Consider the following 72,089-nt stretch of genomic DNA (forward strand, 5'->3'; position numbering starts at 1 on the left):
GGGTACAGTGAACAGAATCTTTGTGGGGTGCAGTGAACACAATCTTTGGGGGGTACAGTGAACACAATCTTTTTGGGGTGCAGTGAACACAATCTTTGTGGGGTGCAGTGAACACAATCTTTGGGGGGGTACAGTGAACACAATCTTTTTGGGGTGCAGTGAACAACATCCTTTTAGGGTGCAGTGAACACAATCTTTGTGGGGTGCAGTGAACAACATCCTTTTAGGGTGCAGTGAACACAATCTTTGTGGGGTACAGTGAACAGAATCTTTGTGGGGTGCAGTGAACACAATCTTTGGGGGGTACAGTGAACACAATCTTTGTGAGGTGCAGTGAACACAATCTTTGTGGGGTGCAGTGAACACAATCATTGTGGGGTGCAGTGAACTCAATCTTTGTGGGGTACAGTGAACACAATCTCATACTTCTGAAGATTTGAGGGTGCTGCCTGTTCCATACTCCCCCTACTCCTCATCTAGCCTTTTAGGGGTACAAACAATAGTAATTGGGGCCTAGTGTGGTTGTGTACGTGTGATATACATACACTTTTTTTGGATCATATTTTCTATTCCGCTATTTAATCAAAAACCTTTGGGGATCAGTTAAATTGGGGGATAGTCTGTGTTGGTACGTGTGAGAGAGATCCACCTTTCCAAGTTGTTGGGGTTCATCTCATACTTCTGAAGGTTTGAGGGTGCTGCCTGTTCCATACTCCCCCTACTCCTCATCTAGCCTTTTAGGGGTACAAACAATAGTAATTGGGGCCCAGTGTGGTTGTGTACGTGTGATATACATACACTTTTTTTGGATCATATTTTCTATTCCGCTATTTAATTTAACTGGGCCTCCATGCGAGACCTGTGTGCCTTGTTGCGCTGTTTTGAGTACTCCACCAACATGGCCAGTGGCAATGACGCCGTTCTCAGCTTAACTATCCCACTTCTATGCCTCCTTGAAAAAACAATTCGGGCGATGATGGAAGAGGATGTGGCACAGGATGAGGAGGAGGAGGAGGATGAAGAGGTAACATTTCCAAGGCTTTCAGGGCAGTCATTCGCAAGGGGCTCCGAGGGTGGGTTCCTGCACACGCAAACGCCAGGGACGCAATTGTCCAGCAGGGGCACAGTTCTGGAGGATGAGGAGGATGAGGAGGAGGAGGAGCTGGAGGAGGAGATGGAACCATGTTCACAGCAGGGTGGCACCCAGGCCAGCTCATGGCCATCACTGGTGCGTGGCTGGGGGGATACAGAGGACACGGACGATACACCTCCCACAGAGGACAGCCTTTCGTTGCCTCTGGGCAGCCTGGCACACATGAGCGATTACATGCTGCAGTGTCTCCACAACGACCGCCGAGTTGCCCACATTCTAACTTGTGCTGATTACTGGGTGGCCACGCTGCTGGATCCCCGTTACAAGGACAACGTACCGTCCTTAATTCACTCACTGGAGCGCGATCGCAAGATGCGCGAGTACAAGCGCACGCTGGTAGACGCCATGCTGCTGGCATTCCCATCTGACAGCGGGGCCACAGTGGAAGCACAAGGCAGAGGAGGAGGAGGAGGAGGTCGCCAACGCAACCAGGGCACCGCCAGCACCTCAGAAGGCAGGGTTAGCATGGCCGAAATGTGGAAAAGCTTTGTCAGCACGCCACAACAAACAGCAGCACCAGCAGCTCAGATGGAACGTCTTAGCAGGAGGCAGCATTTTACCAACATGGTGGAGCAGTATGTGTGCACACGCCTACATGTAGTGAATGACGGGTCTGCCCCCTTCAACTTCTGGGTCTCCAAATTGGGCACATGGCCTGAGCTTGCCCTTTACGCCTTGGAGGTGCTGGCGTGCCCTGCAGCCAGTGTATTATCTGAACGGGTATTTAGCACGGCTGGGGGCGTTATAACAGACAAGCGCAGCCGCCTGTCCAGAGACAATGTGGACAAGCTCACGTTCATTAAAATGAACCAGGCATGGATCCCACGGGACTTTTCCGTACCTTATGCAGAATAGCAATGGATACCGACCTTACCCACCCATTGTTCCATTTTTGCTCTTTCTCACTCTTTTGGGGTGTACCCTCATTTAAAATTTTTGAAAAGAAGCAGTGTTGGCTACCTCGTCCTCCTCCTCAGGGCCAGATTAATGTAGGGGCTATTGGAGCTGCAGCTCCAGGCCCCTACCTTTTATATAGGCCCCGGGTTGGCCATATTCACTGTTACCGCTCTTCTGTCACTTGTAAACACAGAAGTCTGGCTTCTATGCTCGCTTCCCCAGGCAGCACCCTCAGAACCTCCCCACACAGCGTGAAGGCCGGACAAGGAGGGACAGTTGGCGATGCATGGATGTGTTTATGGGCTTCAGAGACAGCATCCCATGTTGAATTAGGCATGCATGGCTGCACCCTTCCTCCTCTGGGTGCATGGCAAGGCACGGCCCTTAAGGCCCTTCAAAATCCTCAGCACCAAGCCCATGATGCTGTTAATCCGGCCCTGGTCCTCCTCCACCGCCGCTTCCACCTACACCGCCCATAGGTGTGCGCAGCCTATTGCATTAAGGTGTGCACCCCAAAGTTGAAATACACATGCATGTGTTTGCCAGCAGGGAGAGTAATGTATCGGGGCCATGTACCTGTAGGCAAGGAGAAATAGAGCAGAGCAGGTCCCAGGGAGATCTTTCCCATCTCCTCACTGGCAATGCTATGTGCCCTAGGTGATTAGGGTGTGCCCAGGCACACCCAGCACACCCTGTGCGCACGCCTATGTCACCGCCACATCCACCACCACCTCAACCTCCCTCCTACTCCATATGGGCCTCGTCCTTCAGAGATGAAGAAGAACATTGTTTTATTTTTCTGTTTTTTTTTGTTGTTTTAAGTTATTTCCCTATCCACATTTGTTTGCAGAGCACTTGCCATGCTCTTAATTACGTTTTGCTGCCATTTGCAGCACTCTAGCCCTTTCCTTTGGTGTTTTAGAGCCATTTTAGTGCCTTAAAGTTCGGGTCCCCATTGACTTCAATGGGGTTCGGTGTCCGGGAAAAGTTCGGTAAAAGTCCGGGACACGGACCCGGACTTTTTTTTAAAGTTCGGCCGAACCCGTCGAACACGGACATCTAGGTGTCCGCTCAACCCTAGACCTGAATCCAATCGAGAATCTGTGGAAAGAACTGAATACTGCTGTTCACAAACGCTCTCCATCCAACCTCACTGAGCTCGAGCTGTTTTGCAAGGAGGAATGGGCAAAAATTTCAGTCTCTCGATGTGCAAAACTGATAGAGACATACCCCAAGCGACTTACAGCTGTAATCACAGCAAAAGGTGGCGCTACAAAGTATTAACTTAGGGGTCTGAATAATTTTGCACGCCCAATTTTTCAGTTTTTTATTTGTTAAAAAAGTTTGAAATACCCAATAAATTTCAATCCACTTCATGATTGTGTCCCACTTGTTGTTGATTCTTCACAAAAAATTACAGTTTTATATCTTTATGTTTGAAGCCTGAAATGTGGCAAAAGGTTGCAAAGTTCAAGGGGGGCCGAATACTTTCGCAATGCACTGTATATACACTTCAGAATGTTTCCTTCTTCCCTCATACACCTTGTTGGCAGCGCCATCCACCTCCACATATTTTTTCCAATCAGCAGTTGTGCACAGCCCGATTAATCACCTAACTTCAGCCCCAAAGAGCAACTGAATAGGGATTCACATACAAAATCAAACTAAAGGTCCAAGTTCTCGTGCATATCATGAAGTCTCCCATACACACAAAGACATGGACCAACCATCACATAGAAAATTATATAAACAACACCAATGAAAATATTAGAAAAAATAAATGTGAATACATACAACATAAAGAAAAAGAAGAGAAAGCCATAGTGAATTAAAACATCTATCTGATTCACATGTATTCACATTTATTTTTTACAATATTTTCATTGGTGTTGTTTATATAATTTTCTATGTGATGGTTGGTCCATGTCTTTGTGTGTATGGGAGACTTCATGATATGCACGAGAACTTGGACCTTTAGTTTGATTTTGTATGTGAATCCCTATTCAGATGCTGTTTGGGGCTGAATTTAGGTGATTAATCGGGCTGTGCACAACTGCTGATTATCACCGCCCCTGGAACACCTGCAATTACTGGGGCCGTCTATTTAAGATCTATCGGCTGTTGTTGTCATTGTAATGATTTGGCACAAGATGTATGTGTGAAACGCGTCTACATGACCCTATGTTGGTGTCTTTGGTGTCATCACTTTGTAATTAAAGGCAATTGGAATTTCTGGATGTGCGGCCGATTCTTTTCTTACAAGTTTTCCACGGAGGCGGGCCGGGGCTGGCACTCTAAGAGATATTCCACCTCATAGTTACCATTACACACCTGGAGCAGCGTTTTCTCCTTTTAGTTTATATGGTGTCTCAGTGCTGTAGATTTCCTGGGTTAATATTAACCGCTTGCCGACTGCTCACAGTATATTTACTGCGGCAGTCAGCCCCTCACAGGCAAAGTGATGTAGGTCTACGTCGCTTGCCTGTGAGGCTCTGGGGAGCGAGCGCGCGCCCGCTCCCGCGCGGTCACGGACCCCCCCCCCGCGCGTGTGACCAGCGGACCCCATGTCCGCCGGTCACTCGGCGATCGTCGGGGGAGAGGGAGAAAGTCAGGCGGCTTGTGTAAACAAGCCGCCTGTCATTCTCCTCGCTGTAAAGACACTGATCAAACGGATCTAGTATGTAGATCCGTTGATCAGTGTCCTTACAGCTCAAGCCACAGCCAATCACAGTAGAAAGCACGCCCCTAGGGATACACACAGCCCCTCCCTCCCAAATAAAGTTAACCCCTTCACTACCAGTGTATTTTTACAGTAACAGTGTATATGTATAGCACTGATTACTGTAGAAATGTCACTGGTAACCCCAAAAGTGTCAAAAATGTCAGTCAAGGGTCCGATCTGTCCGCCGCAATGTCGCAGTACCGCAAAAAAAATCGCAGATCGCCGCCATTACACGTTAAAAAAAAACAACAAAAATGACAAGATTTCATTTTCCCTTTGTTAGTAAACGCGATAACTTTTGCGCAAACCAATCAAAATACGCTTTTTGCAATTTTTTTTTTTTACCAAACATAGGTAGCATAAAACAAATTGGCCGAAAATGTTAAAAAATTTTGATTTTTACATTTTTTTAGGGGAATTTCATATAAAAAAATGTGAAAAATATTGTTATTTTTGCAAAATGTACGCTCTTTTTTTGTTTATAGCGCAAAAAGTAAAAATCGCACGGGTAATCAATTACCACCAAAAGAAAGCTCTGTTTGTGGGAAAAAAAGGACGTCAAATTTGTTTAGGTACAGCGTCGCACGACCGCGCAATTGTCCGTTAAATTCACGCAGTGCCGAATCGCAAAATACCCCCTGGTCGTTTAGCAGGAAAATCCTCCGGGGCTTAAGTGGTTAAAGGGACTGTTCTAAGAAGTAGCTGCAGAGTGAGTAGTGCCCTCTACAATCTAGCCAGCTTTATAAAGGTACTGCTGACCTTCCCCATCAATTCAATATGTTCAACAACGCAAGGTCCCCTAGATTCAATGTCTGTTTATACCCTCAATGAGAACCTCTGCGTGTCCTGGTGGGCGATGTCCCTTTCAGTTCCAGGGGTAGCTAGCACATGCTCAGTGTACCACATCTGCTTGAAGTAGCTACTATTCCTCCTCTCCTCAGAAGCATTGTCGACTCTACACATTGGGGATGAGCAGAGCATACAGCAGCCTTTTCTCCAAAGGGGGAGGCTGGAGGACCACAGGCACATGGATTTTGGGTGGAAGTGCTGCCAGCAAACAAAGGAAGACTGGCACATAGACACAGCTGATTGCAACACAATATCCAAAGCCAGGACAACGCTGCCCCATGCAACTCTACCCATACCCGTCAGGGACACAACACCACCACTATTACATGTCTCCCCCCATCAAATCTATTTGAATATGGAAGATCATACTACCAGGTACCTTCTGTGTTCCTATTTAAGAAAACCTCATCACCATGACATAGGTGACCAATTCGTAAGACTATACCAAAGGGCCATTAAGCTGAAGGTTATCAGTCCTCTGAGGCATAGAGCTCTCCTCCCTGGGCCCCATCATATAAGGGCTTGAGGCACCCCCACCTGGATCCATTCTTCATCAATTTTAACAAATGTTTATTCATATTTAAACCATCAACAATACATTTGTTTCCTTATTTGTCCATAGCAATATACAATCATGCCGGTGCAGAATATAACAATATTGTCCCAATCAGCTATGATTAAGCACCAGACTATGGTGTGAAACGCATACAGAGTTATTGCTGCTGTACATGATCTCCACATTGCTGTATGAGTTTTTTATACACAATAAAGGTGTTGCATCTGGACTTTTTTTGCTTTACTTGCTACACAAGGCAGAGCCAGCACCCAGACTTGAAGGGCGGAGGTTTATATTGGAGAGAGGACACCTGGAGTGGTATCTATTCAAGTATTGTCCAATAAATGTATATAATTGGTATGTCTCTCATCTATAACACTAAATAGTTGTAAAAAATTGTTTATCCTATTGGGGCTATCACTTATTTAGGGGAAAAATTGTTTCACCCTATATCAACTATAACCTGGTGGTTAAGGGGCTTCAAGTTTATAAATCCACTTCGTTTCTTGCCTCTTGTGATGCAAACCAACGTGATGGCTTATTAAAGTTGTAATTTTGCCCTTTTCAGTCAACTATATATGGTCATGGATACATTTGGCAAACATTTTTAGTTTTCCCAACAGAGAACATACCACAGTTCATCAAATATTCAATTCCTTTTGTTTCAAAATTGGCTGCCTGTTGTGGATGGACCATCCAGTAATGTAACATAATTTCCCTATAATATCCTGGGGCAGTAGTTGCATTTTCCATTTGTGTAAAATAGTTTAAATCTCAAGCATCTATTATAAATTTAAATGCTTGCAGACTACAGATAAGTGGAAAGAACAACCGTAAAGCTGTTTAAGGACTCGAAAGGCTTGCTTTGACTTGAAAGGATAAGTTCACCTTTTTAACCTCCCTAGCAGTATTCGCAAGTGTGGCTCGGGGTTCATTTTCAGTACCAAAAGCGGGTAACTCTGAGCCACACTCGGGATTACCCCAGAATCACACTCACCTTCCCTGCGATCCCCTGCCATCCTCGCACTCTCTCCCCGCTCTGTGCTCGGCAGATGCGGGCACCTGCCTTCCGGTTCCCTTCCCTGAGAGCGTTGCGACGCAGGGGGGTGGAACCGGCGGCAAATTCAAAAATGTAAATACACCAAATGAGATGATACAAAGCTGTGATCCTAACGGATTACACTGTATCATCCCATTTCACCACAGGATTTCCCCTGGTGACTTCTCCAGTGCCCTGCCTGTGCTTTTCCAGTTCTTTGTGCCTGGAAAATAGAGAACGACCATGGCGTCCAAAAAGCGTTCTTTTTGCGCAAAAGAGCTTTTAGACGAATTGGAAAACAGCGACAGTGAAACAGAGTTACTTGAAGAACTGAGCGACAGCGATTGATGGGGAAATTGGTCATCAAGTACGGAAAGTGAGGACAGCGATTCTGATGTCTCTTTCTGGCACATCGCTTTTGGAATTTGGGAAGTATATCAAATGATTCTTCAGAATTTCCAACAGAGCGATGTGCCAGAAAGAGACATCAGTATCGTCGCTGTCCTCACTTTCCGTACCTGATGACCAATTTTCCCACGAGTCGCTATCGCTCAGTTCTTCAAGTAACTCTGTTTCACTGTCACTGTTTTCCAGTTCGTTTAAAAGTGCTTTCGCGCAAAAAGAACGCTTTTTGGACGCCATGATCGTTCTCTATTTTACAAGCACAAAGAACTGGAAAAGCACAGGCAGGGCACTGGAAAAGTCACCAGGTGAAATCCTGTGGTGAAATGGGATGATACAGTGTAATCCGTTAGGATCACAGCTTTCTATCATCTCATTTGGTATATTTACATTTTTAAAAATTGCCGCGGGTTCCACCCCCCCTTCGTCGCAACGCTCGCAGGGAAGGGAACAGGAAGGCAGGTGCCGGCATCGGCCGAGCCCACAGTGGGAGGATGGCGGGGAAGGACGACGGGGGATCGCAGGGGAAAGTGAGTTTTAAAATATAAAACAACAGATCTCCATGCAAAACAATGTACCGCTTTTAGCACAGAAATCCTGACATAATCAGACCGCCAGGGAGGTTAAAAAACATAATAAATGCACATCTTTTTGCAAATACAAAATGTTCATTTATTATTTTATTTTTTTATTGGGAGCTTGGTAAGCATTGCACCCAGGATCAGCAGATCATGAGTATATGCAGGGCACTTTCAGGCTCTGTATGTAAGCTATGTGCCCCGTACATCGTGCAGCCAAGCAGTTACACACTAATAGGAAGCATCAATGAACTACCAAAGAGCTCAGCAGCGCCATGGTAGTTCATTGAGCACTACAAGCCAATATCTGCAAAGGCTGTCAGACCTTGTCGTTTTTAATTCACAGATCTCTATGAATTAGTGATGTAGCCGAACGGGCGAAGCCCCACATGGCCACGTTCTTTGCAGACTCTGACAGAGAGCAGGGGGAGCAGATCCCCCACTGCTTTTGACATCGGGGAGCCAGGGAGGTGCAGGGGCCGGGGGATTGTAACACAATACACCCTGAATATGGGTGTAACATGTTCCAAACGTGAACTTATCCTTTAAAGCACATAAAAGCGCCTACCACTTTAAGATGCCTTTTTGATGTGTTTTTGATGCTTTTTTGAAGCTTGGCAAATGCCCTGTGTGTGTGTTCAGTTTTTATTCATTTTAATGGGGCTCAGTAGTACTCACACACAGCAGATCCATTCCCCAGCACCTTCGTACTCCTGTTCAGCAGATGCCAACTCATTGGTGCCCTCATTCAGCAGATTCACAGCTCATTGGTACCCTTTGTTTAGCAGTTCCCCTGCTCAGTAGTACTCCCATCTCTGCTGATGCCCCACTCACTAGTATCCCCAGCTCCACTGATCCTCTGCTCAGTAGTAACCTCCAGCTCCACTAATCCCCTGTTCAGTGGCCACCTCCAGTATCCTCCAGTAGTTACCTCCATACCTTCAAAACGCCTGAGCCAGTGACGACACCAACTGCATGCAATTGTAAGCAGAGTAGAGGAATGGTCGCACTTCCCATAGGATGCAATCAGAATTTATTGATAAAGTAAAAAAAGGCACAGGATGTAACAGGCATCATGCAGGGGACAAAAGGATGACGTGTTTCACACAACTAAGCGTGCTTTATCAAACCATGCACTCCGAAGATCTCCTAAACTGTGAAAGTTTAGGAGATCTTCACAGTACTTACAGGTAAGCCCTATTATAGGATTAACTGTAGGTAAAAGAGGAAAAAGTGGGTTTACTACCACTTTAAAAAAGCATTTCCAATGCCACATTTTGAAGCGACTGTAAAAAAGCCCTAACTCTCCAGCATCTACCATATATTTAGGTTCTGGTGGATTACACACAAAAATGATGTAAGATAAGTGAGTGTCAGGAGGGACTTGTGTAACGAAACGTTGTAGTTATGCTTCAACTGTAGGACACCAAGGTGGTGAAATCACAGGCAAGAAGTCCAAATAGAAGTATTTCATTGCTGTTTGAAAAGATCATACTGGAAATCAAGGTCAACAAAGTCTATAAATTTGGTGAAGTAGTAATTTGGATAATAGGTGGCTGTTATCTTGAAGCCCAGCTTCTTATACAGGTGAACAGAATCCACCTGATACAGTGAGGTGTCTAGGACGATGGCCTGATATCCAGACTTCTGTCCAAAGTCAATGACGGTCTTACACAGAGCCTTGCCGATGCCTCTACCCCTATGTTTCATAGGAACTGACAGCCTTTTGAGCTCCACTTGGTTCTTTCCCCCAGGATGGAGAAATGGGGCAGCCGCCACCATGCCCACAATTTCTCCTCCTGATTCTGCCACCCAGAAGCAGCAACCATCCCGCTGAAGATAATTTTTCTTGATGTCCAACAAATCACTTGCCAAGGATTTCCTGACATAGGAAAAGAAAATGTTTCGGTTGATGAACCATAAGACAAGAATGACAGTGAGCGCCGCTACAAATGAGACTATAGAGGAGCCTGTGGTCATCAGGGCAAGGAGGAACACCGCAAGAATGAGGATCCAAACTCGGGGAAGGCTAAACGTGTGACGGAGGGCCACAGGGTAGTGTTCTCTGACTCCATGAGCAAAGATGTCCCTCACTGTTTCGTAATCAGAGTCCTTGTAGAGACGGATGTGGTATTCTGTCATGTTGTTACCTCCCTGTAGATAAAAATAAAAACAGGTGAAATGTGAGTGAATTAGGAATATTTCTTTCATTCATTTTAGGTGGCTGTTAAACAATGACAAGACCTATCCACTTTAACCGCTTGCCAACCGCCACACGACTATTTACGGTGGCAGTCAGCCCCTTCTGGGCAAAACGACGTAGGGCTACGTCGCTCGCCCAGGAGCCTCTAGGGGGCAAGCGCGTGCTGCCGCCCCCGCTCGTTCCCTGCCTTCCCCGCGCGAGTGACCGGCGGCTCTGATGTCCACCGGCCACTCGCGATCTCCCGCTGGAGAGGGAGAAAGGCAGGCGGCTGATGTAAACAAAGCCGCCTGTCATTCTCCCTGATGTAACTGCAGAGATCATACGGTCCTGCTATGTCGGATCGTATGTCTCTGTGGTTACATAAAAAGCCACGCCCCTTGACAGTTAGAATCACGCCCCTAGGGACACACTTAACCCCTTGATCTCTAATAAAGTTAACCCCTTCCCTGCCAGTGTCATTTTTACAGTAACAGTGCATATTTATAGCACTGATTACTGTAGTAATGTCACTGGTCCCCCCAAAAGTGTCAAAAATGTCAGTCAAGGGTCCGATCTGTCCGCCGCAATGTCGCAGTCCCGCAAAAAAAATCGCAGATCGCCGCCATTACTAGTAAAAAAAAAAACAATAAAAATTACATAAATCTTTCCCGTAGTTTGTAGACGCAATAATTTTTGCGCAAACCAATCAAAATACGCTTATTGCAATTTTTTTTACCAAAAATATGTAGCAGAAAACAAATTGGCCTAAAATGTTAAAAAAATTTAGATTTTTACTTTTTTTGGGGGGGAATTTCATATAAAAAAATGTCAAAAATATTGTTATTTTTTCAAAATTGTCGCTGTTTTTTTGTTTATAGCACAAAAAGTAAAAATCGCACAGGTGATCAAATACCACCAAAAGAAAGCTCTGTTTGTGGGAAAAAAAGGACGTCAATTTAATTTGGGTACAGCGTCGCACGACCGCGCAATTGTCCGTTACATTCACGCAGTGCCGAATCGCAAAATGGGCCCTGGTCTTTGAGCAGGAAAATCCTCTGGGGCTTAAGTGGTTAAAGAGTAACTCCACTTGTACTGAGAATGTTTGACCAGTCTCCCTCATGCACTGATGTTGGATGAGAAGGCCTTGCTTGCTGTCTGCGCTCTAATTCTACCCAAAGGTGTTCTATCAGGTTGAGGTCAGGACTCTGTGCCGGCCAGTCACATAAAAACATGGATGAGCGAGTTTGAGGTGGGGGAACTTCTGATAGAACACCTTTGTGATAAATTAGAGCGGAGACTGCGAGCAAGGCCTTCTCTCCAACATCAGTGCCTGACCTTGCAAATGTGCTTCTGGAAGAATGGTCAAACATTCCCATAGACACACTCCTAAACCTTGTGGACAGCCTTCCCAGAAGAGTTGGAGCTGTTATAGCTGCAAAGGGTGGGCCAACTCAATATTGAACCCGGCGGACTTTAGACCGAGATGCCAATAAAGTTCATGTGTTTGTAAAGGCAGGCGTCCCAATACTTTTGGTAATATAGAGTAGGTGCAAAAAAAGTTGTGTACCCAGAGTTCCGCTTTTGTTTTGTTTTTATTTTGTTTTTTATTTTTTGCTGGCTAGTTGGCATGGGCACTGGAAAATGTTTTAGTAGCACTCTTCTGCATAATTGCTAGGTTTAGTTAAGTATGTAAAAACAGAAAAAATATTTGCGCTCAAGACAGAAAAATCAATAAAACATAGAGGCAGCTAGCTCAGTAGGTAGCTCACAATCCCACATAAGATAATAAACAGATTAGGAGCTGCGCCAAATGTGTATAAAAAGAATATCAAAAATAATGAAGTCCAAAACAGTCTTTTTAATGAAGCAGGAGAAAAAGGAAGGGACCAGATTCCGGCCAGCCAATCACCAGTGCATAGCAAGAAAACCTAATTTCACCCTGTGCTGACACTCGTGGCTCCTTACCAGAAGATTTGACCCTCTTTTCACAGAGCGGTCAGACAGGCACCAAAAGATAAACACTTGATGTGATTGGTAGATCCTAATTACATTCCCCAGCAAAGTAAGGCTTCATTATTCCAATAGATGGTACAATCACAGGATCCCATAACACTGTCTATGGTGAATAGCCTCAGGAAAAGACAGAAGGAAGGCCAACAGTGAAGTACGTATGAACATACAAAGTTTATTCAAAGTAACGCACTTACATGAATATCGTCATAAAATCAGCATTGAATATAAAAACCGTGGTGTGTGGCGTTCTCCACATCGATACGTCCGCCTTACGCGTATCGTCAAAGGTCTGACATCATCAGAGGCGTCTGAATAAATTTTGTATGTTCATACGTACTTCACTATTGGCCTTCCTTCTGTCTTTTCCTGAGGCTATTCACCATAGACAGTGTTATGGGATCCTGTGATTGTAGCGTGGGAGGGGCTGCCCTACACACATCCCGTGGGAACATGCAGGCTCTGTCAAATTTGCATGATGTTACATAGTTACATAGTAGTTGAGGTTGAATAAAGACAATAGTCCATCCAGTTCAACCTGTGTAGGTGTGTGTGGCCGTAATCATTTCTCATACCCCTGAAAGTTTTGATCCTTGAGATGTACGTCTTTTAAATGTAGCCATACTCCCCGCAGTTACTACCATTTGTGGTAGAGAATTCCACAATCTTGTTGCCCTTACTGTAAAGAACCCCCTGCATAGCCTGAGGTTAAAACGCTTCTCCTCTAATCACATTGTATGGCCTCGCATCCTCATACATTCCTTGCGACTGAATCGTTTTTTTTTTTCTATGCTGAGATCACCGTTGAGGTATTTGTATTTCGCTATCGTGTCCCCTCTCAGGCGTCTCTTCTCCAGGGAGAATAAATCAAGCGATTCTAAACGCTCTTCGTAATTAAGGTCCTCCAATCCCCTAATAAGTTTAGTTGCCCTTCTCTGGACTCTTTCCAGCTCCCTTCTCTGGACTTGTCAGGGAATCAATACCCTGCGCAGGCGCACTGGCGCCGCCAACCGGCGAATGCCTATGCGCTTGCGCGTACGAAGAGGCACCTTGAATAGCTAGAGGCTACCTTACAATAGCTCAAGGCTACCTTGCAGTAGTTCGAGGCTAGCTTGCAGTAGTTCGAGGCTACTTAGGAATAGTCAGAGGCTACCTTGGAATAGTCAGAGGCTACCTTGGAATAGTTAGAGGCAATGTTCCCCCTAAAGTGCGCGCATGCGCGGACGCGCAGTGAAAATTACGGTCCCGCGCAAGCATCTATTTAGACCGCGCACCTATTTAGACTGCACGGACGTGGCGGCCGGGGAACAGAGCGTGCGCCTCGAGAGCACGCCCATTGTGTGACAATAGCGAATGAAAATTCGCCATTGTCACACGGATCCTCCTCCTGACCAATCAGGGAGCTGGTCCTCCCGCTTCCTGATTGGCCGAAAGGCCAACTTCATGCCATTGGCCGAGGAGGAGGCGCCGGGACTCGGGAGGACGGAGACGCGGGAAGCCGGGGACTGAAGTGACCAGGTCCATGACCGTCCGTGAGGTAAGTGCACGGGGGGGCTCGCGGGGGCCAAGTCACGGCTGGTCAAACACCAGAAGATCCACTCAGCCAGCAGAACACTTCTATACTGCTGGATGCCGTCCGCAATGACCTGGCATTTTGAGGGAGTTTGGGATCAATAGGCTGGCAGTGGCAAAGCAGCTAAATGTCTCACAAAATGGGCATGCATCATTTTTGGAAATGCATTGTGACACATTGCATGGTGGTGTATTAATGTGCGCTGTGATGCACTGCAAGATATGTGCATTGGAGGTGCGTTGCTTTGTTGGCTACCACTCAAAATGAATCTCATTACAACTGCAACATACTGTGTGCTGGTGTAACACTGTGAAAATGTGCATTTGGCTTTCAAAAAGGAAACCTTTTATTAGTGCCATACCCATACCATAAGGTGGTGCGTCTGCCTTGGTAATGGCTCCCACCACCCTGAACTACTAAAGGAACCCCTGTACTAACCTTGAACACCTGCATGTCCCCCAAATGTCCCTCTTCTACCCTGCCCAGTTCTCTCCTGAGCTGCACTGTGCACAGTAGCTCATGCTGCCAGGACCAATTTGCCAGCACTGAGAACAAACACATCTCTATAATGGATGGATGTGTTACTGTAGCCCCACAATTGTGAACAGTATGCATTATATCTGTCAGGAAACCAGGACTGTGTTTGGAATGTATTCACTTTACTGTGTAAACTTTTCAAACTTGGTGCCAAAATGTAACCACAGCTTAAAAATAGCCTATTGAACATTTATTATTACTATTACCTTTAGACTGAGCAATTTCATCAAAAATTATATATTGTCACAAAAAAGCATGTTGCCATTAACTAATGGGCTATAGTTTGATAGAATATTAGTAAATCGTATTAACTGTTCACAACCAAGTTTACAGTATAATATACTGTAAAATTGGTTGAACAGTTAAAACGATTTACTAATATTCTATCAAACTATAGCCCATTAGTTAATGGCAGCATGCACTTTTTGTGACAATATATGATTTTTGATTAAATTGCTCAGTCTAAAGGTTTGCGCTCAGAAATTTTTTTATTTGCTCAGCACAGTAAAAAATTAGAGGGAACATTGGTTAGAGGATACCTCAGTATAGCTCGAGGCTACCAAATTGGCCTATTTAAACACAGCTGTCACTACAGGAAGTTGCTGTGTTATCTTCAGCTCTCCTGTTTCCTGTGCCTGTTTGTATTCTGCTGTTCCTGTTTACCTGACCCGGCTTGTCTTTGGATTCTGATTACCTGCTGCCCGCCTTGACCTTGGCTTGTCCTGACTATTCTCCTGCCTGATCCTGATCTGTTTATCCGCTACCGGCTATTGGTCCTGGACCTGATCCTGGCTCCACCAGGGAATCCGGGGGACCGCGACCTGGTGTTAGCAAGCAGCCAAACCCATCCCCACCATCTGGGGCCCTGGTAAAAACCGGCTAACACTTATGCCCCATACACACATGCAGATTATCTGCAGACTTTTGTCTGCAGACTTACCAAAACCATATAATATGAGGTCAAACCTAAACACTTTCAATTTGTACGCAATCCGGCAGGCCCTTGCACTACATAGAAAAGGTAAGTCTGCAGACAAAAGTCTGCAGATAATCTGCACGTGTGTACAGGGCATTAGACTCCGCGCCTCTGGTGAACCTGTGCCACGCCAGTTACCCGGTAAGCCACTCCTCTTACGTCAGACTCTGCCACATTACCCCGTGACAGGACTCTTTCCAGCTCTGAGGACTGGCGACCAGAACTGGACAGAATACTCCAGATGTGGTCGGACCAGAGCTTTATAAAGAGGTAGGATTATTGATTTATCTCTGGAATACATCCCCTTGCTTATGCATGCTAATAATCTTCTGGCTTTGGCAGCTGCAGCTTGACATTGCATGCTATTGCTAAGTCTATCTTCTACTAAGACTCCCAGATCTTTCTCCATTTTTGATTCCCCCAGAGGTTCTCCCCCCCATAACAATGACAATGTGAATGGAGTCTTACACTTGCCAACCATATAACAGGAGTATTTACTATGACAGACCCTTCCCTGCCTCTCTGATAATCTCTGCATCTTTATCCACCTCCTCTCAGTACACCTTTTCATTCTAAAACCCCCTGCACCCCAAACAATCCCCTGCGCTTCCTCAGCTCTGCTTAACTCCACATACCTCAGCTAATCTTTGCACTTTGCACCCCAACCCTTTCTTTGGTCATGCCCTTCAAACTGTAATCCCTTCTCTGTTTACCTCTGAACCCACCCCCCCCCCCCCATATCTATCTGCTCACCTTTGCAGTACATGCTGATATTAGTCTCGGTGACTGTGGCAGGCAGGGTTTGTTGAACATCCCCAATGTTGGCAGCATTCAGTAAAGGTGATGGTGGACCAGCGCCCAGGGAGTTTGACATTCCTATGAATGCTCTAACAATTTATGTATTGATGCCGCCACAAAATTACATATCAATCATGTGTACACTGCACACAGAGCTATGCTGGGCGGCATTAGTAATTCACCCACACCACTGGGCTGGGCCTATCTTAACCACTTGTCGACCGCCCGCCGCCTTTTTACTGTGGCAGGGCAGCTCGGCTGCATCCAGTCACGTAGTACTACGCGACTGGAGTGCATTTGGTTTTGGCGGCGCACGCGCGCCACCGTTGCTGCACTCCCACTGTGTTTAGAAACAGCGGGAGGCGGGCCGCGGGAGGAGCAGCGGTGATCGTCCGGGAAACCGAGAGAAGACCCGCCTGCTTTTGTAAACAAAGCAGGCGGATCTTCTTGTCAGACCAGCAGGGACACATCAGCAGTTTCAGCTAAGCTGAAACTGCAATCTCTCTGTGCCTGTTACAGAACCCCCCCCCCCTGTCAGTAAGCATACAGGCATACATTTAACCCCTTTGATCACCTCCAGTATTAACCCCTTCCCTGCTAGTGTCATTTATACAGTAACAGTGCATATTATTTAGCACTGATTACTGTATTAGTGTCACTGGTCCCCAAAAAGTGTCAAAAATATCAGTTAGGCGTCTGATCTGTCTGCCGCAATGTCGCAGTCCCGCAAAAAATCGCAGATCGCCGCCATTACTAGTAAAAAATAAATAAATAAAAAGTCCAAAAATCTATCCCGTAGTTTTTAAAACGCGATAACTTTTGCGCAAACCAATACGCTTTTTGGGATTTTCATTTTTTTTACCAAAAATATGTAGCAGAATACAAATAAATTGGCCTAAACTGATAAAAAAATTACATTTTTTAAAAAAATTTTGGGGAATGTTTTATAGCGGAAAGGAAAGAAATATGTACCTGTATATTACCTGTATATTATATTATTCCATTATAATATATACGTAGCACTGCCCCCTAGAGGGCTGCTGAAGATTACACTTTAACCGGTTGCCGACCGCCGCACGACTATATACTGCGGCGGTCAGCCCCGGCCAGGCAGAGTGACGTATCGGTACGTCACTCGCCTGTCACTGACTTGCGAGCCTATTGCGGGCGGGCGGGCGCGCGCCTGCCGAGGCACGCACCCGCCGCGGCTCGTTCACAGACAAGTCAGTGCGTGTGACCGGCGGACTCGATGTCCGCCAGTCACACTACGATCGCTCCTGTGAAGAGAGAAAGGCGGAGCGGCTTGTGTAAACAAGCTGCCTGTCAGTTCTCCCTGTGTAAAAGTGAAGATCTGTCCGTTCTACTATGTAGAACTGTTGATCTTTGCTTTTACACCAATAGCAATGTCCCTGCACAGTTAGAATCACGCCCCTAGGACACACTTAACCCCTCCCTGTCCAATAAAGTTAACCCCTTCCCTGCCAGTGTCATTTTTGCAGTAACAGTGCATATGTATAGCACTGATTACTGCAGTAATGTCACTGGTACCCCCAAAAGTGTCAAAAATGTCAGTCAAGGGTCCGATCTGTCCTCCGCAATGTCGCAGTACCGAAAAAAAAATCGCAGATCGCCGCCATTACGCGGTAAAAAAAAAAACACCAAAAATGACAAAAATTTTTCCCTTTGTTAGTAAACGCGATAACTTTTGCGCAAACCAATCAAAATACGCTTTTTGTGATTTTTTTTTTTACCAAACATAGGTAGCATAAAACAAATTAGCCGAAAAATGTTAAAAAATTTTGATTTTTACATTTTTTTGGGGGGAATTTCATATAAAAAAATGTGAAAAATATTGTTATTTTTTCAAAAATTACGCTCTTTTTTTGTTTATAGCGCGTGATCAAAAAATCGCACAGGTGATCAAATACCACCAAAAGAAAGCTCTGTTTGTGGGAAAAAAAGGACGTCAAATTCGTTTAGGTACAGCGTCACACGACCGCGCAATTGTCCGTTAAAGTCACGCAGTAAAAAATCGCAAAAAAACCCTGGTCCTTTAGCAGCCAAATCCTCCGGGGCTTAAGTGGTTAAGGATTCCCCTGGGTTACCCATAGCAACTGCAAGCAGAAACCTTAGTACTTTAAGTTCTTGGCTCAGATCAGTCCAGGGGATGTTGTTTTTTTGGTTTTATTGTAATTGGGATGGGAGAAGGGATGAGTGGGATACTCCAACTGTTAACTATTCACAGTGCTGAGGACTCTTAACTTGAGAATGCGGCCAGGCCGCTGCTTCATCCTGCCACTTGAATGAAGATAAGGTAAGTGTTTCCAATACATTTCTCTTCAGGGCACTCCCCTAGTACCCCCTTTCTCTCTTGGCTAACTGACACCCGTCCACTGACTCTACACTCCGGAGTGGTCTCTTTCCTGGGCAAGTTCCTCTGTACTCGCGGACACTGTTTTTCCAGATTCTGCTGTGCCACAACTCCTGTAGTCAGCTTCTCCTGGACCTCTGGGTTCAGTCTCAAGCCCCTGGTACACCAGGCCGACTGCCTGTGACCACCACCAACTGTTGCAGAAGAGGAGGCAGCCGCCACCCTCCTTCTGGTACCTGGCTTCCCACCCAAAGACCCCCCTACCTCATATGCCCGTGGCTTTTTATACTCCCATAATGCACCACTATTTGTGCCAACCCCTGGGACAGTACTAAAAGCCTGTGTGTCACTGGTTAAGTTTCCTCAAGCCTCCAACGTGCATCCCCATTGGATCAGCCGGGGACACTCCCTGAGACCAGATGAATCACACGCTGGGCACACTGAGTAGACCTAACTATCAATCCTGCTCCCTGATAAGCAGAGTGCACATATGTTTTACCTGCTGCTCTTCTGGTAAGCAGAGAAAGCCAAAAACTACACTCTCTTACCTGACTAGGAGGGTGCTACATATAACATTATTATATTTTAACCACTTGCTGACCGCTCACTGAGCTGGTACTGCGGCAAAGTGGCTCGTTATCGTCCAGCGACGTAGACCTATGGCGCGACTTGCACGGACTTCATATAATTGAAGTCAATGCAAGTCGCCTCCAGGTCGCCCCAAAGTAGTACAGGACCCTTTTTCTAAGTCGGAGTTGTGTCGCTCCTATTAGAACGGGTCCTGTACTATTCAATGGCGAGCGACCAACCGCGACTTGTCAGGCAACCAAGTCGCCTGACAAGTCACGCTAGTGTGAATGGACCCTTAAGCCCCAGCCCTATTTCGGACACTTTTTGTTCACAAGTTAAAATCAGTATTTTTTTCTTGAAAACTACTTAGAACCCCCAAACATTATATATATATTTTTAGCAAAGACTCTGGAGAATAAAATGGCGGTCATTGCAATATTTGTTGTCACGCGGTATTTGCGCAGCGGTCTTTAAAATGCCATTTTTTTGGAAAAATTACGAAAAATCACATTTCACTGCATTTAAAAAAATACTAAACAGTAAAGTTAGCCCATTTTTTTGTATATTGTGAAAGATGATGTCAGGCCGAGTAAATAGATACCCAACATGTTACAGTTTAAAATTGCGCACACACCCGTGGAATGGCAAAAAACTACGGTCAATAGAAATCGCAATAGGCGACGCTTTAAAATTTTTTAATGGTTACCAGTTTAGAGTTAGAGTGTAGCTCTTTTTTTTTTAACTATTGCTCATGCTCTGGCGATCGTGGCGATACCTCACATGTGTGGTTTGAACAGTGATTTCATTCGCGGCTCGACTTCCCGTATACGTTTTCTTTTTTTTCTTTTTTTTCTTTTTTTTTTCCTATTTATTTTATTTTTTCTTTAACTTTATCACAGGTTTAAAAAAAAAAAAATCTGATCACTTGTAAATGTAAACATCCCTTGTGACACCAATATGCAGTGACAGGTACTCTTTATGGAGAGATCAGGGGTCTAAAAGACACCAAACCCCTCCACTACACTTCCATGTATTCAAAACGCCGAAAACTGCATTTTTGAATACAGTATTTTTAATCTGCCGCCTTTTGCAGCAGAGTAACCTGGATGTGACGTCATGGACGCCGCCTCCGGGTTACGTCATCGGAGACCCGATCGAAGCCACTTCCAACTTCGATCGGGACTCCATCCAGCCGGTGGACGTGCCGGCTGGGTGCTCGGGTCTCCCATCCCACCGGGCAGGTCGGCGGAAGGTGGCGGCTCCCGAGCCGCATCGGTCGTTACCGCCAGAAAGCCGACCACGGTACCGGGATGGTGCCTCTAGCTAGAGGCATCATTCCGGTATAACACCGCAAAGTTTACCGACGTATATATACAGTGGGTACGGAAAGTATTCAGACCCCCTTAAATTTTTCACTCTTTGTTATATTGCAGCCATTTGCTAAAATCATTTAGGTTCATTCTTCTTCCTCATGAATGTACACACAGCACCCCATACTGACAGAAAAACACAGAATTGTTGACATTGTTGCAGATTTATTAAAAAAGAAAAACTGAAATATCACATGGTCCTAAGTATTCAGACCCTTTGCTGTGACACTCATATATTTAACTCAGGTGCTTTCCATTTCTTCTGATCATCCTTGAGATGGTTCTACACCTTCATTTGAGTCCAGCTGTGTTTGATTATACTGATTGGACTTGATTAGGAAAGCCACACACCTGTCTATATAAGACCTTCCAGATCACAATGCATGTCAGAGCAAATGAGAATCATGAGGTCAAAGGAACTGCCTGAAGAGCTCGGAGACAGAATTGTGGCAAGGCACAGATCTGGCCAAGGTTACAAAAAGATTTCTGCTGCGCTTAAGGTTCCTAAGAGCACAGTGGACTCCATAATCCTCAAATGGAAGACGTTTGGGACGACCAGAACCCTTCCTAGAGCTGGCCGTCCGGCCAAACTGAGCTATCGGGGGAGAAGAGCCTTGATGAGAGAGGTAAAGAAGAACCCAAAGATCACTGTGGCTGAGCTCCAGAGATGCAGTCAGGAGATGGGAGAAAGTTGTAGAAAGTCAACCATCACTGCAGCCCTCCACCAGTCGGGGCTTTATGGCAGAGTGGCCCGACGGAAGCCTCTCCTCAGTGTAAGACACATGAAAGCCCGCATGGAGTTTGCTAAAAAACACCTGAAGGACTCCAAGATGGTGAGAAATAAGATTCTCTGGTCTGATGAGACCAAAATAGAACTTTTTGGCCTTAATTCTAAGCGGTATGTGTGGAGAAAACCAGGCACTGCTCATCACCTGTCCAATACAGTATACAATATAACAAAGAGTGAAAAATTTAAGGGGGTCTGAATACTTTCCGTACCCACTGTACGTTACTTTGCAGTAAGTGGTTAAAATACCATTTATTAGGTGGTGATTAAAACAACTAGAGTTTGAAGATGTGGTAACAAAGAAATTAATTTTACAAATTTACCAATGCTGGTTGGCTTGTAGTTGGGTTGACAGACCTGGAAGGGATCCCGAACACAGTTGATGTGGTTCCCTTTGGATGAATGTTGTTACGATAATCCGTCTCTATATTTCTCTCAAGCTATGCTGACTCTTCTGATCACTGAAGGACTAATACACCTTGGTTACCTTTGATCAATCATGGTAAATCATTTAGGCATCCGTTAATTGGTCACTGTACACATGCTTTAGGAGGAATCACAGAATAGGTTGAGACAATCCAAGGCAGCCTTTTAACCACTTGCCACCCAAAGACATCCCTGTTTGTCCTTGAGTTGCAGTGGTTATACTGGGATGTTGCCTGCAGCTACAGGTATCATCCCAGTATCATTTTTTTTTTTTTTTAAATGGCAAATCTTTTTTTTGTAAACGTAATCCTTGCGGCTAATTAGCCACTGGATCACTTTTACAGAAGGTGGGAGGGGGAATTTTACTATTAATAATAATATACACTGATTTGGGTTATTTTTTACCAAGCAGTAGTGAAATGAAGAAAAAAACTTTTTTTTTTCCCTTGGATTGTCAGTCATATTTTGATTTGTGTCACTAAGGAAACCCACATATATATATATATATATATATGTGTGGTACGGTACGGTTCGGTTCAGTACAGTACGATTTGGAACGGTACACCTTGCGTTTCCACTGCCAATAGTACCCTTTCATGATAGGCGTGGTGTAGCCGGAAAGCTGTGATGGACAATTCTCTGTCAACCAATCAAAATTTTACAGAGTGTAGCTCCACCCTCTTGGTACGGTACTAATGTGCTTGGTACCCCAACGAAAGGTCCCAAAAAAGTGGTACGGTTCAGAATTAGGGTACCATCCACAATGGAAACGGCAAAAATTGCGTATCCTACCGAACTGTACCATAACTCTCAGTGGAAACGAGCCATAAGCATCCAAAATTTACTTGTAGAGCCCTTTCACACAGTGCTTTGGCATTAAAAAATGCACCTGAAAAGCTCACTTGTAGCGGCCCCCCCGCAGGAGCCGCTTGGATATTGGTTTGCCTGGGCCTCTCACTGATTTATCCACAGCCAGACACACACTTTTCCGCACGTCATCTTCAATGACTGGTCTAGGGGATTTGTTTTTGTGTTTTATTTGGAGAACTTGGATAGGAGAAGAGATTTAGTAGGATACTACAAATTAACTATTCACAGGTGAGGACAACTCTCTTAATAGAACTGTATAGCAGATCATCTGCAGGACCATACAGTGCCTACATGGGATGAAGTCCCTTTGTAGCTGAAGGAACTCAGTGAACTTTGCCTCTTCAAGACACAAGCCATTGTCCTTTTAGCTCGCACCCAGTAGCTGACTTCTAGCACCCAGAGGGTTTATATAACAGCACAAGTCCCAGGGATTCCCCTATGGGGGTCTGTACTCACAAGGCTCCTAAAGCAAATACGGCAGCCTTTCTCAGCAGTACCGGACAGGATCTGTGGACATCCTCCCTCAGACAGATCTCATAAGGACCATGGGTTGCAAATTCAACGCATGGCAGCCTGTGCTGTAGAGAGGCAGACTTTAGCAGTGCACAGCAAATTATTTTTTGTAGTATACACTATACATATATTTTGTGATTAAATAACAATTCTAATAGTATATATTTAATCACAAGAGTCACCCCTTACATCAGAGTCCACAGAGTTCTACTTTACATCTAAATCAAAACAAGTAAAAAATAATCTAATAAGCGCTAATACCACAGTGAAAAGCTGCTAGCACAAAATAACTGATAAACAAGTCATACATATATAAAAGAAAAAATAAGTGCAGCGCTAATAAAATTTGAATAGTGTGTAAACATGATGATAACAACAAATATCATGGTAGATTAAAACAACTCAATGAATCAAATAAAGTTCCATGTAGAATAATGAAGATAAACTATAATAAAGTCCCAAATTGTGATGAATCTTGACGGTAAACACAATAGTGACCATAAAGTGAGAAGAACATCCCATCACCAGATAAACAAATGAATTGGGCGCTCAACAGATCCAGTGGGTCTGTATTGCCATATAGCAAACAAACCAACAAAGCTTTAAAAGATGATCCAGACTTCTCCTATAGAAGTAACCATGGATGTGGTTCCAGGCTCATGAAGTGGTAGGGAAAGGGATGGAAATCTCTCATAGACAGGTAACATGAAAGCCAAGAAGAAGAGTGCACATAGCGTAATATTGCTACAAATTTTTAATGAAATAAAGATTTGCACTTACAATGTTCGCATGGTAACAGGCAATAAAAATTAAGATGAGGTTCTACTGCAAGCCTCTGATACGTTTCGTCCACTTAGACATCATCAAAGGATATTGATGAATACACAGAGTTTCCTTTTTACCTCTGAACTTGTAGAGTTCCCTTACACTGTAAGGGCAGACTTGGCAGACTCTGATATAAGGGAGAACTCTGGGGACTTTGATTTGGGAAACAACAGTGAGAACTCTGATATAACAGGGAACATTGCAGAATCTGATATAAAGGTGTCCCTGATAACTAGAGCCCCCACTTATATCATTATTCCCAGCATTCCTCTTTTATGAGGTTCCCAGAGCTCCTGTTACTTCAGAGTCTGCAAAATTTCCACTTGCACTGTAAGGGCCCTTTTACACGCGCAAACTGATCGGACCCCACATTGTTCTGTATGGGAAGGCGGATGCAAACAGACATGTGTCCATTTACACCTGCCTGCATCCGATCCAATGAATACAGACGGGTGGGGATCCATTCACTATCTGTCTAGTGCAGGGGTGTCGAACTCAATTTCATCATTATAATTGCCCTCAAAGGGCTGGCTGAATCTGTAATACTAGATGTCCAGAGCACCCCACCCCCTCTTACATCAGATGTCAAGAGACCCCCCCCCACCCTCAGAAGTCAAGAGTTCCCAATCCCCCCTTACATCACAGTACACCCCCCTTACCTTGCGTTGCTCCTGGGAAGAAGCTGGGGCGTTGCTGGGAAGCAGAAATTGCAAGATCTAGAGGAGAGGTGCGAGGGCCACATAAAATGGCCTGGAGGGCCGAATTTGGCCCGCGGGCCTTGCATTTGACACATGTGGTCTAGCGGATTGGATGACAATCAGACCAGCTTATAGAGAACAGAACAGTGGGCTATGTCCGTGTCCAGTGTTTACAAGTGGAGCAGGCACGAACCTGCCATCCACCAGCTCAGCGAGGAGATCCCCCGCTGAGCAGACTGATCCACGCGGCAGAGTCTGCCATGGGAAAGGGCCCTAAATGGGAAGCTCTGTGGATTGTAATGTAAAGGGGAACACTGATGTAAGGGATGCTCTGGGAATCCTGATGTAAAGGTGTCTCTGTTTACCAAAGCCCCCACTTACATCAGAGTCCCCCTTTACATTACAGTCCACAGAGCTTTCCCTTACATTAGTGTTTAGAGGCTGGTGACATAAGAGAGGAAGGGAAGGAAACTTCACTCACCATAGATGGATGCTCGGGCGCTGGAATTCCGCCACTGTGGTCAGCAACCAAGGCCTACTAGCCTGTGTTATACATACACATAGGCTGGCATAACTTGCTGGGACTTGTAGTGCACCACACCAGGAAAACCCTAGCGAGCTGCTGTGTTGGTAGAGGGGCTCTGGAGGTGACAACACACTCTTTCTTCAGTCCCCTCAATGACTGACCTACCTGCATTCTGCTTTGTTTTCAATCACTGCGATGTTTGGAAGGAAGGAAGGCTGTGCTGGAGAGCTGTGAATGCCCTGTGGAGGGTTGCAGCATTCATGGTACAAGCTGGACTTTCCTCCACTATCTATACGCCAGTTGTTGGACTTTGCGAGGCACGGAGCTGCCAGGGATTGGAATCTGGGCGGGGCCATGGGCACACGCATGAGGAGGGGGGCTAAAGGAGGAGGAGAAAATCCTGTTCTCTCTCTTTCCATGCGAAGAGGGGGGGCAGGCTGTTAGTACATGGGTCTGGACAGTGTGAGAGAGAGTGTAATAGACACTCTCTGCTCATAACTGCAGCCAGCAACCCAGGAGTCACATTCCAGGCTTCCCCCCCCCCCCCCCACAGTGGCAGTGTGACTGCTGTGACCCTGGTAGTTCTGCCACTGCCTTCAGGGTGTGGTGTGGACATACACATGTAGATTGGATACAGATCTGACTGTCACATACCTGACGGCTGAGCCTGATGTGCAGAGGGAAGGCCTCTCGTACAACCCAGGCTCCGGGACCACCAATGTTGTGACAGTGGCCACGAGAGCGTGGTGGTGTAAGGGTGCCTGGATCGTTTTGTAAACGGTGGGTGTGCCACCAGGGTGGACCAGAAGGTAACAGCGTGGTCAGACAAGCCGGGTCAGTAACAGACGATCAATAGCAGACAAAGACCGAAGGCAGAGAGTATCCAGGTTTCAGGCAGAGATCGGCAACGTAGATTCAGGCAGGTGGGCAAAGACAAAAGGAAAGTCCAGATACAGGCCAAGGTCTAGGTGGAAGAGATGCAAGCGGAGTCAGAGGCAAGCCGGGTCCAACACAGAAAAAGCAGGATCAGATTTCAGTAACTCGGGTACAGGTGCAGATCAGACAGCAAAGCCTTCATGCAACTGCTACACTTATTATCTAAAACATTGGGCACTTGCGAGATCGCGCATGCGCATTTGCGTCCGCCTTTGGCAAGTAACAGTACTGTGGCCAGCACGTTCCTGACACAATGGTGGAAGGGACAATTTTAGTTCATGAACTTTTACTGATTTATTTTATCATTACACTTGTGTTTGATATATATTTACTTCTCTGATTGTATTGTACTAGTTTTTTTTCATATTTGTTTTATCAGTATTGTTTGTTAGATCTGGTTTATCATTTGGTTGCTGGCTGCCTGACTCCCATAAGCGCTGACTTTCGTTCTTTTTTTTTTAGTTTAAAATAAGAGCATTATTGGATATTTGGGAATCAACACAACACTACGATGGTTGGTAATCTTTTCAAAGTATACACCAGCCAGTCCCAGCCCTGGTACCCCTTCACAGGGCTTTTTTTCTCAGAGAGAGTCACCCCTAGGCTCTGCCCCTACCAACCTCTAAGCACCGTCCCTTGGTTTCACCCCTTACCCACCTCTGAGCACCGTCCCTTGGTTTCACCCCTTACCCACCTCTGAGCACCGTCCCTTAGTTTCACCCCCTACCCACCTCTGAGCACCGTCCCTTGGTTTCACCCCCTACCCATCTCTGAGCACCGTGCCTTGGTTTCACCCCCTACCCACCTCTGAGCACCGTCCCTTGGTTTCACCCCCTACCCATCTCTGAGCACCGTCCCTTGGTTTCACCCCCTACCCATCTCTGAGCACCGTGCCTTGGTTTCCCCCCTTACCCACCTCTAAGCACCGTCCCTTAGTTTCACCCCCTACCCACCTCTGAGCACCGTCCCTTGGTTTCACCCCCCTACCCATCTCTGAGCACCGTGCCTTGGTTTCACCCCTTACCCATCTCTGAGCACCATCCCTTGGTTTCACCCCCTATCCATCTCTGAGCACCGTGCCTTGGTTTCACCCCTACCCATCTCTGAGCACCATGCCTTGGTTTCACCCCTACCCATCTCTGAGCACCGTGCCTTGGTTTCACCCCTACCCATCTCTGAGCACCATGCCTTGGTTTCACCCCCTACCCATCTTTGAGCACCGCCCCTTAGTTTCACCCCCCACCCACCTCTGAGCACTGTCTCTTGGTTTCACTCCCTACCCATCTCTGAGCACCATGCCTTGGTTTCACCCCTTACCCATCTCTGAGCACCGTCCCTTGGTTTCACCCCCTACCCATCTCTGAGCACCGTCCCTAGGTTTCACCCCCTACCCATCTTTGAGCACTGTGCCTTGGTTTCACCTCCTACCCACCTCTGAGCACCGTCCCTTGGTTTCACCCCTTACCCACCTCTGAGCACTGTCCTTTGGTTTCATCCCCTACCCACCTCTGTTTGGATATTTGGGAATCAACACAACACTATGATGGTTGGTAATCTTTTCAAAGTATACACCAGCCAGTCCCAGCCCTGGTACCTATTCACAGAGCTTTTTTTCTCAGAGAAAAGGTGCAGGTACTCACACCTTCTGAGACACCCCTTGGCTCTGCCCCTACCAACCTCTGAGCACCATCCCTTGGTTTCACCCCCTACCCACCTCTGAGCACTGTCCCTTGGTTTCACCCCTTACCCACCTCTGAGCACTGTCCCTTGGTTTTACCCCCTACCCACCCCTGAGCACTGTCCCTTGGTTTCACCCCCTACCCACCTCTGAGCACTGTCCCTTGGTTTCACCTCTGTGATGGTGTTCACCGTCACTGGGAGTGAGGTACAGGTACTTGGGGGATGCTGAGAGAATGGTTTGGATGGCTTCAGATGGGAGATTAATATTTGTCAACGGTGTCTCTCAAGAAATGTGAAGATTTGATCCCACTTTGCACTGTAAGACCTGTGACCTGTTGCCATGGAGTCTGTATTTACACTTATGCTAATGTGTATTGTACTTCAATGTCAGACAGGCTCTCCCTATTGTTTGTGTAATGAGGGGGGATTTGTATTCTGTCCAGACAGCTAGATAATTAGTTCAGGTTAATTCTATTTCTGTATACAATTTCATCTGCATATGATAATGTAATCAGGCAACCCCTGACCTGTGTGTGGTAATTTTATCAGGAGGGCGATGTGCTCATGTGTGTATAAATTGAGTGGGAAACTGTTCAATAAAGGAGAAGGTTCCAAAACTTGTACGCTTAGTTGTTGGCTAGCTCTGTATGACGGCGGCTGGGAAAATCTGGGATATATGTTCATGACTGCATGGAAGCCGTATACTGACGGAAGACCACAAGTACAGTGTGGGTTGGCGGTTCCATTACAACCTCCTACCCACCTCCTGAGCACCGTCCCTTACCCACCTCTGAGTACTGTCCATTGGTTTCACCCCCTACCCACCTCTGAGCACTGTCCTTTGGTTTCACCCCCTACCCACTTCTGTTTTGTTTGTTTTGTTTTTGTTTTTTTTAGTTTACAATAAGAGCATTATTGGATATTTGGGAATCAACACAACACTATGATGGTTGGTAATCTTTTCAAAGCATTCACCAGCCAGTCCCAGCCCTGGTACCCATTCACAGAGCTTTTTTTCTCAGAGAAAAGGTGCAGGTACTCACTCCTTCTGAGTCACCCCTAGGCTCTGCCCCTACCAACCTCTGAGCACCATTCCTTGGTTTCACCCCCTACCCCCTTCCCACCTCTGAGCATTTTGTGGTGCTAAGTAATCTGTATGGGATGTGTTAATGATAACAAGAAAAGCAATAAAATAGATCCCCTGCAGCCAGGACCTCCCCCCCCCCCCCAGTAACAATATATCTCCCAGCAGCCAGCGACAATAGATCCTTCCCAATAGAAATTGACACCCCCCAGAAACTAAAAACCCCTCCAGCAACTACAAATCCCCCCAACAACAACAGATCTTCCAGCACCCAGCTAAAGTAGACCCTCCAGCAGACAGCAACAATAGATCCCTCCCCACAACCATTACCCCCCCAGCAACATAAGGCCCCCCACCATGAAAAATGGACCCCCTTGCAACAATAGATCGTACCTGTGACAGAACCGACCCACACTTCGCTTGAGTGCTTCCATCAGTATACCGTTTCCTCCAGTCTGAACATAGGTTTTTGGAAATAATAGCTGCTATATACAAGACTAGCCAACAATAGTATAAAACTGGAACGTTTATTGAACAAACTCACATAGAATATTTACCCCACCATGTCAGGTGAGCCTGATTACATTATCGTATGCAGATGAAATTGTATACAGAAATAGAATTAACATAACTAAGGAACAACCAACACAAACAGTATACTACTTCCTCACTAGCAACTTCTAGATGGCAGTGATTTAATTAACTTGAGCTAATTAACTAGTCACTTAAACCAGCCTAGGTTACTTAATGTCCACACAGATAATGTTGTGATTAATCAGACAATAGCAGGAGACCCCAGTAGCAGACTATCCGGCTCTGACCTACAATAGTCTATGGGGCAAATCTCATACAATATTCCATCATTCTGATACAGCGGAATTAATGTATCATAGATTTATTGAGGGGTATTGTGGATAAATATTACTGTCCCATTTGAAGTAATCCAAACCACATTCTCAGTGTCCATTAAGTAGTTGTCCATCATTGTCTCATCACCCTGTGCCCCTAATAGACACAGGGTGACTTACACATAAGAGGGGTCTGTGCAGCTTAACAAGGAGTTTCCCGAACTCTCCAAGGTAAGCTGGGTTCCATGAGCCCCCCACCCAAAGTGACTCCCATCACAGTACCTATTGACAATAGACCCTCCAGCACATACCACCACCCTTATCATTACATACATTCCATGTTGCAGGTGCCAGGACTGCACCCCCCACGTTCTCGCTGAAAAAAAAAGCCCTGCCAATTCATATATCTGTATATATTTATATGATTATAGGAAGTCAAATATACATACACACATGGGTATATGAATACTTAGTATCAAGAGAAGACATACATACACACTCATACATACATAAACAAACTCACACACATAAATACACCATATTACATAAACTTTAATGGCATCCCAGTCTTAGTCCGTAGGGTTCAACATTGAGTTGGCCCTTTGAAGCTTTAACAGCTTTAACTCTTCTGGGAAGGCTGCCCACAAGGTTTAGGAGTGTGTCTATGGGAATGTGTGACCATTCTTCCAGAAGCAAATTCGTGAGTTTAAGCACTGATGTTAGATGAAAAGACCTGGCTCGCAGTCTCCGCACTTATTCATCCCAAAGGGGTTCTATCGGGTTGAGGTCAGGACTCTGTGCAGGCCAGTCAAGTTCCTCCACCCCAAACTCGCTCATCAATGTCTTTATGTACCATACTATGTGCACTGGTCCAAATCATTTGGTGAAGGGGGGATTATGGTGTGGGGTTGTTTTTCAGGGGTTTGGCTTGGCCCCTTAGTTCCAGTGAAGGGAACTCTAAGGCATCACCATGCCAAGACATTTAGGATGATTTCTTGCTCCCAACTTTGTGGGAGGAGTTGGAGGAAGGCCCCTTCCTGTTCCAACATAACTGCGCACCAGTGCACAAAGCAAGGTCCATAAAGACATGCAGGAGCGAGTTTGCCTGAAAAAGCCAGGACAGTACAAATACCCCCAAATTACCCCCTTTTTTTTTAAAGTAGACTGTCCAAGTCAAAGGCATAACTGGAACCTTTAGAGCCTTTATGCAAGAAACCATGAAGGGTCCTCCCGACTCCTGGCTGGGGCCCTACCCCCTGATCCTGGGTGTACAGCATTATCATATAACTGGTGTGACGGTGATCTGGGACACTGACTGGTGACAGTATGTGTAAAAACAAAAAACAAAAACATTGTGATAAGAAAAACTATTTTTTTTTCTTAACACACTGTATTACCCCAGGGAAGTAATCAGTATTTTTTCCCCGACACATTATGATAGCTTACACCAATGAATTTTATTGGTATAAGCAACCATTTTTACTGAATGAAACTGGTTTATTTAGTGTCTTTTGTTGTGATCATTTGTTTTTTTACACATTATAATTGCTTATAGCACTGAATTTCATTGCTATAAGCAAGCATTTTACTGAATAACATTGATTCATTTAGTTTAGCTTGGGCCAATCACAGCTAATCACAACAAAACAATCACATGGTACAGATGGGCTGTAGCATGTGATCACTGTGACCTATCACAGTTAACAACACAATTGTATACAATAGATGACATAAAAGGAAGCCATCCATTGTTTACAACTTTCATGTGATCTGCTCTGATTGGTCACAGCAATCACATGACATTGGCAGCAGGCCAATATAGTGATCTGTCATCTGCCGGTGACAGATCGTGCCGCTGCATGGCCGGTGTCATCTGAGAGGACCTTCAACGACGTCCATTCTGAAGGAGGAAAGCCCCGTCCGGCCTATAGCAGATTGATGGCTGGACAGGACTTTCCTTCTTCAGAGACGTTAAACAATAATTTGTCTTCTTTTATATCATTGTTTTTGCTTTTCTCTATATGTCAAAAAGTCCATGGCTATATATCCATTCACTATGTGTATACTGCCTTCTAAGGGTGAGGCCATTTAGCACAGTGTCTTATGCATTCTGTATGTTTAACATAGAATGAAGTAAAGAAAGGGAAAAAGCCTTTTTCGGGAGGCAATTGGGACAAGAAAAGACATGGTTGTACTTCAGGGGTATTTTCTGAATGAAGTAGAGTTCATTAATTGAAAGGAATAGAGGGGCTGAAATCCCAGGCAACAGAACAATGGCGAAGCATAGTATTTTATGAAAGATCATACTGGAATGAAATATCAACAAAGTCTATAAATTTCCTGAAATAGTGATTTTGATAGAATGTGGCAGTTATCCTGAAGCCCAGGCGCTTGTACAGGTGTAGAGAATCCATCCGAAACACTGCGGACTCCAAGACTATGGCCTGATATCCAGACTTCTTTGCAAAGTCAATGACTGTCTTACACAAAGCCTTGCCAATGCCTCTACCCCTATGTTCCTTGGGAACCGACAGTCTTTTGAGCTCTACTTGGTTCTGTCCACCAGGATAGGGAATTGGGGCAGCCGCCACCATGCCCACAATTTCTCTTCCTGATTCTGCCACCCAGAAGCAGCAACCATCCCGCTGAAGATAATGTTTCCTGATATCCAACATGTCACCAGCCAGGCATCTCCTAGCATAGGAAAAGAATATATCTCGGATCATGAGCAACAAGGCAAGTATGACGGCGATCACCGCTATAAATGAGACTGTAGGAGAGCCTGTGGTCATCAGGGCAAGGAGGAACATGGCAAGAATGAGGATCCAAACTCGGGGAAGCCTGAATGTACGACAGAAGGACACAGGGTAAGGTTCTGTAATCCCACGAACAAAGAGGTCTCTCACGATATCGTAATCGGAGTCTTTATAAAGACGGATGCGGTAATCTGACATGTTCTTACTTTCCTGTATAAAAATATAAAAAGTGAAGATATTTTATTATTTTAACTGTTTGTTAATGAGGAAACAATAAATTCTAGCATGTCTATCTAGAGAATAATGATTTTATTTTAACTAGACTGTATTTTTCCCTTTAGGTGAACCTTTGACCTCACCTTTTCCAGTTATGGAGTCACCAGGTACAACCCATGACTATTTCCATCCTTGGATGTTTTTGGAAGAGTGACCTAATACAGTAAAACCTTAGATTGAGAGTAACTTGGTTTGAGAGCGTTTTGCAAGACAAGCAACATTTTTTTAATAAAATTTGATTAACAAGCGAAGTCTTTATATACAAGTAGCGTCATGTCAAAACTGAGTATAAAAGAGAAGAGAGGCGCCTCTAAGTGTAGCAATATGGTTATATTTATTGAAGGTACAGCATTTAGCGACTCTCATGGTTGATGAATAAAACAGGCACATCCAAGTATGCAGGCATCCGGGGTAAAGCTGTCTACGTGGACCGTCCTCTGCACCGCTATTGATGTCATCCCTTCCGCGCAGCGTTCCATGAGTGCTTCAAGTCTCGCTATCAGATTGCTCTACTGCAGGGTAAAACAAGAACAAGGAGAGTTGCATAGAATGGCTCAAACAAGGGTAAATGGTGGATAAAAAGTAGTACTTTATTGAAACAGGATAAAACAAGTAATGCAATTAGAACATACAAGTTCAAAGGTAATAACTCATGGACACTGGATAAAACCAAAAACAGTAGATCCTGCCTCTAAGATGGCACTAGTGACACCTCACCGAGGCTCCACCCACCACCCAATCAACACGGAAACCACCTACACAGCCCACCACCCCAACCAATCTGCCCTAAACCAATTCCAAGGACTGGTGAAGACTGTGGGATGTCCCAGTCAAGGGTCGTGATGGACAATTCACAGGGAAATGGAAGCCAGCAGGGATATGCAAGATAAGTCCAGGGGCTGGGGACAAAGCTATATAAATATGAAATAAGGCTTTGGACAAGGGGGCTGGGTGTAGGGAACTCCTGGGGCTGATGTTCCGCATCACACCCTGGTAAAAAGGCACAGTTATCTGGTGGAAATTCTCTGTTGGCACCAAATGAAGTCAGAGCAGGCAACCCAGTGGCAAAGCAAGCTGTATAAAGCAGTCCAGCAGCATATCATATAGCAGGCAAGCAAGCATGAAGTAAAGCAGTAATAGAACCTCTTCTACTCGCATCACCCCTGGGTCACTTGATAGGGGTGCAAGATGCCACCTCAGAATGTAGGCTGTAATCCAAATCCTCATACAGCAATATAGATGGCAACGGATGGCCCAGTGTTCATAGGTATGGTGTAAATTGTCCCTCCATGCCCAGATGAGCGACAGGGAAGAGGTTTAGCAAGCCATGCAAGCGGGATTAAGCAAGATGCTGTAGCAGATGCAAGCAAGCAGGAGTGAGATTCAGCCAACTGGTAAACATCAAGCACTGACAGTCAGGACTCACGTGTTGAGTAGTAGGACGTACAGAAGGCTCCAAATGGTTCTCTTACAGAGGGAAAAGGCGTGGATATTTAGGTTGGGGACACTGGCCCCGAGGGGCCTTAATACTGAACTTAGTTTGAATGTTTTTCTTGAATAGAAATTACCTGATCCTTTCCCTACCTTATACCATGTTCTCCTCTTCTCTTATACTTTTAGAGTCCCTTTTATGGATTGGGAGAATTGTGTCCTAATGCAATACTTGCTTAGTTGTTAATATCCTGGTACTAAACCTGCCCAGCCATGGAAAAAGTAGGTAGTTGACTATCATTCATTATAATATATTAAATATACTAGGATTTACTGTCTGTGGTTCATGGGAATTATTTTCCCACACAGGAGCACTCAGTATTGCTATTAGGGTTTTTTTTTTTGAGAGTTATATAAATACCTAGGAATCTTTCTGTGTACTTGTGGGATATATACTTATGTCAACCCTCCTTGGTGAACAACTCAGTCTGATAATCCCTATTAGGGATGATCAAACTTTTGAAAAGTTTGGTTCGACCAGAACACCCGAATTTCCCGAAAGTTCGGTTCGGATTCCAGAACCCCATTGAAATCAATGGGACCCAAACTTCTGGAATCGAAAAACACAATTTTGAAGCCCTAAAACCCAATAAATGCCCCTAAAAAGTGCCTAGGGTTCTGGGTCATGCCCCAGGGACTATGAATCAGGCAAAAAAAAGTTCTTAAAAATTGTCGTTTTTGATAGAGAGCCAATTATTGAAAAAATTATTGGAAATAAAAAATGAGATTTCTTTGGATTTAGTGTCTGGGGGTCTAAAAAGTGTACCTGTGAAGTTTCAGCTCTGTAGCATGTCCAGAACCAGAAAAAAAAAAACAGATTATTTTTCTTAGAATTTCATCAGCGCAGGGATGTTGTTACCCTCCTTTCACACCTGGGCGTTTTTGTTTCAGGCATTTTTCAGGTGTTTTTTTGGGTGTTTTTTTTAACTCCTGTATGTATGTATGTATATATATATGTGTGTGTGTGTATATATATATAAATATATGTGTATATATATATGTGTGTGTGTGTGTGTGTGTATATATATATATATATATATATATAAATATATGTGTATATATATATATATATATGTGTGTGTGTGTATATATATATATATATTGTGACGGTATGCGAGGTGAGATAGTGGATAATCGCTATATTTCACCTCGTTCTGTGGTGAGAGACTGAACCGGAATCCGGCCCGGGTTTTTCCAGCCTCTGTGACAGGCTAGGTTCCGGTCCAGAGATTGTGAGTTACCTGAGTCCATGCTCAGGTGGACTTTAAATTAACAGGAAAAGAGCACAGAAATGCTCCGGCCTGCCTGAGACTCAGAAGGGAATCTGAGAGAGGAGCTGTGTGTGGACTTTCAAAAGAACAGGTTTGCTTTACTATGTGTTTTTGTGGGTGATGGGGACCAGCCCCACACTGTATAGTGAGGATAACCGTTGTTTAGTTTAGTGCCGGACGGCAAGGATTTATTTTATTGTTTTGTTGTTTTTGTATCTTTGCAAACTTCTGCTGAAATAAAGCTGGCAATCCACCAGACTTTAAAGAAACTACCTGCGTGCTGGCCTTAAGTTCCTGTGAAAGGTGATCCCTGTGAGCTAATCTCCCACAATATATATATATATATATATATATATATATATATATATATATATATATATGTATATATGTATATATATATATATATATATATATATATATATATATGTATGTATGTATGTATGTATGTATGTGTGTGTGTGTATATATACATATACATATATACAGTGCCTTGCGAAAGTATTCAGCCCCCTTGAACTTTGCGACCTTTTGCCACATTTTAGGCTTCAAACATAAAGATATAAAACTGTATTTTTTTTTGTGAAGAATCAACAAGTGGGACACAATTATGAAGTGGAACGAAATTTATTGGATATTTCAAACTTTTTTAACAAATAAAAAACTGAAAAATTGGGCGTGCAAAATTATTCAGCCCCCTTAAATTAATACTTTGTAGCGCCACCTTTTGCTGCGATTGCAGCTGTAAGTTGCTTGGGGTATGTCTCTATCTGTTTTGCAAATCGAGAGACTGAAATGTTTGCCCATTCCTCCTTGCAAACCAGCTCAAGCTCAGTGAGGTTGGATGGAGAGCGTTTGTGAACAGCAGTTTTCAGTTCTTTCCACAGATTCTCGATTGGATTCAGGTCTGGACTTTGACTTGGCCATTCTAACACCTGGATATGTTTATTTGTGAATAGAGGTGTACCGAACTGTTCGCCGGCGGACAGTTCCCGGCGAACTTAGCATGTTCGCGTTCGCCGCTGCGGGCGAACATATGCGATGTTCGGTCCGCCCCCTATAATACATCATTGAGGCAAACTTTGACCCTGAACTTTACAGTCAGCAGGCACATTTCCATCCAATCAGCATACCTCCCTCCCACACCCTCCCACCTCCTATAAATAAGCAAGGGCAGCATCCATCTTGGCTCATTCTGAAGCAGTGTGTTAGTGAGAGCAGGGAGAGTGCTGCTGCTGCTGCTGTTAATAGCTAGGGACAGTTGTTAGTCAGTGTTCCTGGTCTTGCTAGTCAGTGTTCTTGGTCCACTACTGCTGTAAGGACAGCATCCTGACAGCACCCCAAAAAGCCCTTCTAAGGGCTGGTATTTGTGTAATTTTTATATATATATATATATATATATATATATATCTAGTGTCCCCAAAAGCCCTTTTTAGGGCTGGTAATTGAGTATTTTTTATATATATATATATATATATATATATATATATATATATATATTGTACACTGCAGTTGCCTGCCCGCTGTGTGTGAGAGGCCACAGACCTACCACAGACTGTACTGTGTGCACACCACACTCATTTCGGGTGGCACAGGCACAGTACCTTGCATTTTAAAAAATATATATTTTTTTCCTCTGTCATAATTGCAGTGAGTGCTGTGTCAGGTCCACAGAGTGCACTGTACCCACTGCAGTGCACTGCCCACCACTGATATATATACGGTGGCACAGCATCTTGTTGCAAATTGAAAAAAATATATATATTTTTTATAATTGCAGTTGCCTGGGTGCCAGTGACTGTCAGATCCACAGAGTGTACTGTGCCCACTGCAGTGCCACTGCTGCGTGCCCACCCACCACTGATATATACGGTGGCACAGCAGCTTGCAAATTAAAAAAATATTTGTCACTATTTGGACTGAATATTTGGACTGTCAGGTCCACAGAGTGTACTGTACCCACTGCCCAACACTCCTATAGGGTGGCACAGCACCTTGCACTCATAGTACAACACATTAAAAAAAAAGACAGGCAGAGGCAGGCCACCCCGCAAGGGCCGTCGTGGTGCTGTGATTTCCTTTGGCCCTAGAATAATGCCCAGTGTTCAGAGGCCACAGACCCTGAACTCAAAAAAATTCTGAGGCCATAGTTGACTGGCTTACACAGGACACCCAATCGTCTACAGCTTCCGCTCGGAACCTTAATGCACCATCCTCCTCCAGCTCAGCTTCGGGCACCTCTCAATTTACCACTCGCCAGCCCGCCGGCACCAACACTAGCACCACAGCCGCTTCACTTGATCCGTCAGAGGAGTTATTTTCACATCAGTTGGAAGAAATAAGTGATGCGCAACTATTAGTGCCAGAGGATGTAGATAACGGGGATATGTCTCAGTCAGGCAGCATTATACACATGGACGTACATTGTGATGATGATGATGTTGTACCTGCTGCTGCTGCCTTTGCTAAATTGTCAAGTGAAGCGGCTGATGATGACAATGTGTCTGTGATGTCACCTGGGTGCCTGCTCGAAGAGCAGAAGAAGAGGGGGAAAGTTCAGATGGGGAGACAGAGAGGAGGAGGAGACGAGTTGGAAGCAGGGGGAGGAGGTCATCGCAAGGAGCTAGTGGCGCAGTCAGACAGCATGTAGATTTGGCACCCGGGGTCGGCCAGACAGCACGCCACCACCAGAATGCCGTCCTTGCAAAGCTCAGCAGTGTGGCATTTTTTTTGTGTTTCTTCCTCTGATATCAGCGATGCCATTTGTAACCTGTGCCAAAAGAAACTGAGTCGTGGGAAGTCCAACACCCACCTAGGTACAACTGCTTTGCGAAGGCACATGATCTCACATCACAAACACCTATGGGATCAACACATGAGTAAAAGCAGCACACAAACTGAAAGCCACCATCCTCCTCCTGGTCCAGCATCGTCAACCACTGCTGTCCTCCTTGCCCCCTATCAACAACCCACCCCTCCGCCTCTCACCTTCAGCAGTTCCTGCTCATCTGCCCACAGTCAGGTGTCTGTCAAGGAAATGTTTGAGCGTAAGAAGCCAATCTCACAGAGTCACCCCCTTGCCGGCGTCTGACAGCTGGCTTGTCGGAACTCTTAGCCCGCCAGCTTTTACCATACAAGCTGGTGGAGTCTGAGGCCTTCAAAAAATTTGTCGCTATTGGGACACCGCAGTGGAAGGTACCCGGCCGAAATTATTTTTCACAAAAGGCAATCCCCAACCTGTACTCTATTGTGGAAAAGGAAATCATGTCACGTCTGGCACACAGTGTTGGGGCAAGGGTCCATCTGACCACTGATAGCTGGTCTGCAAAGCACGGTCAGGGCAGGTATATCACTTACACTGCGCATTGGGTAAACCTGCTGGCGGCTGCCAAGCATGGAAGGCGTGGCTCTGCTGCAGAGGAGTTGGTGATACCACCACGACTTGCAGGCAGGCCTGCTGCCACCTCCTCTACTCCTCCTACTCCATCCTCTTTGCTAACCTCCTCGGCTGAGTCCTCTTCTGCTGTTGCGTCTTGCTCCACACCAACTGCACCCCCCCCAGCTCCCCAGGGGCTATTCCACATGCCGGATACGATAGTGTCACGCTGTCTTGGGGTTGACTTGCCTGAAAGCAGAGAGTCACACCGGACCAGCACTACTGTCCGCCCTGAACGCACAGGTGGATCAGTGGCTGACCCCGCACCAACTGGAGATCGGCAAAGTGGTGTGTGACAACGGAAGCAATTTGTTGGCGGCATTGAATTTGGGCAAGTTGACACATGTGCCGTGCATGGCACATGTGTTGAATTTGATTGTACAACGCTTTGTGCAGAAGTACCCAGGCTTACAGGACGTCCTCAAGCAGGCCAGGAAAGTGTGTGGCCATTTCAGGCGTTCCTACACGGCCATGGCGCACTTTGCGAAACAACATGCCAGTGAGGCGCTTGATTTGCGACAGCCCGACACGTTGGAATTCAACACTGCTAATGTTCGACCGCCTGCTCCAACAAGCCGGGGTGCTAGGACAGTCTCTGCGTAGCTGGGTATTTTTTTGCCACGTTACTGGACGCTCATGCGCAATGCCTGTAGGCTCATGCGTCCTTTTGAGGAGGTGACAAACCTAGTCAGTCGCACCGAAGGCACCATCAGCGACATCATCCCATATGTTTTCTTCCTGGAGCGTGCCCTGCGAAGAGTGCTGGATCAGGCCGTAGATGAGCGTGAAGAGGAAGAGGAAGAGTTGTGGTCACCATCACCACCAGAAACAGCCTTACCATCGCTTGCTGGACCTGCGGCAACACTGGAAGAGGAGTCTGAGGAGGAATGTGGCTTTGAGGAGGAGGAACACCAACCACAGCAGGCATCCCAGGGTGCTCGTTGTCACCTATCTGGTACCCGTGGTGTTGTACGTGGCTAGGGGGAAGAACACACCTTCAATGACATCAGTGAGGATGAGGAATTGGACATGAGTAGCTCGGCATCCAACCTTGTGCAAATGGGGTCTTTCATGCTGTCATGCCTGTTGAGGGACCCTCGTATAAAAAGGCTGAAGGAGAACGACCTGTACTGGGTGGCCACGCTACTAGACCCCCGGTATAAGCAGAAAGTCTCTGATATGTTACCCAATTACCGGCAGTCGCAAAGGATGCAGCAGCTACAAAATAAGTTAAAAACTATGCTTTACACAGCATATAAGGGTGATGTCACAGCACAACAGGAATCCAACAGGGGAAGAGGTGAAAGTAATCCTCCTCCTACCACCACAACCACGCCGGCAAGGACAGGACGCTTTACAGATGTCTTGTTGATGGAGGACATGCGGAGCTTTTTTAGTCCTACACATCGCCACAGCCCTTCGGGGTCCATCCTCAGAGAACGACTCGACCGACAGGTAGCAGGCTACCTTGCCTTAACTGCAGATATCGACACTCTGAGGAGCGATGAACCCCTTGACTACTGGGTGTGCAGGCTTGACCTGTGGCCTGAGCTATCCCAATTTGCCATTGAACTTCTGGCCTGCCCCGCTTCAAGTGTGCTGTCAGAAAGGACCTTCAGCGCAGCAGGAGGTATTGTCACTGAGAAGAGAAGTCGCCTAGGTCAAAAAAGTCTTGATTACCTCACGTTTATTAAGATGAATGAGGCATGGATCCCGAAGGGACTGACAGTGGGGGATGCATTTGACTAAAAAAGGCCTGATGAGATGCCTTGGGCTAAAAATGGTCCACACGCTGCTGTATTTAATCATTCTCTGATTGCCGGATGACTTACGTGACGTCTCCGCCACCAACTACGGTTCAAGCCGCAATGTTTTGGTGCACTTTCTGCCTTGAAAAACTAAATTTTTCAGGCCATTGCTAAAGCAGCGGCTGCAACAATACATGAAAAAGTAGGTATGTGTACATGCCTAATTTTTCTGGCCTCTGGTGCTACACTGTCGCTGCAAAAAAACAAAAAACAAAAAAAAAGGCACATACATGTGTCAATTCCCCTTTGTGATCGTTACCTTGTCGTGGTGAAGGGGCTTGCGTATCACAATGAAGCGATCACCTCTAGGAGTGTGTTGGCACACCCCAGATGATAAGGTCGTTGCTTCATTGTGAACAGACCAAAAGCGATCCGCGGGATAATTTTTCATAGAAAAAAACATTCATTTTCTTTCATTCTTTCTGCGGAGCTGGGTATTTTTTGGCCGCGTTACTGAATGCTCATGAACAATGGCTGTAGGCTCATGCGTCCTTTTGCGGAGGTGACAAACCTGGTGGTCAGTCGAACCCAAGGCAACATCATCGACCTCGTCCCATATGCGTTTTTTCTGGAGCGTGCCCTGCGAAGAGTACTGGATCAGGCTGTAGATGAGCATGAAGAGGAAGAATTGTGGTCCCCATCACCACCAGAAGCAGCCTTGTCGTTGTCAATTGCTGGACCTGTGGCAACGCAGAGAGAGGAGTCTGAAGAAGAGAAGTCAGAGGAGGAAGGTGGCTTTGAGGAGGTGGAATACCAGCCACAGCAGGCGTCCCAGGGGGCTTGTTGTCACCTTTCGGGGACCCTTGGTGTTGTACATGGCTGGGTGGAGGAAGAGACCTTCAATGATGTCAGTGAGGACAAGGAACGGGACATGGCTAGCTTGGTATCCAACCTTGTGCAAATGGGGAGTTTGCGGTTGTGCAAATGGACTGACTGACTGACTGTTAAATGGGGAGTTTGGTCTGTCACTGTGAAGCGGGCGTAACCCTTACACTACTTGACCGATACAACATTATACCTGATCGTATTCACACACTGGATGTTTTAAAGCACGTTATTCCAAACAATTTAGGAATGTTAGGTGATTTATGCCCTTTATGGATCAAAACCCGACTCTGCGTCAACTACGTAATTTTCCATGGGAGTTTTGCCATGGATCCCCCTCCGGCGTGCCACAGTCCAGGTGTTAGTCCCCTTGAAACAACTTTTCCATCACTATTGTGGCCAGAAAGAGTCCCTGTGTGTTTTAAAATTCACCTGCCTATTGAAGTCTATGGCAGTTCGCCCGGTTCGCGAACATTTGCCGATGTTCGCGAACGGCGAAATTTAGGTTTGTGACATCACTATTTGTGAACCATTCCATTGTAGATTTTGCTTTATGTTTTGGATCATTGTCTTGTTGGAAGACAAATCTCCGTCCCAGTCTCAGGTCTTTTGCAGACTCCATCAGGTTTTCTTCCAGAATGGTCCTGTATTTGACTCCATCCATCTTCCCATCAATTTTAACCATCTTCCCTGTCCCTGCTGAAGAAAAGCAGGCCCAAACCATGATGCTGCCACCACCATGTTTGACAGTGGGGATGGTGTGTTCAGGGTGAGGAGCTGTGTTGCTTTTACGCCAAACATAACGTTTTGCAATGTTGTCAAAAAGTTCGATTTTGGTTTCATCTGACCAGAGCACCTTCTTCCACGTGTTTGGTGTGTCTCCCAGGTGGCTTGTGGCAAACTTTAACGACACTTTTTATGGATATCTTTAAGAAATGGCTTTCTTCTTGCCACTCTTCCATAAAGGCCAGATTTGTGCAGTATACGACTGATTGTTGTCCTATGGACAGAGTCTCTCCCACCTCAGCTGTAGATCTCTGCAGTTCATCCAGAGTGATCGTGGGCCTCTTGGCTGCATCTCTGATCAGTCTTCTCCTTGTATGAGCTGAAAGTTTAGAGGGACGGCCAGGTCTTCGTAGATTTGCAGTGGTCTGATACTCCTTCCATTTCAATATTATCACTTGCACAGTGCTCCTTGGGATGTTTAAAGCTTGGGAAATCTTTTTGTATCCAAATCCGGCTTTAAACTTCTCCACAACAGTATCTCGGACCTGCCTGGTGTGTTCCTTGTTCTTCATGATGCTCTCTGCGCTTTAAACGGACCTCTGAGACTATCACAGTGCAGGTGCATTTATACGGAGACTTGATTACACACAGGTGGATTCTATTTATCATCATTAGTCATTTAGGTCAACATTGGATCATTCAGAGATCCTCACTGAACTTCTGGAGAGAGTTTGCTGCACTGAAAGTAAAGGGGCTGAATAATTTTGCACGCCCAATTTTTCAGTTTTTTATTTGTTAAAAAAGTTTGAAATATCCAATAAATTTCGTTCCACTTCATGATTGTGTCCCACTTGTTGATTCTTCACAAAAAATTACAGTTTTATATCTTTGTTTGAAGCCTGACTGTGGCAAAAGGTTGCAAAGTTCAAGGGCGCCAAATACTTTCGCAAGGCACTGTATACACATATATACCCCTAACCCAGAATCTGCATAGTGGGGTCACCCTGACATGGCAGGGTCATTTCACCCTAAACTACACTACGGTCACCCTGACACTTAAGGTATCCCTACAAAAACTAGATTTTTGAATCTAACTATAGTGGTACATAGTACCCTAACTACACTGCATATCCCTTTCCTCACACTTATAATTGCAAAATGACTCTGGAGCTTTACAAGCAGCAGGAGAAACACAAATGCTTCCACTCTCTAACACAGCCTCTGTATTACAGTGCTAGAGGTTTGGCGGGACTATGTTATATACTGGGGGCGTATTCACTCCTGATTGGCCTCTGGACCCCGTAGTCACTCCAATCACATTCCTAGCAGACTCCTGCCCCCTCAATTGGCTTTTACTGATGTTTCTGGGCCAATCACGGCTTTTAAAGCCCAGTTCCTGTCCGATTGCATTTTGGGCGGTTCTGGTGGCCGAATTCCGAACTTTTACCACAAAAAGTTCGGAATTCGGCCGAATTTCGAACACCCAATGTTCGGGTCGAACCAATGGTCGACCCGAACCGTTCGATCATCCCTAATCCCTATGCCTTTGTATCCACTAGTGTCCCTGTTTTATCAGAAAAAGGAAAAATAGGTTATTTTTGGTTTCAATTGCCATAACCTCTAAGTCCACGGACACTTGAGTGTTATTTTGTCTCCTCCCCCTACTATGAGTCCCGATATTACATCATGATTTACATATGTTTTGCCATGATTTTACACTCTATCTAGTATGAATATTTATTCTCTCTGGCTGTCTCTATGTTCAATAATCCCCCCTCTTTGCCCCCATTATTCGTTTCATCTCTTTACCCTCGATGTGTGCCACTCCTTTTTTGTTTCTTTTATGTAGGTGATGAACTTGATTGTAAAATTCCCTTTCAATGTAGAGCCTCCCGATGTCCACTAGGGGTCCTCCTCTCTGTATTTGCACGCCTGCCTGAAGCTATGTACCCTTTGGCCAATCAGTGCCCCGCTTCCGGTATTTATAGACTGGCGTGTCTGACGCAATCTACGTCCTGAAGAAGAGTGCTGCGTCACGCGAAACGTGTTGACGTCACGCGTCACACGCGGTCACGCCTCCGGCTCCACCCACCGCCCGGATTTCCATGCTGCAATCCGCCGCTCCGAACAGCTGTAGCCGGTCCACGACGTCTCTCCAACAGCGATCGTGGCCATCTCCTGCTCACCTGGTCAATACCTCGGCACTTTCATATACTCTACAGTGTAATTGGGCACCGCCTGTCTGCACCATTTGGAGCCTTCTGTACGTCCTACTACTCAACACGTGAGTCCTGTCTGTCAGTGCTTGATGTTTACCAGTTGGCTGAATCTCCTGCTTGCTTGCATCTGCTACAGCATCTTGCTTAATCCCGCTTGCATGGCTTGCTAAACCTCTTCCCTGTCGCTCATCTGGGCACGGAGGGACAATTTACACCATACCTATGAACACTGGGCCATCCGTTGCCATCTATATTATTGTATGAGGACTCGGATTACAGCCTACATTCTGAGGTGGCATCTTGCACCCCTATCAAGTGACCCAGGGGTGATGTGAGTAGAAGAGGTTCTATTACTGCTTTACTTCATGCTTGCTTGCCTGCTATATGATATGCTGCTGGACTGCTTTATACCACTTGCTTTGCCACTGGGTTGCCTGCTCTGACTTCATTTGGTGCCAACAGAGAATTTCCACCAGATAACTGTGCCTTTTTACCAGGGTGTGATGCGGTGAAGAAAATGAGCCGTTTACTTTGATCAGACTTGTTGGAACATCAGCCCCAGGAGTTCCCTACACCCAGCCCCCTTGTCCAAAGCCTTATTTCATATTTATATAGCTTTGTCCCCAGCCCCTGGACTTATCTTGCATATCCCTGCTGGCTTCCATTGCCCTGTGAATTGTCTATCAAGACCCTTGACTGGGACATCCCACAGTCTTCACTAGTCCTTGGAATTGGTTTAGGGCAGATTGGTTGGGGTGGTGGGCTGTGTACGTGGTTTCCGTGTTTATTGGGTGGTGGGTGGAGCCTCAGGGAGGTGTCACTAGTGCCATCTTAGAGGCAGGATCTACTGTTTTTGGTTTTATCCAGTGTCCATGAGTTATTACCTTTAAACTTGTATGTTCTAATTGCATTACTTGTTTTATCCTGTTTCAATAAAGTACTACTTTTTATCCACCATTTACCCTTGTTTGAGCCATTCTATGCAACTCTCCTTGTTCTTGTTTTTCACATGCTGTCTAGTTGCTTGGCTCACCGGTCATACACCGTTGGGTATCTGGATGGTAATTTTGAATATTTGATGTCATATCCTCACGCCCCAGGATTTTTCAGGGCGTTTGAGTGATTTCCTGGTGCTCCATTTCCCTTTCCCTTCTCCCCTAATTTTGCCCTACTGCAGGGTAGTCTTCCCGGTCTCCAGCCCAGAGTACCCAAGTACCTGTCTTCAGCCCAGAGTGCCCGAGTACCTATCTGCAGCATCACATTATCTGAGTACCTGTCTCTAGCCCATCAGAGTACCCGAGTACCTCTCTGCAGCCCATCAGAGTACCTGAGTACCTTTCTGAAGCCGATCGGTGTACCTGAGTACCCATCTGCAGCCCATGCCTCATAGATTATGTGTCGGGGTGTTTGCTTTCCAAAATGGGGTCATTTTGTGGGTAATTTGATTGTCCTGGTATCGCCATACTCGGGAGGAGTAGCAGGATGTATTTTGGGGTTTAATTTTTGCTATGTGTTAGAAATATCTTATAAATTGACAACTTTGTGTAAAAAAAAAAAAAAGAAAAAAAAGAAAAAAAAAAATTTTCATTTTCTTTCCACATTTTCCAAAAACTTGTGGAAAAAAATGACATGTTCAAAAGACTCATTATGCCTCATAGAATATACATTGGGGTGTTTTGCTTTCCAAAATGGGGTCATCTTGTGAGTAATTCCATTGTCCTGGTGCTCCAGGGCCTTCAAATTTGCGATAGGTCGTTAGGTGTTCTAGGAGCATAAATTACACCAATAATTTCCTGAAGGTGCTCCTTGGATGTTGGGCCTCTGTATGTGGTCAGGCTGTGTAAAAGTCTCACACATGTGGTATTACCAAACTCAGGAGGAGTAGCAGAATGTATTTTGGGGTGAAATCGCAAGTATGCATATACTGTGTGCGAGAAATAGCTTGTAGTTATGACAATTTTGTGTCTAAAAAAAATAATAAAAATAAATATTTCTAAATTCAAGAATTATGGGAAAAAAATACAACTTCAAAAAACACACCATGGCTCTTACTAAATACCCTGGAATGTCAGGGCCTCAAGAAATGAGATCGGTACATCAGGTGTGATCAATTTTCAATGATTGGCACCATAGATGGTAGAGTCTATAACCTTCACACGATCAGATAATCGGACGACTTATCGTTCACATTTTGTTGCCTGATACTAATATTGAATTCAACAACAATGCGTACTAAACCTATGATTTTTTTCGTACGATTCTGGAAATGCTTCCTTGCTGCGTAGCTACGTATCGGATCATGCAAAACAAAAACAATGGCAGCCAGGCTTTTTCCGCGTTATTTTCTTGTTTCTGATCATGCGCGGCCTTTGTCTATCGATTTTTTTTTTTTTTTTTTTTTTTTTTTTTATCGGACGCATAGTGTACTGATTAAACGATTGTCATTCGCTAGGCTATCGTATGACAAAAGTTTTCGTGTTCGTCCCTTTCGGATTTTGTTGGACGAAATGTCGTGATCGGCTGTCGAAAGCTGCGTACTAACGATCAGATTATAGTGCGATCAACTCGAAAGTGATATTTTACGTACGATCATCTGAACGTGTGTACGAGGCATAAATAATATCCACTAATTTGGGTTATTTTTTTTACCAAAGATATGTAGTAGTATAAATTTTGGCCCAAATTTATGGAAAAAAAAATTACTTATTTGCAAAATTTTATAATAGAAACTAAAACAAAATGTGTTTTTTTTTTTTTTTTTTTTTTAAATTTTCACTTTATTTTGCTTATATCGCAAAAAAATCAAAACCCCAGTGGTGATTAAATACTACCAAAAGAAAGCTCTATTTGTGTGAAAAAAATGCTAAAAAAAAATTTGATCGGGTACAGCGTTGCATGACGCATGAGTAATTATCATTCAAAGTGTGAGAGCGCTAAAAGCTGAAAATTGGTCTGGGCCCTGTATGGAAGTGGTTAATAGCTGTGTGTTGAGTTATTTTGAGGGGACAGCAAATTTACACTGTTATACAAGCTGTACACTCACTACTTTACATTGTAGCAAAGTGTCATTTCTTCAGTGTTGTCACATGAAAAGATAGAATAAAATATTTACAAAAATGTAAGGGGTGTACTTACTTTTGTGAGATACTGTATTTACAACATTGTATATCAATATACATGGATTATACATTTATGGTCATCCACAATTCTCCTTGTAGACAAGGAACATTCTTTTTGATTTAGGCTGCCAAGGCTTTTTTTTTTTAAATTTAATTATTTACTTAAAAATAATCGTGTGAATTGTTATAGGAGTTGACAAAACCCCTCGATGTTATAAAAGTGGATGTAAACCCAAACACATATAAGCTTTAACATGTTAATGGAATTTCCAAAATTGTATTTGATATTTTTAAATTTGCAAAATAATTCCTAGTGATCCTGCCATGAAGAGCCTAGTGCATGCACTTCTGTTATAGGGCAACCATGCTGCTGTCTTCCAGATGTGATCCTGCATTGCCACCCTTTCACATGGACTTCTGATGGAGACTAAGAGTGGCCATTTCATCAAACATACAGGCATGAGAACAAGCGTATTCGGATGGGATCCTGTCGGACGCCTTCACTGCTCCTATCTTTGGATGCGGAGAAGGCGTTCGACAGGATCCATTGGGGCTACTTAGAAGCAGTTTTGGGTAGGTTTGGGATAGAGGGATGGCTGAAAAAGAATATAATGGCTCTTTATTCTGCGCCAACAGCGAATGTATCATTATCTAGATTGTTATCTAAAACCATTGGGATAACCAATGGGACGAGGCAGGGATCTCCCCTCTCGCCAGTTGTCTTCGCGTTGCTTATGGAGCCTTTTGCTCAGAGCGTTAGGGACAACGCGGGGATAACTGGCTGGAGGGTCGCTGAAATAGAACATAAGATCAGCTTGTTTGCTGATGACGTTATGTTAATCATCACAAACCCACTCTCTTCCTTGATAGAGGTTGAGAGAATGATAAATGAATTTAGCGCAGTGTCATTTTATAAATTAAATATTACAAAATCACAAATTATGGGCATTAATATCACCACTTTGGCACAAAAGCGGATAAAAGCAAAATTTTCATTCGCATGGTCTCCATGTATACCTTTCTTGGGGATTATCCTAACCCCACATACTGCCCAGCTTTACGATCATAATTATAAACCGTTTTTGGATAACCTATCATTACAAGCTAGGGTCCGGGATTTAAAAATACAAGACTTGACCACAGCAGGAAGAGTGGCTACGTTAAAAATGATTATTTTGCCTAAATTACTTTACTTGTTCTGTACATTGCCAATTACCCTTCCATCTCAATATTGCACTTCGGTTCAAAAGCAATTTAACCAAATTATATGGCAAGGGAAACCACCTCGATGCTCATCCCTTATTATGAGGAGACATAGGAGGCACGGAGGGATGGGGGTCCCTTCGGTTCTCGCATATATCTGTCCTTGACCAACTGAAGTATTGGTGGTCTCCTGAGCAGCATAAAAGATGGCTGAGAATAGAGATGAAGGACTGTAAACAGGAGAACCTTAGAATCACAATGTTGGCTGTAATATTAGGAGCCGAGGTTCCTGTTATACAATCTATAGTGGTTAAAACAGCCCTAACAGTCTGGGCAGAAATTGTAGGAAAGCTACTAGAACATGGGATGATGTGCGAATTCCCCACTCCACTGGCAGTTCTTTTGTGCTTTATCCCTAACCTTGATATAAACCTATGGTTAAGAAGTGGTGTTGATAGTTTGAAAGATTTGTATAGCGACACAGGTATCTATTCATTTGAGAGTTTGACAGATCGGTACAAAATACCACCATCAGCATTAATGAGCTATTATCAAATACGTTCGTTTTTACAGAAGAACAATCTCACTTTATATCTTAAATTACCAACTACTATGTATAAATTGTATCAAGAACCAATGACTACCTCTAATGGTATTTCAATTATCTACGATATATTGAATAAACATAATATTTACTCTAAATCCACTACTGTTTTGAAATGGGAGAGAATATTGGGGAAAAGTTTTTCCCGAAATAAGCTGGTTGAAAGCCTTTGATATTACATACATCTCATCCAAATGTATCAACCATTGGGAGTTATACCAAAAAATGTGTATGTGTGTCAAAGTCAACAATCAAGAGAAGACTTCACCAGAGTGAATACAGAGGGTTCACCACAAGATGTAAACCATTGGTGAGCCTCAAAAACAGGAAGGCCAGATTAGAGTTTGCCAAACAACATCTAAAAAAGCCTTCACAGTTCCGGAACAACATCCTATGGACAGATGAGACCAAGATCAACTTGTAGCAGAGTGATGGGAAGAGAAGAGTATGGAGAAGGAAAGGAACTGCTCATGATCCAAAGCATACCACCTCATCAGTGAAGCATGGTGGTGGTAGTGTCATGGCGTGGGCATGTATGGCTGCCAATGGAACTGGTTCTCTTGTATTTATTGATGATGTGACTGCTGACAAAAGCAGCAGGATGAATTCTGAAGTGTTTCGGGCAATATTATCTGCTCATATTCAGCCAAATGCTTCAGAACTCATTGGACGGCGCTTCACAGTGCAGATGGACAATGGCCCGAAGGATACTGCGAAAGCAACCAAAGAGTTTTTTAAGGGAAAGAAGTGGAATGTTATGCAATGGCCAAGTCAATCACCTGACCTGAATCCGATTGAGCATGCATTTCACTTGCTGAAGACAAAACTGAAGGGAAAATGCCCCAAGAACAAGCAGGAACTGAAGACAGTTGCAGTAGAGGCCTGGCAGAGCATCACCAGGGATGAAACCCAGCGTCTGGTGATGTCTATGTGTTCCAGACTTCAGGCTCTAATTGACTGCAAAGGATTTGCAACCAAGTATTAAAAAGTGAAAGTTTGATTTTATTAATCTGTCCCATTACTTTTGGTCCCTCAAAAAGTGGGAGGCACATATACAAACTGTTGTAATTCCTACACCGTTCACCTGATTTGGATGTAAATACCCTCAAATTAAAGCTGAAAGTCTGCAGTTAAAGCACATCTTGTTTGTTTCAATTTCAAATTCATTGTGGTGGTGTATAGAGCCAAAAAGATTAGAATTGTGTCCATGTCCCAATATTTATGGACCTGACTGTATATGTTGTTGTTAAGGTATTGCTTAAATTTGATTAAATCTTCCTCCAGTCCCTTCCAGATTATCATGATACTATCTATGAATCTTTGGTAGTATTGTAATTGTGGCAATTCTTAGGTCAATATATCTTCTTCCTTCAGTTTCAGCAAAAAAATATGTTTGCTACACTCAGTGCATATTTGGCTCCCATTGCTACCCCTTTAATTTGATTATAATATTCATTATTATACCAAAAATAGCTGTTTGCCATGGCTAATTCCAATCCCTCCGGTAAGAACTCTTTTTGTGTCTGTCTAAGATCTGTTTGTCCTAGCGACCATCTTACTGCTTTTAGAGCATTTTCCTGTTTGATGTTTGTGTATCGGGGATTCCAGATCTGCTGTGGCCAGCGGTGTGTTGTCTCCTATTTTTATTTCTTGCATCGTTTTTATAACATGTTTGTCATCCTTTTAAAAAGGATTTCCCATTACATGCTAGTGAATAAATGTCAAGGTACTCCCCTACCCTTGTAAATAGAGAGTTGATGCCACTAACAATAGATCTTCCTGGGGGTTTGCATTTATTTTTGTGTATTTTGGGTACTTTGATATAATCACCGGTATTTTTGGTGATTTTTATGTTCATATAACGTGCTTCCTTTTTTATTCAGAACTCTCAATTTGTTCCTTCTTTTTTTTTTTTTTTTTTTTTAACAATATCTTTATTGCATTCACATGTCAGCGTTTGGATCGCGGGCAGAACCGCCGCGGTTCCGCCCGCGATCCGGAGATTATTGCAAATCGCGGGACGCCTAGCGTTGCCCGTTGATTTGCAATAGCCCCCCAAACGCCGAGCGATGTTGCCGCGATTTCCGCCTGCCGAATCGCGGCAACATCGCGCAAACAAAATCGCGGGACGCAATACGCTCCAAAGAAGCTCTTGTACTTCTTTGAAGCTTATTGCGTCCCGCGATTTTGTTTGCGCGATGTTGCCGCGATTCGGCAGGCGGAAATCGCGGCAACATCGCTCGGCGTTTGGGGGGCTATTGCAAATCAACGGGCAACGCTAGGCGTCCCGCGATTTGCAATAAATCTCCGGATCGCGGGCGGAACCGCGGCGGTTCTCCCCGCGATCCATACGCTCACATGTGAACGGAGCCTAAACCCACTTTTATTTACAAACAAACACCAGGATTAGAAATCTGATAGCCAGAAATGTAGTCAACCCCCCCCCCCCCTCCCCAGCAAGAGGAACCACATTCCTACAGAGGGATGGGTTCTGTAGATGTGGAAAATGTCACGGATGTAGAACTACTCAAAATAAAAAAAGAAAAGTTGAAAGATTTACATCAGCAGACGGAAACACATAACTTAAAAAAAGTTTATTACCTGCAGCACGAAATATGTTACATATCTACTGGTGTGCCCATGTGGATTACAGTACATGGGCAGAACCACTAGATGTCTGTATCAAAGAATTAATGAACATGTATATAATATAAAAAGAGGATACAGGCGAATGCACACGTTGATCCCTCCATCTGCCACGCGTCGATTTTGCATTTTATGTCATTTTGAAGTTTATCAATTAATTTTATGCAATTTTGCACTAATCGGTGCACTTTATAGATGTTTTTTTGCACTTTATTTGCACTTTATGTCATTATGATGTTTATCAATTAATTTTATGCGATTTTGCACTAATTGGTGCACTTTGTAGATGTTTTTTTTTTTTTTGCACTTTATGACATTATGATGTTTATCAATTTTTGTTATGCGATTTTGCACTTATATGGTGTACTTTGTAGATTTTTTTTTGCACTTTATGACATTATGATGTTTATGAATTATTGTTATGCGACTTTGCACTAATACGGTGCACTTTGATAAACATAATGACATAAAGTGCCAAAAACATCTACACTTATTTTTATGCGATTTTGCACTAATACGGTGCACTTTGTAGATGTTTTTTGCACTTTATGTCATTATGTTTATCAAAGTGCACCGTATTAGTGCAAAGTCGCATAACAATTCATAAACATCATAATGACATAAAGTGCAAAAAACATCTACAAAGTGCACCGTATTAGTGCAAAATCGCATAAAAATAAGTGTAGATGTTTTTTGCACTTTATGTCATTATGTTTATCACTTATTTTTATGCGATTTTGCACTAATACGGTGCACTTCGTAGATTTTTTTTTTTTTTGCACTTTGTCAATATGATGTTTAGCAATTATTTTTATGTGATTTTGCACTAATACGGTGCACTTTGTCGATTTTATTTTTTGCACTTTATGTCATTATGATTTTTATCAATTTTATGCGATTTTGCAGTAATATGGTGCACTTTGTAGATGTTTTTTGCACTTTATGTCATTATGATTTTTTATCAATAATTTTGTATGTGGTTTTGCACTAATCAAGGTACCGTATTTTATTTAGCACTTTGAGGGCATCGCAACACTAATGCCCATTATTTGCACATTTTAACACAGCTGAGGATGAGCGTTAAAGCATTTGCAGCAGCCCCTACTGGTTATTTATTTAGTGATTGGTTTTTTCAATTGTTATTCATTCACAAAAAAAAAAAAATATATATATATATATATATATATATATATATATATATATATATATATATATATATATATATATATATATATATATATATATATATATATATATATATATATATATACACACACACTGATAGCACAATAATTTACACACCTACTGTGCAACTTTGATGCAACTTTGGATGAGTGCAACTTGGATACGACTTTGGCTTTGACCGGTTTTAATTGGCAACTGTTGCACACAAGTTGCATTGTAGAACATTGAGGTATGACTTTCATGCACCTTCTGAGGGTTAACATTGAAGTCTATGGCCCTCAAGTTGCATGAAAGTCGGACCAAAGGAGTGCATGAACCATTTTGAAGTTGCTGCAACTTTAAGAACTTGCCGACCACCCCATGCAGATTTACTGCGGCAGGACGGCTCGGCTTCGCATAATTACATAGATCTACATGATTATGCACACGCGCGCCGCCGGAGTCGCACTCCCGCCGTGATGAGAACCAGTGGGAGACAGACTGCGGGAGGAGCGGGCTCGATCGCCGCCGGCCTCTCGCGATCTTCGGCAAAACTGACAGGAGAGCCGTCTGGAATGTAAACAATATGACGGCTCTACTGTCGGAGAGGCAGGGAAAGATCATGTGATTCAACTAAGCTAAATCACCGCTCTCTCTCTGCCTCTGTCCAACCCATCCCCCCCCACACAGTTAGAAACCACATCTAGGGAACACATTTAACCCCTTGATCACCCCCCAGTGTTAACCCCTTCCCTGCCAGTGTCATTTATACAGTAACAGTGCATATTATTTAGCACTGATCACTGTATTAGTGTCACTGGTCCCCAAAAAAGTGTCATATTTTTCTGCTGCAATGTTGCAGTCCCGATTAAAAATCGCTAATCGCCGCCATTACTAATAATAAAAAAAAAAAGTCCATAAATCTATCTCATAGATTGTAAATGCTCTAAATTTTGCGCAAACCAATTATTATACGCTTTTTGATATTTTTTTTTTTTTTACCAAAAATATGTTGCAAATTGGCCCAAACTGATACATTTTTTTTTTTTTAATTTAATCTTTTTATTGGGAATGTTTTATAGCAGAAAGTAGAAAATATTGGTGTTTTTTAAAAATGTATGCTCTTTTTTTGTTTATAGCGCAAAAATTAAAAACCGCAGAGGTGATCAAATACCACTAAAAGAAAGCTCTATTTGTAGGGGGAAAAAAAGGACATCAATTATATTTGGGTATAGCGTCGCACGACCGCGCAATTGTCTGTTAAAGCAACGCAGTGCTGAATCGCAAGAAAAAAAAAATGGCCTGGTCGTTAAGGGGGCAAAACCTTCTGGGGCTGAAGTTAAGTTGCGCATACAATATCTCAGAAAAGTAAGTACACCCCTCACATTTTTGTAAATATTTTATTCTATCTTTCCATGTGACAACACTGAAGAAATGACACTTTGCTACAATGTAAATTAGTGAGTGTACAGCTTGTATAAGGCTCCATTCACACTACCGCGGCACGACTTGTGCACGACTTCGGGGGCGACCTGTGAAGTCGCGTGCACCGCGACTTTGGCGCGACTTGCACGGACTTCATATAATGAATGTCTATGCAAGTCGCCCCGAAGTAGTACAGGACCCTTTTTCGAAAGTCGGAGCGACTTGTGTCGCTCCTATTAGAACGGGTCCTGTAGCGGTTAATGGACCGCGACTTGTCAGGCTGACAAGTCGCGGTAGTGTGAATGGAGCCTGAAAGTGTAAATTTGCTGTCCCTTCAAAATAACTCAACACACAGCCATTAATGTCTAAACCGCTGGCAACAAAAGTAAGTACACCCCTCACATTTTAGTAAATATTTTATTCTATCTTTTCATGTGACAACACTGAAGAAATGACACTTTGCTACAATGTAAAGTAGTGAGTGTACAGCTTGTATAACTGTAAATTTGCTGTCACCTCAAAATAACTCAACACACAGCCATTAATGTCTAAACCGCTGGCAACAAAAGTAAGTACACCCCTCACATTTTAGTAAATATTTTATTCTATCTTTTCATGTGACAACACTGAAGAAATGACACTTTGCTACAATGTAAAGTAGTGAGTGTACAGCTTGTATAACTGTAAATTTGCTGTCACCTCAAAATAACTCAACACACAGCCATTAATGTCTAAACTGCTAGCAACAAAAGTGAGTACACCCCTAAGTGACAATGTGGGAAACAACATTTATAATGAAGGTATACTGGACAGCCACTGAAATATCTAGTGAATATTTGAAATGAACAGACACACCAAGAGCAGTTTTGATTAAAAAAAAGCATAAAACAAAACTTTACTGGATATCAAAATACATAAAACTTTCTTGCGCATAAAAGATACTATAAACCAGGGATCCTCGAACTACGGCCCTCCAGCTGTTGCGGAACTACACATCCCATGAGGCATTGTAAAACTCTGACATTCACAGACATGACTAGGCATGATGGGAATTGTAGTTCCTGAACAACTGGAGGGCCATAGTTTGAAGACCTCTGCTATAAACTATACACCAAATAACAAAACTTTAACATACACTCCTACTCCTAATATCCTAAAGAAAAGTCAAAAAATACTTAACTCTGGCAACAGCTTGCACTCGATACCTGGAACAGGACAAGGTGGTCTTGGCTGCATCTATCTACAGCTCCAAACCACGAACCTTCTCAAAAGGAACCCCTCTGCTCCCAAGCTGGAGACTCTTATTTATAGTCCTGTATACCAGGGACCACCCATTGGATGTGGTCATTCCTTTTGACCACTCACAGGTCATCTTGTGAGTGAGGTCATCAACACAAGGTTGCACTCCCCCCCCACCTTCAAAATCACATGGTTAATTGGATATGTGGCAGCCATCTTTAAATACACGACATCAAAGCTCACTAATCCACCTGGGGGTGAGAGGTATTATTACAGATGTAAGGGGACATTTGTCATGAATCAGTTAAAAATATCCACAATTGATACAATCCACCTGTTGATCCCATACATAGGCAATAATTACCAACATCACAATCACACACATACATTTCCAGGGGCCCAGCTTTCCTCAATGCCCTTTTCTTTTATATAGGTCAGACACACCACACAATTCATACTTACAAAAAAAATATGCCTACAACATGCGCAAGCTGATTATCTTAAGCATGTACAATGTGCAAGCAGTAAATATCCTAAACAGTTACTCAACTTCTTATGATGGAGATGGACTGCTTTCTCCAAAATCCTCAATCAGGTCTAAAGTAGACGCGTTGTTCCTTTTCTGTTCCAAAAACTCTCCTTTGTCTAAACACATGCTTGTTTCAAAAAAGTCCTAAACACCACCTTCCCAATACTTTTTTGTTCCTCTGTTTAGCGTCTAAACCAGTGTTTCTCAACTCCGGTCCTCAGGGCACACTAACAGGCCAGATTTTAAGTATTACCTTGGGGAGATGCAGACTAGCATACTGCAATCACTGAGCAGCAAATTATATCACCATTGAATGTATTTCAGTTTTCTTGCAAACCTTGCCTGTTAGTGTGCCCTGAGGACTGGAGTTAAAAAACACTGGTCTAAACCAATCGGACTGGTTTATTTGCATATCAATGGGGAGAGCCATAGCTGACAACAACATAAGACCTAAACATCTAAACTTCATATTATTGCTATAAAGTCACTACAAATAGCCACGGCAACACAAGCCCTAAGTGAAAATGTCAAAATTGGGCCCAATTAGCCATTTTTCCCTCCCCAGTGTCATGTGACTTGTTAGTGTTACAAGGTCTCAGGTGTGAATGGGGAGCAGGTGTGTTATATTTGGTGTTATCGCTCTCACTCTCTCATACTGGTCACTGGAAGTTCAACACGGCACCTCATGGCAAAGAACTCTCTGAGGATCTGAAAAAAAGAATTGTTGCTCTACATAAAGATGGCCTAGGCCAGTGATGGTGAACCTTGGCACCCCAGATATTTTGGAATTACAGTTCCCATGATGCTCATGCACTCTGCAGTGTAGTTGAGCTTCATAGCAAATGTAGTTCCAAAAAATCTGGGGTGCCAAGGTTTGCCATCACTGGGCCCTAGGCTATAAGAAGATTGCCAAGACCCTGAAACTGAGCTGCAGCACGGTGGCCAAGACCATACAGCGGTTTAACAGAACAGGTTCCACTCATAACAGGCCTTGTCATGGTCGACCAAAGAAGTTGAGAGCACATGCTCAGCATCATATCCAGAGATTGTCTTTGGGAAATAGACGTATGAGTGCTGCCAGCATTGCTGCAGAGGTTGAAGGGGTGGGGGGTCAGCCTGTCAGTGCTCAGACCATACGCCGCACACTGCATCAAATTGGCCTGCATGGCTGTCGTCTCAGAAGGAAGCCTCTTCTAAAGATGATGCACAAGAAAGCCTGCAAACAGTTTGCTGAAGACAAGCAGACTAAGGACATGGATTACTGGAACCATGTCCTGTGGTCTGATGAGACCAAGATAAACGTATTTGGTTCAGAAGGTGTCAAGCATGTTTGAGGAGTACAAAGGCAAGTGTGTGTTGCCTACAGTCAAGCATGGTGGTGGGAGTGTCATGATCTGGGGCTGCATGAGTGCTGCCGGCACTGGGGAGCTACAGTTCATTGAGGGAACCATGAATGCCAACATGTACTGTGACATACTGAAGCAGAGCATGATCCTCTCCCTTCAGAGACTGGGCCGCAGGGCAGTATTCCAACATGATAAAAAACACCTGCAAAGACAACCACTGCTTTGCTAAAGAAGCTGAGGGTAAAGGTGATGGACTGACCAAGCATGTCTCCAGACCTAAACCCTATTGAGCATCTGTGGGGATCCTCAAATGGAAGGTGGAGGAGCGCAAGGTCTCTAACATCCACCAGCTCTGTGATGTCATCATGGAGGAGGGGAAGAGGACTCCAGTGGCAACCTGTGAAGCTCTGGTGAACTCCATGCCCAAGAGGGTTAAGGCAGTGCTGGAAAATAATGGCGGCCACTCAAAATATTGACACTTTGGGCCCAATTTGGACATTGTCACTTAGGGGTTTCCTCAATTTTGTTGCCAGCGGTTTAGACATTAATGGCTGTGTGTTGAGTTATTTTGAGGGGACAGCAAAATACACTGTTACAATGTAAAGTAGTGAGTGTACAGCTTGTATAACAAAGTGTCATTTCTTCAGTGTTGTCACATGAAAAGATATCTACAAAAATGTGAGGGGTGTACTTACTTTTGTGAAATACCATTATATGAATGGGTATCATTGGAAAACACGGGGAACGACATGTCATGCAACTCTGATGTCCAAAGTTGCATGACAAGTTGCACGATTGTAAAAGGGGCCTAATTGTGCAAAATTGTATCCAAAGTGTGAGGCTTCCTGATGACGTTGTAAAACTAAAACGTACGTCGGTTCCTGGTACTCGGCAACAAAACGCGTGGCGGTTCCTTACTGCTTGAATGCGGGCCATCCTTAGAGCTGGGTCTTGGCACTTTATACATGTAAGCACTAAGCAAGCACTTTTATGTTTTTATGCAGTTTTATATAATAAGGTTTCACGTTGGTGGTTCCCCTTTCTCCTATTTCAATGGGCAATTATGGTGGAGAGGAGAAGAGAACGAGTTATTCTTGATCCACCTGAGAGTGCAACCACACAGGTTCCACAACCTTCTTTTTAACTAAAGGGATTATGGCTCTCTGGTCAGTAAGTAATCCTACTGAGCACTTCGGGGGGTGTTTTGGATACATTTCAAGTCGGTGAAGGTTCCTCACTTCTTAGCATACTGAAGATTTATTAATAAGGACTATACAGTGCCTTGCGAAAGTATTCGGCCCCCCTGAACTTTGCGACCTTTTGCCACATTTCAGGCTTCAAACATAAAGATATAAAACTGTAATTTTTTGTGAAGAATCAACAAGTGGGACACAATCATGAAGTGTAACGAAATTTATTGGATATTTCAAACTTTTTTTTAACAAATAAAAAATTTTAAAATTGGGTGTGCAAAATTATTCAGCCCCCTTAAGTTAATACTTTGTAGCGCCACCTTTTGCTGCGATTACAGCTGTAAGTCGCTTGGGGTATGTCTCTATCAATTTTGCACATCGAGAGACTGAAATTTTTGCCCATTCCTCCTTGCAAAACAGCTCGAGCTCAGTGAGGTTGGATGGAGAGCGTTTGTGAATAGCAGTTTTCAGTTCTTTCCACAGATTCTCGATTGGATTCAGGTCTGGACTTTGACTTGGCCATTCTAACACCTGGATATGTTTATTTGTGAACCATTCCATTGTAGAGTTTGCTTTATGTTTTGGATCATTGTATTGTTGGAAGACAAATCTCCGTCCCAGTCTCAGGTCTTTTGCAGACTCCATCAGGTTTTCTTCCAGAATGGTCCTGTATTTGGCTCCATCCATCTTCCCATCAATTTTAACCATCTTCCCTGTCCCTGCTGAAGAAAAGCAGGCCCAAACCATGATGCTGCCACCACCATGTATGACAGTGGGGATGGTGTGTTCAGGGTGATGAGCTGTGTTGCTTTTACACCAAACATAAAGTTTTGCATTGTTGCCAAAAAGTTCGATTTTGGTTTCATCTGACCAGAGCACCTTCTTCCACATGTTTGGTGTCTCCCAGGTGGCTTGTGGCAAACTTTAAACAACACTTTTTATGGATATCTTTAACCACTTGCCTTCTGTGCACTTAAACACCCTTCCCATCCAGGCCAATTTTCAGCTTTCAGCGCTGTCACACTTTGAATGACAATTACGCGGTCATGCTACACTGTACCCATATGAAATTTTTATAATTTTTTTCACACAAATAGAGCTTTCTTTTGGTGGTATTTAATCATCTCTGGGTTTTTTATTTTTTACAAAAAAAAAGAATAAAGACAAAAAATTTTGAAAAAAAAAAAAAGTTTTTCTTATTTTCTGCGAGTAAATTTTGAAAATAAATTTTTCTCCTTCACTGATGTGCGCTGATGAGGCGGCACTGATGGGCACTGATAGGCTGCACTGATGGGCACTGATGAGGTGGCACTTATGGGCACTGATGAGGTGGCACTTATGGGCACTGATGAGGAGGTACTAATATGCCGCACTGAGAGGCGGCACTGAGAGGCGGCACTGAGAGGCGGCACTGATGAGCACTGATAGGCGGCACTGCTGGGCACTGAGAGGCGGCACTGCTGGGCACTGAGAGGCGGCACTGCTGGGCACTGAGAGGCGGCACTGCTGGGCACTGAGAGGCGGCACTGATGGGCACTGATAGGCGGCACTGGGCACTGGTGGATGGCACTGGACACTGACGGGTGGCACTGATGAGCGGCACTGATGGGCAGCACCATCAGTGCCCACACTCAGTGCCCATAGTGCTGCCAGTCAGTGCTAATCAGTGCCTAGATGAGCAGGCACTGATGGGCACTGACTAGCAGCACTATGGGCACTGATTGTGGGCATTGATGGGGGGCACTGATGGCGGGCACTGTGGGCACTGATGTGGGGGCACTGTGTGTGTGTTTTTACCTTTTAGTAATCAGGGCACTGGTGATCGGTGCCCTGATTACATTGCTGTGTGTCCCCAGCGGCTGTCGGCTCCCCCTCCTTCCTCACACTGCAGGCTCCGTGTGAGGAAGGAGCGCCGGCGATGAGAGATGATCTCATATGTTTACATATGAGATCATCGCTCATTGGACGGCCAGATCACGTGGTGAATGGCCGCTGTGATTGGCCATTCACCACGATCTGTGATCGGCTGTGTCCAAGGGACACGGCCGACACAGATTTTCCCCGCAGCGCGCTCGCGGGAGCGCGCTGGGGGCGTGTCACTGGGAGGCCGTTTAAAAACGGCCTCCCGAAAATTCGAGTCCGCGCTGCAGCCGTATATAGGCTGTAGCGCGGACGGGGGGAGGTTAAGAAATGGCTTTCTTCTTGCCACTCTTCCATAAAGGGCAGATTTGTGCAGTATACGACTGATTGTTGTCCTATGGACAGAGTCTCCCACCTCAGCTGTAGATCTCTGCAGTTCATCCAGAGTGATCATGGGCCTCTTGGCTGCATCTCTGATCAGTCTTCTCCTTGTATGAGCTGAAAGTTTAGAGGGACGGCCAGGTCTTCGTAGATTTGCAGTGGTCTGATACTCCTTCCATTTCAATATTATCGCTTGCACAGTGCTCCTTGGGATGTTTAAAGCTTGGGAAATCTTTTTGTATCCAAATCCGGCTTTAAACTTCACAACAGTATCTCGCACCTGCCTGGTGTGTTCCTTGTTCTTCATGATGCTCTCTGTGCTTTAAACGGACCTCTGAGACTATCGCAGTGCAGGTGCATTTATACGGAGACTTGATTACACACAGGTGGATTCTATTTATCATCATTAGTCATTTAGTTCAAAATTGGATCATTCGGAGATCCTCACTGAACTTCTGGAGAGTTTGCTGCACTGAAAGTAAAGGGGCTGAATACTTTTGCACGCCCAATTTTTCAGTTTTTTATTTAACAAGTTTGAAATATCCAATAAATTTCGTTCCACTTCATGATTGTGTCCCACTTGTTGTTGATTCTTCACAAAAAATTACAGTTTTATATCTTTATGTTTGAAGCCTGAAATGTGGCAAAAGGTTGCAAAGTTCAAGGGGGCCGGATACTTTCGCAAGGCACTGTATGAACTATTCCAAAGGACAATTTCTTTTTTTTACACTTTTTGATAATGTGTTGCACAATTAATTTAGCACTTTGTACCAGGGGAGGGCTGGCAGCCTTTGGCCTGGGGGGCAAGTCCAGTCAAGTGGCCCATTGAACCATTGAATCAGCTCACCATTCATGCCCACCTGGTTTTGGACTGACAACTGTATACAGTGTCTGGCCCCTACATTAATCCAACCCTGAGTGCGGCCTTTTTACCACTTTTCAAAGTGGCCCGGGGGGCAATTGCCACCCTGCCCCCCTTGCCAGTCCTCCCCTGCTTTGTACTTTATGATTATGTCACGGTATATTATTTATCACCTTTACCATTATTTGCCAATGTTTTATTGTTGTCTATGGTTAGTACAATTAGTTGATAGTTCACAGGTTATTGGATCATTTTCTATAGCGCCCCCCTCACACTTTTCAATATTCAAATCCTTACTGTCAGCTTTTTACAGCTCCTTCTCAGAACTGAAGCTTTGCCTGGATTGTCTGCTACCCCCTTAGGAGTCCCGGAGTTTCGGCTCCCCTTATGGTCTGTGCAGCCAGGCAACAGGCATTTTCTTATTTTCAGACAGAGACAAGAATCAGTCCACGGGCTTGGTTTTTAGGATTTATTAGGAAATTATTCTTGGATTGGGTGAAGCGGTTATGGGATGCCCAACTTGTCTCGAATAGCATAATGACAACTTTCTTCTCTAGCACACAACAGATACTTGACTGTATTCCATTCGGAACAATAACAGTCTTTAGCAAAGTAATCCCTTCTTAGGAGCTCGGTGTCCCCTGTGTGGATTTTTAGCCAAGTCCAACTTGTAGGAGCTCTTGACAAATCGATTGTGCTTCTCAAAAATGTATTAACCGGTTGCCGATCACACGCCATGTATTTACTGCGGCAGGTTGGCTCCCCCCAGGCAAACCGATGTAGGGCTACGTCGATCACAAGCAGGGAGCGAGCGCGCGCCGCCACCAGCAAGTCCCGCCCCCAGTCGGCAGCGGGGACTCCGATGCACGGGGCAGGCAGCTCCGACTGCCGCCTGACACCCGCAATCGCTCCCCACTGAGAGAGAAGGACGGTCGGATGTTGTAAACAGAGCTGACCGTTCTTCTCCCTGGAATGATCATAGAGCGCCTGTGATCCTTCTATATAGGATCATAGGTCTCTATGGTTATTTCACAAGCCACGCCCCCCCACACCTGCGATCGCTCCCCACTGAGAGAGAAGGACGGTCGGATGTTGTAAACAGAGCTAACCGTTCTTCTCCCTGGAATGATCATAGAGCACCTGTGATCCTTCTATATAGGATCACAGGTCTCTATGGTCATTTCACAAGCCACAACCCCCCCCCCCCACAGTTAGAATCACTCCCCTAGGTACACATTTAATCCTTTGATCACCCACAATATTAACCCCCTCCCTGCCAGTGTCATTATTACAGTGACAGTGCATATTTTTAGCACTGATTACTGTAATAATGTCACTGGTTCCCCCAAAAGTGTCAAAAATGTCAATTATTGGTCCGATCTGTCCGCCGCAATGTCGCAGTCCTGCAAAAAATCGCAGATCGCCGCCATTATTAGTAAAAAACCTATAAAAATTACATAAATATTTCCCCTAGTTAGTAGACGCGATAAATTTTGCGCAAACCAATCAAAATACTCTTATTGCAATTTTTTTTTTTTTTTACCAAAAATATGTAGCAGAAAACAAATTGGCCTGAAATGTTAAAACATTTTGATTTTTTTTTTTTTTTTTTTGAGAATGTCATAAAGCAGAATGTGAAAAACTGAATTTTTGTAAAATCTTACCTGTAAAATTCCTTTTACAGTCGCCGCCATCTTCATATTCATCACAATGGGGTATTAGACTTTGCTCCGAAGGAGTAGCTAGGCAACAGAATATGTTAATATAAAGGTTTTTAACATATCCCCACCCCCAGGGGGTGGTCCCCTCAGTCAATACCATCCTACTTCCTGTATCCATACTTCAGTTTCAGTGGAATAGCAGTAGAGTATACAACCAAACCCCAAAAGAGGGGCGGGGGCGGCGACTGTCGGAGGACTCAGAGAAAGGAATTTTACAGGTAAGATTTTACAAAAATTCCGTTTTCTCTTACGTCCTCCGACAGTCGCCGCCATCTTCATATTCGTCACAATGGGGACGTCCCAAAGCAGTGCAAACATGAGGGGTGGGAAACGCAGCCACGCCTAAGGCAACGCAGTCTCCACATCAAAGAAAGGAACCTTACCAAAAGGAAGGAAACCAGCTGGGCAACAGGAGAAAAAAACTTGCTCAACAGAAGCAATAACCCAGGAAAACAAATAACCTAGGGATAACAACATATATCCCAAACAGCCAAGGAGCCCATACAAGAGGCTCTAAGGAACTGCCGCACTAAGAACCTTGCGGCCAAAGGAAGCATCCGCCGATGCCTGAACATCCACTCTGTAGAATTTCGTGAAGGTGTGCACGGTCGACCAAGTCGCCGCCTTACACACCTGGGCCACAGAAGCCCCATGACGACAGGCCCAAGACGTACTCAGAGATCTGGTAGAGTGCGCCTTCACAGGCACAGGGGGAACTTTCCCCTTCAAAGCATAGGCCTGTTCAACAGTCTGTCTGATCAATTTGGCGATGGTAGAGGCCGACGCTGCCATGCCCTTCCGAGGTCCCTCAGGAAGGACAAACAAGGAATCCGACTTGCGGAAAGATTCATCTGATTTCAGGTAAACCCTAATCGCCCGAACAACATCCAAGGAATGCAGCTCCACCTCCTCCGGATGTTTGGGCTTCGCACAAAGCGAAGGCAGGACAATGTCCTCATTGAGATGAAAATCCGAAACTCTCTTCGGAAGAAAAGAAGGGTTAGGTCGCAAGACCACCTTATCTAGATGAATGACCAGATACGGAGACTTGCAGGACAAGGCTGCTAGCTCCGAAACCCTGCGAGCCGAAGTGATCGCCACCAAAAAGGCGACTTTTTTGGACAACATGGACAACGAGATCTTCCTGATCTGTTCAAAGGGAGCATGTTGTAGCACGGACAGAACAAGATTCAAGTCCCAAGGAGGTAAAGGGTCCCTCCTAGGAGGGACCAGATGTCGCACCCCTTGAATAAAAGTACTAACCAAGGAGTTAGACGCCACAGGACGTTGAAAAAGAACAGCCAGCGCAGACACCTGACCCTTGACCGTAGCCAGCGCCAAACGCTGGTCAACACCCGTTTGAAGGAAGGACAACACCCTAGACACCGAGTAAGTGCGAGGCGAAAACCCCCTGGACTCACACCAGGCAAAATAGGCCTTCCAAGTACGGTGATAAACCTTCCCCGAGGAAGACTTCCTCGCGTTAATCAAAGTGTGAATGACCTCCGGGGAGAGGACCTCGGTTTCAACAGCCAGGCCGTCAAAGCCAGCGACTGTAAAGCAGGATGGAATATCGGCCCTTGAGACAGGAGATCTTCTCGAAGAGGCAGACGCCAAGGAGCGTCGACCGCCAGATTCACGAGGTCCGCGTACCAGGACCGGCGAGGCCAGTCCGGTGCCACAAGAATCACTGTGTGTGGTTCCGAGTTCAACCTGCGAAGGAACCTGGACAGCAATTGAATCGGCGGAAACGCATACAGCAGCCGATACTGATGCCACGGGGCTACTAATGCGTCCGACGCGTCTGCCCGAGGATCGCGCGTTCTTGCCACGAACCTTTTTACCTTGTTGTTCAGACGAGACGCGAACAGGTCCACCTCCGGAAGACCCCACTTTGCGCACAACATCTGGAAGACACCCGGGTGGAGAGACCATTCCCCCTGATCCAGGGTCTGGCGGCTCAGATAATCCGCCTGCCAGTTCTCCACCCCCGGAATGTGAACCGCCGATATCGCCGGGACATGAGTCTCGGCCCAAGAAAGAATGTCGGCCACTTCCCGAGCCGCACGGGTACTCCTGGTGCCCCCTTGGTGATTGACGTAAGCCACCGCCGTAGCATTGTCCGTCTGCACCCGAACCGGACAGCCGCGCAGCCTGTCCGTCCAACGTTGAAGGCAGAGATTTATCGCACGCAACTCCAGAATGTTGATCGGAAGGGAGGATTCCTCCTCTGACCAAGCTCCCTGAGCGGACAGAACGCCCAGAACACCACCCCAGCCCGACAGGCTGGCATCCGTGGTGATCACCGTCCATGAAAGGGGACGAAAAGACTTTCCCCCCGACACCGCCGGGGACTGGAGCCACCACAGAAGATCCCTTCTGGTGCGATGGCTCAACGAAATCTGGATATCCAGAGATTGTGGACGCCCGTCCCACCTGGACAGGATCTCCGCTTGCAGACCCCGCGTGTGAAACTGGGCAAAGGGAATCGCCTCGAAAGCCGAGACCATCAGTCCCAGACACCGCATGCACTTCCGCAGAGACGAACACGGAACGTCCCTGAGAGACTGGACTTCTCCCTCTAGAGTCTTGAGTTTGTTGTCCGGTAGGAAGACCTTCGCCTGGACCGAGTCCAGGATCATCCCCAAATAGGGAAGACGAACCGACGGACACAGCGTCGACTTTGGATAATTTATCGTCCAACCAAACTCCTGTAGAGTCTGCACCGTGCCGGACAGATCCGTCTCCAGACCCTGGCCGGTCGCAGACCGAACCAGAATATCGTCCAGATACCCCAGGACAGAGATGCCCTGGGCTCTTAACAAAGCCAGCAGTGGTGCAAGCACCTTGGTGAAAACCCGCGGAGCTGAAGCGAGGCCAAAAGGCAACGCCACAAATTGGTAGTGATCCTCCGCAATGGCGAATCGAAGGTACCTCTGGTGACCCTCGAAAATGGGGATGTGAAGGTACGCATCCTTCAAGTCGATGGAGGCCATGAATTCCCCCGGAACCAGGGCAGCCACCACCGACCGCAGGGATTCCATGCGGAACTTGCGAACCCGCACAAAGCGGTTCAGAGCCTTTAAGTCCAGAATTGGACGCACCTGGGCACGGTGAACAGATTGGAATAGAACCCCCGAAATCTGTCCCGATGAGGCACCGGAACCACCACTCCCTGAGCCCTCAGATCCCGCACCGCTAGCTGCAGATCCCGCAAACGCTCCGGAGACAGTTGAAGATTTGAGGGAAAAAATCTGCTCTCCGGCCGAGAGAGAAACTCGATCTTGTAACCAGATCGAACGATTTCCTGAACCCACCTGTCCCGAACACGTGACAGCCATGGATGTGGAAAACCGAGCAAGCGTCCCCCCACCCCAGAACCGGGTGAGGGCGCCCCTTCAGGCCGCACTGTTGTGGGCAGCGGATCCGGACTGGCCGGACTTCTGCTTACCTGTCCACGGCTTCTTCTGGGAGCCCTGACCTTTGAACGGCTTGCCCTTATAGTGCGGCCGAAAGGCACGAAAGGACCCCTGAGAGGGCCGAAAGGAAGCATGCTTCTTACCAGGGGTCGCCTTAGCCTTGTGGGATTGGGGCAAGAGCGTGCTCTTACCACCCGTGATCCCCTTTATCAGTGTATCTAAGGATTCGCCAAAAAGGCGAGAACCGTCATAGGGCAGATTGGCTAAGGTCTTGCGCGAAGACTGGTCCACCGACCAACACTTCAACCAAACCAAGCGGCGAGACAACACCGCCACACCGTGTACACGTGCGGCCAACGGGACCATATCCAAGTCCGCATCGCACAAATACATAACACCCTGATGGATTTGATCCACCATATCCAATGTCGCCGAGGGGGCAGAATCAGCCACCAAAACGCGCCTAAGCACCTGCGTCCAGCTCGCGACCGCCTGGGCCGCCATAAGGGAAGCAAACAGAGCTTTCAGCATAGAACCCATAATAGAATAGGTATGACGAGCAAGAGACTCCAGTCTCTTATCCGTGGCATCCCGGAACACCGGGGTATCCTCAGCAGGAATCGCAGTGGACTTATTCAAAACCGCTATCGCGTGATCCACCGGAGGCGGTACACACCAACGCTCGTCAGTAGCGGGCGTGAAAGGATAACGCAGTTTGAACCTACTGGGTACCGCAAAAGGTTTGCGGATATTACGCCATTGTTCCTTAACAGCGCTCTGAAAATCATCCGTGCAGGGAAAAACCTGCGATGTTTTGCGTCTTCTCTTTGTCCCATAAGCCGCCAAGGCAGCAGGAGGACATGGCTCATCCTGCAAGCGCAGCGTTTGCTTGATAGAAGCAACCAATTCTTCCATGAGTGCAAGCTCTTCAGACGAGCCAGGGGGAGAATTATCCACCCCTTCAACCTCAGCCTCCACCTCGGACCCCACAAGATCCAGGGAGGAACGGGACCCCGATAAGGAGACCCCAGCCATATCAGCCCCATCACCATCACCCTCCGAACCAGAGGAAATTGAAGCTCTGGACCTTTTTGTGGATTGAGCAGCCACAAGCAATTGCACCTGAGCAGCAAGGTTAGCCACAATCGCAGCCAAATCCCCCCCTGGGGGGGGGAAACAGCAGTCCCCTGGCTTCCCACCAAGGTGGCAGGAAATTTGCCCTCCTGAGAATCCATTGCCCCAAAAAAATATGCCGGAGAATAAAGGGTTAACTGCCCCTTTAACAAGTGCGGCGCGCGCAGCCCACCGCACACACACACAAGCACAATGAGACCCCCACAGGGATAAAACTGAACACAGGCAATGGATAAAGGAAGAACAGAAGGATAAAACCTGAGTAGACCCCTGCTGCTGCCTCGATCGGTGCACACCAGGAAAGAGGAAGTGATGAAATCAGGGCACTCTATCAAAGCCTATGGAAGGCTACAAGAAAATGGCCGCCCGCATTGAAAACATGCGGCTTGGGCGAGCGCAGGCAAAATGGTGCCGTTTGGCGCCGAAACCGCCGCTCCCCCACTACTGTGATGCATTACAACACCACCCATGCAAAAAAACATGACGGATCGCCGCAGCGATCGCTGTATTGTGCCCCAAACATGTAAAAAACATGCCCCACAGCACACAGCCCTTCACACTCACAGGCTGACACAGACAGTGCCACACAGCCCCCCCCCCCCCCCCTGCAGCCCACAGCGTGCAGACAGAGTGACAGGGAGCCAAACGGTGTGAAAAGAGGCAGGTTACACAGTCCCAGACTGACACCCCCCCCCCGACAGACAGGTCCCCACATAGACACTCTTACCTCCTAATGGCGTGGGGAACCCGCACAGGCGAACAAGCCGCTGCACGTGAGGCAGGGAGAGTCGCATCCAGGATGCACAAAATCGGGGTTAAGAAACCGCCCAGCGTCCAGTAAGGTAGCCACCTCACCAATCATCCCTGCACCGAACAGGGATGGGTCATTCACTGTGCCAGGAGCGTTACCTGGCTGAACGCTCGATGGCAGGCTGGGAAGCCACTGACCCACGACCTGCGACCAGGGTGATCAGCCCGAGACCCAGCCCGCACGAATCCTCTTCATCAGAAGAACTAACTAATGCTGGCAAAAGTAAAAGCTAAGTAAAGCAAGAGAAAAAACTCAAATAAAATCAAAAGAGAAAAGAGAGGCTGAGACAAAATGCCCCAGCATAGAAACAACCAGCTACTCCTGACAAGCTAGACATTGAAACTGAAGTATGGATACAGGAAGTAGGAGGGTATTGACTGAGGGGACCACCCCCTGGGGGTGGGATATGTTAAAAACCTTTATATTAACATATTCTGTTGCCTAGCTACTCCTTCGGAGCAAAGTCTAATACCCCATTGTGACGAATATGAAGATGGCGGCGACTGTCGGAGGACGTAAGAGAAAATATGTATTTTTCTTCTGAAAATAGGTTTTTATTTTCTCTCACTATCACTAGTTAGTCAGGGACTTTTTCCTGGAGGACTACAAGTGACTGCAGAGCTGGGCCTCACACTGGGTAATATAGATCCTTATGGAGTCCCAGCCTGCCAACGAGCGTCGCAGGTTACTGGTGCGCCCAGGCCTCGCAACGACGGTGCCCCTCGGAATGGGGACGAGCCTGCGGAGCTACGTCTTCACTGAGGGTGTCTCAACCTGGAACTCCCGCGTGTTGCCAGCATCCCTCCTTGGCTGACGCTATAAACAAAATAAGAGCGAAAATTCTGAAAAAAAAAACGATATTTTCAGAAAAACCGAGACACTAGGTCCCGGCCAGGAGAGCTAGCCTACTCCTACGCTAGGCAGCATAAAACTGAGGACCAGTTGTAACTGGATGTGGGATAATGGCTGGGGACGGCCCCCTAGGGGTGTGTCTAAGTATAGAAATGTTTTGTATTAACATTTCTATCTGTCTAGCTTACTCCTGCAGAGGGTGCCATTACCCCAATACAATAGTGAAGGCTAATATGGATAGGTGGCGACTGTCAGAGGACGTAAGAGAAATAAAAATCGCAGAGGTGATCAAATGCCACCAAAAGAAAGCTCTATTTGTGTAAATTTAAATTTGGGTACAGCGTTGCACGACCGCGCAATTGTCCGTTAAAGTAACGCAGTGCTGAATCGCAAAATACGGCCTGGTCATTAAGGGGGTAAATCCTTCTGGTCCAGAAGTGGTTAACCAGGTACCTTCATCTGGTATCTACATATACATATTTTAAGGCATCATGTGCCAGGAGCAGGGCCGCTGATAAGGCAGCACAGCCAGCCCTCCTGTACTGGGCCCGGGGCCCCATCTGTTCAAAAAGGGGGGCCCAGGCACCTGCTGACTAGGAGGTCCGGCTGAACTGTCTTATTGCAGACAGCTCTTCTGCCTTCCTCTGCAGTGCTGCCAGCTTCACCTCCACTTCCCCCCTCCAGCTGCACTGCAGGGGGATTGGGTCCAGAAAATGAGCCCCTTCCATCTGCTGTCTGAGCCCCCCCTGTGTGCCCCTTTTCACCCTAGCACTGCCAGCTTCCCTCTCCTATACTGCCAGCAGGTGCTGTGGGCACACAGGGGGATGTTTCAAGAGAGAGCAGGGAAAGGGGCCAGTAAATATGTAATTTACTGGCCCCTTCTTTACCTGAATGAACACAGTGAGCGATTGGTACCAATAACTCCTGTGTCCATTCATCAGTAAAGCATAACAATGCTTCAGTTAACAATGCTTCAGTATGTGAATGAGCAGGAAGCCTTAGAGCGCATCCCATTCATTCATCGGTGCAGCTGGGGCTACATTGAAAGACTGATAAATCTGTGTCCTCAGTCACTTTTGGACGGGGGCCCCATCAGGTAGGTTGTACGGGGCCTCGTGATTTCTAACAGCAGCCCTGGCCAGGAGGAAATAAAAGGGGCAAGGAAGATGGAAAAGGGAAAGGGGGGTATGGGGCATGAGAGATTTTAATGGTACGAAAAAAAGTTTTAAACAGTTACATAAAATCAGAAAGATTGTTTAATACAAAATCCATAACAGACATTTACAATCATAAATACTTTAAATGATCATATACAGTTGGTCAGTTCAAATACAGGCTCAAATGCAGTGATACCATTACACCCGTGTTGTGATCATATAACCTATTTCGGGGGATTTAGTCTGCAATTGGGCCACACTCAACATGTTTCGCGGCCTTAGCTGCTTTTTCAGGAGTTTAAATGTATGAAAAGACCAAAGATCCTGCAAGGACAATGACGCGAATAAATAATCAGAAACATTGTATACAGTATCTTTCTATCTATTACATGACAACTGGTAACTGTGAAGAATCCCGAAGTGCTCACCCTGTGTAACAATACCACCAAGATTGACCTTCAGAGAGGGCGCCAAAATGTACTATCCCCTGGGAGCGAGTGTGGGAGCGAATATAGTAAGCCAGCCTAGATGGTGATTGTGACGGTATTCACCGTCACTGGAAGTGAAAAAAAGATAATTAATGGTTTGAATTGCTTCAGATGAGACCAGGGCAACTTTCAGCCCAGGGGGGCAGGTACAAACCAGAGGCCCATGGTGCAGCGACTCAGCCCCCCCTTCCACTCTCCCTCTTCCCGTCCTCCTCCTGACCCCCATTCCAGGCTGAAGCAAATGCTCCAGGTACTCTCTACTCTCCCCCAGGCTAAATCCGGGTTCCCAACCTGGCCAACAGGGGGTGGTTGGGGGAGCTGGGACAGCTCGGTTGGGGCTGGCCAGGGGAGGAGA

General features: G+C 45.3%; 2 protein-coding genes across 2 annotated transcripts; both read right to left on the minus strand.

Moving 5' to 3' along the window:
* Positions 1-9,612: 9,612 nt before the first annotated feature.
* Positions 9,613-21,814, minus strand: LOC309561263 (putative N-acetyltransferase CML1). The gene is made up of 2 exons (XM_082265073.1): positions 21,728-21,814; positions 9,613-10,350 (listed from the first exon to the last, which is right to left on the minus strand). The coding sequence occupies exon 2, from the start codon at positions 10,336-10,338 to the stop codon at positions 9,667-9,669; it is 672 nt and encodes a 223-aa protein (XP_082121199.1). The 5' UTR covers positions 10,339-10,350; positions 21,728-21,814; the 3' UTR covers positions 9,613-9,666.
* Positions 21,815-31,926: 10,112 nt separating this feature from the next.
* On the minus strand, positions 31,927-32,730 carry LOC309560734 (putative N-acetyltransferase 8B; the record flags this gene model as incomplete). The annotated part of the gene is made up of 1 exon (XM_082264366.1): positions 31,927-32,730. One exon carries the CDS (start codon positions 32,728-32,730, stop codon positions 32,068-32,070), a length of 663 nt encoding a protein of 220 aa, XP_082120492.1. The 3' UTR covers positions 31,927-32,067.
* Positions 32,731-72,089: the final 39,359 nt, after the last annotated feature.

The sequence above is a fragment of the Pelophylax lessonae genome (genome assembly GCF_965119305.1).
Source record: "Pelophylax lessonae genome assembly, chromosome: 1".
NCBI lineage: Eukaryota > Metazoa > Chordata > Amphibia > Anura > Ranidae > Pelophylax > Pelophylax lessonae.

Coding starts and splice junctions, on each gene's coding strand:
- LOC309561263 (XM_082265073.1), bottom strand. CDS start 10,338: ATGACAGAATACCACATCCGTCTCTACAAGGACTCTGATTACGAAACA.